At 35.2% G+C, this 72,089-nt stretch overlaps 4 protein-coding genes and 1 long non-coding RNA gene across 9 annotated transcripts; 2 read left to right on the forward strand and 3 right to left on the reverse strand.

The window, feature by feature from the left end:
* On the forward strand, positions 15,666 to 17,380 carry LOC109722866. Its single transcript, XR_002219563.1, has 4 exons — positions 15,666 to 16,027; positions 16,099 to 16,231; positions 16,307 to 16,407; positions 17,321 to 17,380. It is a non-coding gene; the product is annotated as an uncharacterized LOC109722866 (long non-coding RNA).
* LOC109723083 (DEAD-box ATP-dependent RNA helicase 13) lies at positions 22,098 to 43,006 on the reverse strand. 2 transcript variants are annotated; one of them, XM_020251297.1, is made up of 15 exons: positions 42,764 to 43,006; positions 42,325 to 42,657; positions 41,790 to 41,950; positions 40,938 to 41,132; positions 37,532 to 37,708; positions 36,276 to 36,664; positions 34,376 to 34,556; positions 33,223 to 33,345; positions 33,035 to 33,151; positions 32,480 to 32,584; positions 26,319 to 26,459; positions 26,111 to 26,176; positions 25,222 to 25,380; positions 22,494 to 22,575; positions 22,098 to 22,390 (listed from the first exon to the last, which is right to left on the reverse strand). In XM_020251297.1, exons 1-15 carry the CDS (start codon positions 42,837 to 42,839, stop codon positions 22,335 to 22,337), a joined length of 2,361 nt encoding a protein of 786 aa, XP_020106886.1. In that variant the 5' UTR covers positions 42,840 to 43,006; the 3' UTR covers positions 22,098 to 22,334. The 2 variants fall into 2 exon arrangements, with proteins under 2 accessions (XP_020106886.1, XP_020106885.1); XM_020251296.1 differs by having other exon boundaries at positions 41,790 to 41,971.
* LOC109723386 (purple acid phosphatase 15-like) lies at positions 44,576 to 49,545 on the forward strand (the record flags this gene model as incomplete). The annotated part of the gene is made up of 7 exons (XM_020251725.1): positions 44,576 to 44,807; positions 45,400 to 45,591; positions 46,303 to 46,636; positions 47,174 to 47,391; positions 47,775 to 47,965; positions 48,723 to 49,010; positions 49,090 to 49,545. Coding segments are annotated over 7 exons (1,626 nt in total), but the record flags the coding sequence as incomplete, so codon positions are not given.
* LOC109722668 (protein XRI1-like) lies at positions 51,144 to 54,275 on the reverse strand. 4 transcript variants are annotated; one of them, XM_020250774.1, is made up of 7 exons: positions 53,942 to 54,274; positions 53,317 to 53,375; positions 53,121 to 53,243; positions 52,904 to 53,040; positions 52,727 to 52,805; positions 51,797 to 51,877; positions 51,144 to 51,694 (listed from the first exon to the last, which is right to left on the reverse strand). In XM_020250774.1, the coding sequence occupies exons 1-7, from the start codon at positions 53,989 to 53,991 to the stop codon at positions 51,420 to 51,422; spliced, it is 804 nt and encodes a 267-aa protein (XP_020106363.1). In that variant the 5' UTR covers positions 53,992 to 54,274; the 3' UTR covers positions 51,144 to 51,419. The 4 variants fall into 4 exon arrangements, with proteins under 4 accessions (XP_020106363.1, XP_020106365.1, XP_020106362.1 ...); XM_020250776.1 differs by having other exon boundaries at positions 53,877 to 54,274; XM_020250773.1 differs by having other exon boundaries at positions 53,317 to 54,275.
* LOC109722858 (small ubiquitin-related modifier 1-like) lies at positions 57,848 to 59,073 on the reverse strand. Its single transcript, XM_020251027.1, has 3 exons — positions 58,812 to 59,073; positions 58,571 to 58,720; positions 57,848 to 58,487 (listed from the first exon to the last, which is right to left on the reverse strand). Exons 1-3 carry the CDS (start codon positions 58,914 to 58,916, stop codon positions 58,416 to 58,418), a joined length of 327 nt encoding a protein of 108 aa, XP_020106616.1. The 5' UTR covers positions 58,917 to 59,073; the 3' UTR covers positions 57,848 to 58,415.

Below are 72,089 nucleotides of genomic sequence, written 5' to 3' on the forward strand. Positions count from 1 at the left end.
TGAATAAGAATTTTGTTGTATTATATGATGTTGTTGAGCTTTTGTAATTGCTGCATCAGTTGAAGGCATTTATCAAATTGAAAGAAAGAAATTGTTCAACATATCGGTTCAACAATTTCTTAATTGCACCGATACTAGTCGTATGAAAAAATAATCCAAGTGGCGAAGGCGAGGACATATTCTTATCATTTAAGAATACATTGAAGAACGGAGGGCTGAGAGCTAGCATACATATTCATTGAAAGGATATAAATCAATTATTTATTTATTTATTTATTTATTTATATTTGTAATATAATTCAAATAAATATTTATTACAAATATATATATGTAATATATATTACAAATAAATAATACATATATATCATAAATAAATGAATGTAATAAATTTCAAATTTCAAATTTCAAATTTATTAACTATTTTCAAGTTCAAATATTTATTAAATTGTACTTTTCTTAGTGATGACAATTGAAGAAATAGAAGAATGCCACCCTTGAATCTGTAGTACCTCAAACTAAAAGAATTTGTACTATCCTAAAATTTTCATGAGATTTAACTACATGAGCTTTTGTCAGTGCAGAGTAATTAACTTTGTTGGTCCCTTTAGACCTATCCTACCTAACTTTTCAATCACATCAACTAAGCAACGTGAATAGATGGATATCTACTGAAACAACATGTACATGTTGGAGATTAAGAAGAGAGTTAAGAAATTAATTTATACTAAGTGGAAATATAAATAAAATAAGAGCATTAATGATGTTGGCTATCTTAATAAGGGTTTGATGAATCATCTCGCTCTCTTTCGTACACATGAGGATTACCTCAATGTTTTCAAATTACTTACAGTTGGCTTCATGATTCATATTAGCCACAGCCACAGCCTTTGAGCCCACAAAGATCTTACGACTTCTCCCTCTGATGCAAACTTCCCTACTTCATAGCCTTTAAAAACATCGAAAAGAAAACATCAAACAAGATAATTGAATTAGAGACATTCCTATCTGTCTGAGCACAGAAAGAAGGAACTATGCATTGATTGATATAGAGACAATCTTAGTATTCTGATCTGTCCTCAAACAAAAAAAAGTGCACATGTAACAACAAGAACACATAATATAAGCACTGCAACAATTGCTAGATAATGCTACTAAAATATAGAATTGCCCTTATTACAAGAAATTTCCTATGAAAGCCTTCGGAGTAAAATTATCCTAGTATGAAGTAGATTCTCCAAATTGCATGGCCCTGCTTCTTTCTGAATCTCCCTTTCCTTGGGCGTCCATGATTCAACCAATGAAGTGAGCCCGCTGACGCAAGAAGCCATATCGGGCCTATGCGCAGGCTCACGCATTGTACATAAGTGTCCTAGTTCGGTCATCTCATACAAGTTCTTACTGTTTGGGACGTCTTCCAATAATAACGGATCCATAAATTTGACGAAGTCTTCCTGCTTTATCATATTTGGATGAAAACACTCTATAAGGTGCTTTTCTGTAGAGGGGCGGCTATCATCAAATATTTTTTTGACCCGTGACTAATTCAATCAAAATAGCTCCCAATGCATATACATTAATCTTTGTGCTTATTTTTTCGATAATTGCAAAACAAAAACACTCATTACCATTCATATCAAATTAGAAATATATAAAGTTATGCAAACTTAAACCAATTTATCAATTATTGCAAGTATGGACCAACTTCTTTCTAATTTTTCTACGAAATTACATGTTTCAATTCTAATATTCAAAATATAATAAGAGATAAAAAGAAAAAAACACTTACAAGCATACTCAGGAGCAAAATAACCAAATGTGCCAGCGACTTGAGTTTGCATTGACTTCTCCTTATCTACAACAAGCTTAACCAATCCAAAATCTGAAATCTTTGCTCTCATGCTTTTATCCAACAATATATTTGAAGATTTTAGATCTCTATATATGAATAAAAGTTTGCTGCGTTAGGCCATGTAAATACTTGAGTCCTCTAGCCACGTCCAAAACTATGATAAGCCTTTGTATCGAATAAGGAAAAGCATATCCGTTCTCATTTACGTGAAATAAACGATCGGCTAGTGTACCTTCAGACATATACTCATAAACAAGAAGGCGCTCAGTACAAGTATCACAATAGCCAAGAAGTGTAATAAGATTTTTGTGTCGAACTTTCGTTAAGACATTAATTTCCACCATGTACTTTTCTTGCCCTCTTCTTGCTTGCAAATTCCACTCTCTCCTTTTAACTACAATCAATACTCCATTGAGTTCTCCCTTAAAAACAACACAAATCCACCCTTACCCAAAACATTATTGCTCTCACTAAAATTGTCTATGGCACTGCGAAGAGCTTCAATGGAAATGTTTAGTCCTAACTAGCCCCCTTCAGTATTCTCAATTCTACTTGTGTCCGCCAAATCAGTTTCAGTGGCTTCCATCTCGCCTGAAGGTATTGTGGCCGGCACTGAATTTTTCTTCTTTTTGCAGCAATAAATTAAATATACAATTAGGCAAGCAATAGGAAAACCTACTACTACAGTTGTAGCTATAGCTATCCAAATAATCCATGTTTTATTGAATTCATGGGAAACAGATTCTTCAAAACGGTTTCCTGTCAGTTCAAGTCTTACGAAAATTGCAAAGTTTGGCACCTTTACAGAAAGATTGTTACAACTTACATCCAAAAACTCCAGAAGTGGCAACCTCGTCAATATCTCTGGGATCGACCCCTGTAGCCAGTTATTTCAGAGAATTATCCTGCTCAGTGAGGTTAGATCTGCTAAGTGCGACGAGATTGATCTAGATATGTTGCGACTTGAGAAGTCAACTATTGTGATGTTCCACCTCTTGGCATCGCAGTGGACTCCTAAACACCCTGTAGCAGTCCAAGGATTGTTCCCCATCCAAGAATTGGCTAACTCAAGCGGGTAGCCTAGTGCCACTGCCATCTCCAGTAGCGCCGCCACCCTCGAGTCACATGGCCCTGGCGCTGGCTTACAGAAGCTGTTTCTGCCGGCCACCTCAATCAACAGTACTATCCCAGCAGAGAACACTGGGAATAGGCCCTATAGCTTATTGTTGGACAGGGACATGTTCCGTAGCTTCTCGAGGGATCGATGTCAGTGACCGCGAAATGATTCCGGTGATATAATTGTTGGCGACGTCAAATGTCTGCAGGTTGCTGAGCTTGAAGACATCGGGGATGGGTCCAGTAAATCGGTTTGACTGCAGCTGAACTAGGACCAGTAGCAGCAAGGTTCCGACAATGTTGATATGACCGGTTAGATTATTGTGGGAGAGTGAGAGATTCGCTAAATGCGACAGCGAGGCGAACTTATCAAGTATCGTCCCAGTGATGCTAGCATTAAATGCTGACCGGTTGGTGAGATTCAAGAAGGCTGCAAGACTTGATGGTAAGTTCCACGGGCCAAGGGAATATTGTCCATGAAAATCTGTTGAAGGCAAATAAGGCCGGAGAAAAAATCATCAGGGATTCAGGAGAAGGCATTGTCACTGATTTAATTTAGTACTCTTTAGTTTTAACTTTGTCACTGATTTAATGAAAAAAATTAGTGGAGGGGATAACGAAAAGAGAAAAATAAAACCACAGGGTACAAAAGTGATAAACTTTAAACCACAAAGTACTAAAGTGAGAAAATATAAAACCACTGAGGTGGTATTTGAAGTTTTTTCTTATTTCTTAATAGAAAAATTTCACCGGTATTCTTCTTGGAGGCCATTTTATTATAGATGCCCCTCTAAAGTTGAAAATATCATAAATATCCTTATAAATATTAAAAATTCTCATGAATGTCCTTTAGGTAAAAAAAATTCATGAAAAATACCATCCATTATTTTTTAAATGCCATTTTTGCCCCTAATATCAATTTAACAAAGTATAAAAATTTAAAGTTATTTAAATGATTGGTTCTAAATTTTGAACTGTATACTAACTAGACTTTACTTTTTAAAATTTTTAATAAAATATTTATAGTTTATTAAATATAAAATGTTTCTTTTTAATTTTTCTTGATGAAATTACATAGTTTATCATGACTATAATTGTCAATATTAGTATTCAATGTTACCTCTAGAGTTACTTATTTTTTAATTTTATTTAAATATAATAATTTACATACATTTTTGTAAGGACTGAGATTTTTGACAGTGTAACTAAACTCTCTGTTGATGATGTTTATGTGTGTAATTTAATTATATAAGCACTCGTCAAGTTTCAGGAGAAAATGAGCTAAAATAGAAAAGTTACGCGATTATTAGTTTTCACTTAAGTGAATAGTAACTCCGGTTTTCCGGAGAAGCCACGGAGTAGAGATGGCTTTCGGCACGTATCGGACTCCGTTCATAGCGATCCAATAGCTCGTTTTGAACGGTTCAGCTATTCTGGAACCAATGGCACTGACGAATTTCAGATCCGATGCACGGTTTTCGAGAAAAAGGAGTTTTAAGAAAAGAGGGTTTCCGCTCTTTGCTATTCATGCATTTTAAAACTCCTCGTGCTTTGTACAAGTGATCTGGAGATGGGTGAGAGGTGTTTCAAGTACCTACTGGTGGTAAGGAAATCAAATACGGGTTTGAATTAAAGGATTTCAGGTTTCCACCAAGGCCTATGTATGATATCTGGATTAGTTGGAGAGAGGTTGGATTTTGTCGCAAATCGGCAAGTAAATCGGATGAAACGAAATCGTAGTTTCGATGTCCTCGTCGTGCTGAACGCAATGGTGCTGTCGGATCGAAAATCCGACGGACGGATCTCTGGTAATTGCGAAGTTTTCGTTAAGAGGTCGAAGGTGACAATTCGGAAAATTCGCGAAAGGCGCGACATTTTATGTATCGAATCGCGTGAGATCGGACGTGGAGGTATGTACGCGCAAATTGTACGCCCTGGCAGGGGCTGAGGTTTAAATATTCTGGGTTAGAGGGGTTTTCTGCAAATTGTCCTCTTGTATATAATTAGCATCTAGGGTTTCTTTGCACGAAACCCTAGATCTAGCCGACCTTGTCTCCCAATTGTGCCCTAACCAGCTTCAGCAGGTCCCTGCCCAAACATTGCTCGCACCCCGGCCGCCGGCAGGTTCCCCGGTCGCCGGAAAACTAGAACCCGGCCACCTCCTCCATCCTTCTCTCTCAACCAACCCATCAACCTCCTCCATTTCTGTCCGAGGGCAACCCAGGAGTGTCATCTCGGTCGGGCACCACCTCTGGCAGCGGCCCCGACCTCCGCCGTCCCGCCGTGCCGGCCGCCGCCGTCCCCACGCGCCGCCGTCGCGGCCTGGAACGCCCTGGCCGAGCCTGACCTAGATCTGGCCGAGCCTGGTCCCGCACCGCCTCCATGGGCCGCCGCCGGCTATGGACTACTTTGCCGCCTTCCCCGGCGTCGTCACAGCCGGCCCCTGCCGCTCCAGTGCGCCGCCGGCGCCGCCTCTGCTCCCTGCGGCCACCACGGTCAGCCCAGACCGAGCACGGGTGGGCTCGAGGCCCGCGCGCCGCCGCCACTCCAGATCGGCCGCGCCGTCATTCCTCACCCTCCGGCTACCTCCGGCGCGCGTCCCCGGCCATCCCCGACCACCGCCGGCCGCCGCCCGAAGCTCCTGTAGCCGCCCAGACGCCATGCGGGCCGAGGCTGAGCCTTCGTGGCCTCCGCGCGTCGCCACCGCCTATGGTGGGGAGCACCACCTCCCCCTCGGCCTCCGCCGCCGGTTCGTCGCCGCCCCGACCTTGCTCCGGCCGCCGCCATGGCCACCGCCACCTCTGGAGCCGCATTGAACCCGCGCGGGCTCGGTTTGGTCCAGCACCGCCGCCGCCGTCTTCCGCCGCCGTCCGGCGTGAGCACCGGCTCCACCTCGCCGGCCGCACTCGTCCGCCGCCGGCGCCCCCACCGCCGGAGCTCCCTGTCAACCGTGGTGAGCCTATGCTCTCCTCGGGTTGTACATCTAGGGCATCAATGCCCGCCGTCGTCGCCGCCTCCCGTCGCCTGTTAACGCGAGCCCCGGCCTCCTCTGACCTGGAGCACCTTCCCCTGGCCGGCCTGCCCGCTGTCCGGCCGCCGCCGGCCACCCCGAGCCCTGCCTAGCTCCGGTAAGCTTGTATTGCTATTATTGTGCACTGTTTGGGGTTGTGTGTACTTTTCCGGCAACCCGAATGGTCTTTTTGACCTCGGGAAGTGAGCACGATGATCCTTAGGTCGTGCTGAACATCGTGCTTACTTCCGTCGAGCCCTGAGATGCCTTGGTTGCTCGGGCAACCGCGATCTTCCTGCGGTGCGCGCTGCTTCGCTGACTTTCGCGTCGCTTGTGCGCGCACCGCAGTCGCCGAATGTGCTCCGAATGGTGAGCACGGTCTCCGGCACGCTGAAACCTATCAGCGGGTGCGACGGTTGACCCAGCGAACCTCGTATCGCAAGATCGGGCCATAAAAACTGCCGGAAATCGCATAAAATGATAGATTTTAGGGTTCTTGTTGTGCTTCCTTGCAAATAACTTCGACTCGGTCGCTGTGGACAGCGTGTAAATGCTGAGGGTAACCTCTGGACTAATCGTCCAAGGCCCCAAGCCACTGCGGAGATCGAAAAGCCTTTTTCGGGGCGTTTCGCGGCGAAATTCGTCGACGGAACGCGATCTTAGTTCGGTTTTTATCCGACGGTGCCTCGGGATCAGTTGTGATGTCGCTAAGCCTTCTTGGCAGGTCACCCGTGTCGTTTCGGGGGTTCAGAAACGACGGGTGAGCGACTGGTGGGTCCCGGTGTCAAAAACGACACTTTCGGGAACCCGGTTCGAGACGTTTAGTCAACGATGTCTGTTCCGAGGCGAAGTGTGGTGTTTGCTGCCAATGTGGGTTATTATAGAGTATTAGTGGCAGCGGTTGACTCCCAGTTGGAGTTGGGGAGTTCCGGGATAATTAGTGGACCCCGACGGAGCCCCGGCGCGATATTCGGGACTCCCGATGTGATTCGACAATCGGTCTTGGGAAACCGATTCCCGTTGTTCCTTGTCTGGGGATTTTATATTGGTTGCTGACATTAGGGTCTCCTTCTGATCTTGTGGACCCTTCGTAGGTCCGGTTGCTCTGTTTCCCCGCCGTCGTGAGATCTGATCCAGACTTGTACAGGTGGGTACTTCGATCCGACGTCGGTACAGTGGTGCACGCTCGGTGATGGTTTCTTACCCTTGCTCTTTCGTTATTATCCATGCTTATATTATATGTTGAGCTTTGCACCTCTATTGTTTACATTACACCCACGTTGTTTGATTATACTCTACTCAGATGTTTCCATGCTTAGTATCATGTGTAGGAGTATAGTCTATCTGTATGTGATACCATGTTTCCTTGTTGCTCTACTTAGCTATTCTGCATACCCTGTTTCATATTTATAGTAGAGCGATTCTGTGATTATCTGTGAGATTAGCGATCTAGTCGGTCGATTCTAGTATTCAGTATTTGTGACCTATTCGGTGAGTTCCTCGACCTTTGTTGTCTGATGACCGTTGAGGTCGGTATACCCTGAGGGGTGGGATTGTCGGTTAGTTGCCGACGGATGATTATACTTTACTCATATCCTATACTTGTGACATGATTGGTCGAGTTTCATATCCTATACTTGTGACATGATTGGTCGAGTTTCATATCCTATACTTGTGACATGATTGGTCGAGTTTCATATCCTATACTTGTGACATGATTGGTCGAGTTTCATATCCTATACTTGTGACATGATTGGTCGAGTTTCATATCCTATACTTGTGACATGATTGGTCGAGTTTCATATCCTATACTTGTGACATGATTGGTCGAGTTTCATATCCTATACTTGTGACATGATTGGTCGAGTTTCATATCCTATACTTGTGACATGATTGGTCGAGTTTCATATCCTATACTTGTGACATGATTGGTCGAGTTTCATATCCTATACTTGTGACATGATTGGTCGAGTTTCATATCCTATACTTGTGACATGATTGGTCGAGTTTCATATCCTATACTTGTGACATGATTGGTCGAGTTTCATATCCTATACTTGTGACATGATTGGTCGAGTTTCATATCCTATACTTGTGACATGATTGGTCGAGTTTCATATCCTATACTTGTGACATGATTGGTCGAGTTTCATATCCTATACTTGTGACATGATTGGTCGAGTTTCATATCCTATTCTTGTGACATGATTGGTCGAGTTTCATATCCTATACTTGTGACATGATTGGTCGAGTTTCATATCCTGTACTTGTGACGTGATTGGTCGAGTTTCATATCCTAGTTGATCTGAGTGGTCAGTCCTTGTGGTTCATTGAGCAGTATTTGCATATGTTTGAGAGGATGTCGATGTTGTCCCATCCTAGTTGACCTGAGTGGTCGGTTCTTGTGCTTCTTTACAGTTGACGACCTATGCGGTCGATGGGCCCTGGGGGGCAGGATTGTCGGCTGGTTGCCGACGGTTGATCATTGAGCATATTGCATTGATCGCCCGATACTCGTCGCATTTCACGAACACTGGCGGTCTGATCCACCGCAAGGAGTGTTCTTTTCCGGAAAAGTGGTTGAATGGTGACAACCCGTGAGCCCTAGAGGGGTTATATGCACTGGAGAGTAGTAGTGGCACTGGCTTGAGGTCTGCGGTGCTGACCAAGAGAGCATTGGTTTCAGATTGGGTACTTTTGGACTTCTTGACCGGTTGACGCATATGTCTATAGTAGCAGTCGTTGCATGCATACTTACAGTTCTTACTTTATAGTTGTCTTGCTGCTATAGTAGATATTCATGTATGCTTTCGGTTCCAGTTACAGTAGCGGTAGCCGTTATTCAGTCTAGTTCTTACTTTCTTTCAGTTTATTGCTACTGTATTCAGTATATCTGCTCATTACCTTATACATCTCTTTCGTTTACTATTGTTCCTACTGTATTCCCACTGACCCGTATTGTTATATAGCTCTTCCTGATCCGGTGAGTACTCCTCGCCTTCTTCGGCTTGCGGTACCCACTGGGAGGGGAGACATGTTTACATGTTCTCACCTCCCCCACCATTTTTCAGGTATCGCGGGCGATGAATAGTGGGACGAGACGTGAGGTACGTGTGTAGCGGTCGATAGAGCTTCCGACCCAGGTTATTTCGGTATAGTTATTACCCTTATTATTTCAGTTGTTATAGCTTAGATAGTTATATGGTTCAGTATTTTTATTACATTTGAAAATATGGATTTTCGTGAATGTAATAAACCGATTTCTGGATTTTGTAAAATAAAAGGTTTTCTACCCCTCGTGGTAGCGTTTTTAAAAGAATAAAGGTTTCCGTGTAGGAAACAGTTTTCAAAAGATTTTTGTGGATTTCTGTTTAAACCTTGAATGTAAAACCGTGATGTGAATGGTGAATGTATGAATGTATAGTTATCTTTATATTCATCTTGTTGTGGTTGTATCCTGGTTGTACTGTGTATTTGATCGACGCCGTGCAAATACAGGGGAGACTCTGTCCGTGTAAACAGTGGATTCCCTGTATTTGTGGCGGATCTGGCATACTCGGGGGTCAGGTTTTCAAAAAAAAAAAAAAATTCAGACGCTTTTCCGCTTTGTTTTAAACTGGAAATGGACCCCGGGGCGTGACAATTTTACAAAAAAATAATAGCCAAAATTCTTGATAGTAAAGTATTTTCATGTGACATTCATATAAAATTCATTTTCTACAACAAAATAAAAGTGCGTAAAATTCTTTCCACTTATACACCATTTGAACGAGCCTCTTTAATTTTATTTTTTTTTATTTACACCTTCTCAATTTTATTTTATTTTTTACAATTGAGTGAATTTTATTAGCCAATTTTTTTAAAAAAATAAATTAATTAATGAATGAGATATCTCGATTAAGAAATTTCACTACGTGCAAAAACCTAATAAAAAAACCAAAAGCTTAAGAGGTCTTAATTAAAAAAAAAAAGTTGAAGGGGTCTATTTTAAAATAGACCTATTGGTGAGGGGCCTCCATACATTTTTACTCACCAACAATTAGGGGTAGAAATGTTATTTTATCTTATAAAAATTAAGATAAGTAAATAGAGGATGATGGCAAGGGTTTTCATGATAGTTTATGAGGTTTAAGAGGGTATCAATAATATTTCAAAATTTTGAAGGGTATCTACGATATTTTTAAATTTTAAAAGGGTAGTAATGAAATTGCCCCTTTTAATAATATTTAATAACTTTAAACTTTTATATTTTAATAATTTTATTTAAATAAGTTAAAATTTCATCAAATTCATCAATCATTCCGTCATATTCAATAACAAAATTAGAGTAGTCAATAGTTGTTAGCGAATAAAAATTTATTAAATTTAATAAAATTATTAACATAGATAATTTGAACAACTCAACCAAAAAGTGGAAGAGATTAAAGGAATGTGACCCTCCAAGTAGAGGCCATCCAGAAATGGCGGTCGATCTCTATTTTCCGCTTAATTATCAACTAAGCAAACTTAATTCGGGAAAAAAAAAATAGAGAAAAGAGTAAAAGTTGATGATCTCTTTTGTCATCTTCACTCTTTTTTTTTTTTAAATGCTAAATTTATTTTATTTGATATAGTAATAGAAAGACTTTAAATAATTAGTAATCTTGTGATGCAAATCAATCAAGTTCTATTACGAAAAAAAAAAAAAAAAAAAAAAAAAAAAAGAACTTTTAGGCTTTGTTTGATATTATGTTTATTTTTTAAAATAAATTTTTGTATATTAAAAAGTAAAAAACTGGCCAGTAGATTGCTTATAATTTTTTCAACCAAAGTATTTGCATGGCAATTAAAAATGAAAAATTTAAACAAATAGTTTTTCTTTCAAACTTTTTTTTAAACAAGTTGTTATTTATCACTCAATTTGATGCATTGTAATCTTAGAAATTGTAATAATAAAAAATAAAGAATAACAATCATGCCAAACAAGACCTTGTGTTTTTATGTATTTTTGCCAAATTAATACCTTGAATGTAAGAATTACAACTTATTCAGTAATACCTCCTATACTGTTGTGTGTAACAATAGTATTTGACGAATTAAAGAAAATTAGACACACGGTGAAAAATAGATGTGCAAGTTGTACAAAATCAAAGCATACAATATTAAAGTTCGCCAACAAATGAATATTTTAAGCGAAAAAAGAAGTGTTTTAGAAAAACTCATGTCACGCACGGGCACTAGAGGAAAACTATCCGGCACGTGCACAGACCCGCTGTGTGCACAAGGCACCCCCGGTGCACACAAGACGTCTACCACAAAACAAACAATAAGAAAAGAACAGAAAGGAAATAATCTTAACATAGCAATTAGAGCATGAGTGCTAAACTATATAAGAAGTCAACATTTACAACAAGAAACAACCAGTTGCTACAATAAAGATAAATCTATCATACAATATACAATAGGTTGAAACAAAAGGTATATCTCATGAACATAAGGTGGTCCCTATACAAAAATGATCTAATACACCTTTCATGATTAAAACAAAAGAAAGTGTCCACCTAGGCAACTCCCGAAAAGCTCTAGCTAGTCACAACTCCCTTTGCCGTCATCTATTTTGATATTCCGACACTATTCGACTTTTCGTCTTCCATTCTCGACATTCCTTCTTCTTCTCTCTACCTCAAAATGTAAACTATTTGATCTTCTTCCCTCTCTCTCTATCTTCAGTTTGGAAAAACCATTATATCTTATATTTTTAATATTCTATTTTGTTGTATTATATGTTGTTGTTGAGCTTTCGTAATAGCTGCATCAGTTGAAAGCATTAACCAAATTGAAAGAAAGAAATTGGTCTATATATCGGTTCAACAACTTCTTAATTGCGTCAATACTAGTCGTTTGAAAAAGTAATACAAGTGGCGAAGGCAAGAACATATTCTTATCATTTAAGCATACACTGAAGGACGGTGAAATAAAAAGCTAGCATACATATTCATTGAAAGAATATAAATCAATTATATATATATATATATATATATATATATATATATATATATATATATATATATATATATATATATATATATATATNTTTATTTATTTATTTATTTATTTATATTTGTAATATAATTCAAATAAATATTTATTATAAATATATATATATGAAATATATATTACAAATAAATAATACATATATATCATAAATAAATGTAATAAATTTGAATTTTTAAATTTATTAAGTTTTTTGAGGTTCAAATATTTATTAAATTGTACTTTCCTTAGTGATGACAGTTGAAGAAATAGAGGAATGCCACCCTTGAATCTATAGTATCTCAAACTACTAGAATTTGTACCATCCTAAAGTTTTTATGAGATTTAACAACAGCAGCTTTTGTCAATGCAAAGTAATCAACTTTGTTGGTACCTTTAGACCTATCCTACCTGACTTTCCAATCACATCAACTAAGCAATGTGAATAGATGGATATCTGCTGAAACAACATGTACATGTTGGAGATTAAGGAAAGAGACAAGAAATTAATTTATACTAAGTAGAAATATAAATAAAGTAAGAGCATTAATGATGCTGGCTATCTTAGTAAGTGTTTGATGAATCATCTCTATCTCTTTCATACACATGAGGATCACCTCAATGTTTTCAAATTTCTTACAGTACTTCATGATTCATATTAGTCATAGCCACAGTTTTTGAGCCCACAAAGATCTTACGACTTCTCCCTCTAATGCAAACTTCCCCACTTATAGCCTTTCATAACATCGGAAAGAAAACATTAAACAAGATAATCGAATTAAAGACATTTTTATCTGTCTGAGCACACAAAGAAGGAACTATATGAAGTATTTAAATTATTAAAATTATTAGCATTATCAAATTACTATGAAAACTCTCAAATATAGGCCCGTTTTGAAATAGCTCTCTAAACAATAGTTTTTTTTTATCGAGATGACCCAACTTCTATTTTTTCAAGTGAAGTGATTTTACACAATTAAATTTGAGATTTTATCAAACTAATGGATAATTCCACTAAATTTGATAGTTTAAACTATTTTATCAAGAACAAAATTAGATTAATTAATTGCATGCTAATGCGAATTGAGCCATAAAATATAATAATAAGTTCTTAACTTTATTACTATGAAATTTCAAATAAAAAATTGGAAGTGGTTCAATGATATAGAAAAAAAGAAAGGTAATATGGCACTGAAATAGCCCCATACTTTTTTTCTATTTTTTGATTAAGGTCTCCCATCTTCTAACTTTTTAAGTACTATTTTATAATGACTATACTAAATCTGATGTAAGGAAAGCAAAATTTGATGTAAGGAAAACAAAATACATTAAGTACTAAAGTATTACTTCGAATAGGCCAACCAGTACTGAACAGCATAGTCAGCTGTATATGTAGTTTTCTTTAACTCTAATTTCAAAATAAAGATACGATAATAACATAAAAGCTTCAAACCATATTCAAAAAGTAAATAAACTCTTGTAATCTGTAAGGAAAAATTAAACAAAAAAAGATAAATGTTCTATTTACGTCCTAAGTGGAAAAAGACCTAGCTCCTATACGCAGCTCAGCACATGATATTGCAATGGATGATTTGATTATATCCACAAATTCACCCAAAAGAAGAAAAAAGGAAAAAGGAATGAAGCAAATCCACGAGCAAGACAAAATAAAATGTAAGTAAATTTGTTGATATCAGTTTTCATGATTAACAAAAAAAAAAAAAAATCCAAAGTCACCAATCTCTAATAAGCTAGTATTTTTTATTGCAGTTATTATAGGAGAAATCCTTATCAGTGTAAAAGAAATATTTCATCACATTTAGTATTGTTTAGTGCAATCACAAGTGCACCCTTGTCTTATATTAAGTTTCTAGAAATTTTAGAGGAAGAAAAAACAAAACAAACCTTCATCATGGATGATGGTCCGACGAGTGCAGCCAACTCCCTATAGTTTCTCCATCTACGCAGCCTGTAACAACAAAGAAAAACTAATTTTTAAAACAAAAAATCATAACAAAGGTTAAAATGCAAGCAAAATTATATTTCCTAAAAATCAGAAATTAATAATCATACAACTCGTCTATATTATGCAACATCATCTTATAAATTGTTCAATCTATTAACTCATATGCATAATAGAAGGATGAAAATAAAAAGTACATATATCTCTAACTGAACTTCGTTGGTAGGGGAAAAAAAAAAAAAAAAGTACCTTTGTAGATGATAATCGTCGACCATGCAACTAGCTCGCTCACATGATTCAAGAACCACGTTCTTATAATTGAATGATGCTAAGCCAAATATACACAATTTAGTGAAAAGATAGACCACACATCTTGCTAGCTTTTCTAGTAATATATAAGTGTAAAAATAGTGTGCCATTTGCTTGATGCTCCAATTATTAGACTATTGAAACTTAATTACAAATGTATCGTGTATCTAGAAATTGACTAAAGTTTGCTCAAGTAAGTTATCATCCGAATTAAGAGAGGTCTTCTAAGTTAAAAGAATATGAGAAATAATTCTACTGTATAGAACTCTAATTAAGAATTGCTTGTAATTCCTATTTCTGTTTTTTGGATTTCTAGCTATAGAAATAGGTCAAATGGAACCCTAGCATGATTAGTTGATGCTTTAAGCTAGAATCTTGGGATTTGTTGGTGGTTTGCTATAGGTGCAAACTTAGGGCTCCAAATTAGGGTCTTTGATAAATGATGAGATTGATCTCATTTGATAGCTTGTAAACCTAATTAGTAGGTGTCTAGACGCGGGGGCGAAATCGGATTTTCGATTCGTCGAGCGGGTGAAAAGCTATCGGCGAAATATAGCCGATTGAGCAACGTTTAAGTGGCAAATGGCTTGGTGGTTGGTACCTGAGACCCAAGTTCGAATCCTAGTTGATTCACATTTCCAGCTAAGTTTATTTCTAAATGAAATAAAGAACGTGGGTAGAGTGTTACCTATCTCTCTCAAAAAAAGAAAAAAAGGAAAAGGTGTGTTTGTTTAATGGTGGAGGAAAGAAGACGGAACTTACAGATTCTAGACTACGCCGGATCTTGACTTCACTACGGTAGGATGTGTTTGTTTAATGGTGGAGGAAAGAACACGGAACTTACTGATTCTAGACTACGCTGGATCTCGACTTCATTGCGGTAGGAGACGAAGTTGTATTTCCACGTCGTAGAGGATGCTCGCAAACCATATGTTTTCAACAGCTTCCTGGGTCTGATTTTCCAAGTTTGCCAAGCTCCTACAGACATCTGTCCTCGCCCTGTTTGGTTCAACATAAAGCGGTAAAAGATAATTTTTAGTGAAAAAGTATTTTTAATAGACAAATAATTTTACGATTTCATTTGATTTGTTAGAAAAAAAAAAGTTTTTTTAGTGCTTGTTTGGATAATCGGAAATAGAGATAGAACATTTTATAATTATTTTATTTTTATCTATTCTTATACATTTTTATGTACCATAATTATATTATATAACATATGCCATAAATGTTGCTGCCAATGTAAATCAATATGTATCATTAGGACCGACCGTCCCTAGAGCAAGTGGCAAAGGGCTTGGTGGTTGGTACCCGAGACCCAAGTTCGAATCCTAGTTGATTCACATTTTCAGCTAAGTTTATTTCTAAATGAAATAAACGAAGCGGGTAGCGTGCTACCTATCTGTAGTATACTAGTATCCCTACACTTAGTATATATATATAAGTGTGTGTGTGAGGGTACGTGTGTGTGTGTGTGTGAGTGCACATGTGTGAGTATGTGTAATGCCATGTGGCATCACCTCCCCCCCCTCTTTTATGCATGCAGGGAAGAGAGAGAGAGGAGTTTATCTCCTCTCTTCTCTCCTTTTCTCTTTCGTTCGGCCGTACCAAGGAAGCACGCGAGGGACGCCGCCGCGGAGCCGATTTCGCCGTCGACGTCGCACCGCAGAGCCGTTCGAACCTACGGTTGCTGCCGTTGCATCGTGAGGAGGCCGGGCGAGCGTGGATCTTCGCCGTTCTTGACGTCGCGCCAGTGCTAGTCGCCGTCGAGGTGGGTGTTCCATAGAATTGCTTCCTAATTTCCAAGCTTTTTCAATTTCGAGCTAGTTGCTGTCCCTGCAGATTTCCAGCGTCGACCGTTGGCGTTTCGGCTCGTACTCGACGTAGGAGCGTCGGATTTCGACGAGGCTTGATTCGCTGGATTCAGGACTTCGAGAGGAATCCACGAAGCCCTTACTTGCCAGATTTCGTTGAGGTTAGATTGGTCGAATCCGTGCTGTACCTGACTGTTGCGAATTTTGGGACTGAAACGGTGATTTGTGCTTTGTAGAGCGTGGTGTTAGCTCGACTCCCGGATTTGGAGGGTGTAGATCGACCAGCAGGTGGTGCTGCAGCTGTGAGGGTGTTTTGCTGCCAGAATTAGCGACTAAGGTGGGTTTACATCGGTTTATTCCTAAGTGTAGTAATAGTCGACATGTATGATTTTCTGTTCGGTAAATCATGTTGTAGTTCGTTTTTCATAATGATATCCTGGATAAATGCTGCATATATAACATGATTATTACCTTTTAAATATACATGTTGGACTGGGTTTAAACTTAGGAGAAAACGCGATTGGAATCGACATATGTATTAAACTGCCTGATTTAGCTCTAGGAGCCGTTATAGAATTGTACTGTCGCAGCATACTGTAGACGAGTACTCCAGGTAGTTTAGAATACATTTACGCTCGTGCTGGTATGCCGAGTGAATTTTTCTGAGGTCGTTTAGACTGTTTCGTACTAGTGGGCGCCGTCGGGACTGACGGTGGGCCCGGTTCGCCGTTTTGGCGTCGGATTGTGCCGAGGGCACGTTGTTTGTTGTATTTAGACTAGTCAGAGTTGTTACTGGACTTCGGCTTGAGTTAGAGAGCCTGTTTGAGCTCGACAGAGATACGCTGCATACTCGGTTGGGTAGCTCCCACGAGTGCCACTCCGGAGGCGGGCGCGGTGCTTTTGCGTTGGTGTCGCTCATGCCAGTTGGACTTGCTCTCCACGGACCAGCTAGTGTGGATAGAGCCTGATAGTCGCAACGGGGCAGGGACGGGTGTGTTCACAGTCCCAGGGACGGGTATGTTTACAGTCCCAATTGGATTGGGTCAGATTTGACATTTCCTACAGTCGGTTAATGTAGAGCATGATAGTGTAGTGGATGATAGCGATAGAGTGTACTTCCTGCTTTTCCTTCTATCCTTGCTCCCTTCTGTAGACTTAGTGGGTGACCGATGTCGTTTTGGGCGGTACCCACTGAGGACTACTTGTTTTTACAGTAGTTCTCACGCCCAGTTGTTACCTATGTTTTGCAGAGCCACAGGTTTCGGCTACTGCGCCTTCCGCGGATCAGGATCGAGGCAAGGGCGTCGCGAGGTAGAGCCCTACCCGACTGACAGAGCTAGAGGCACCCCCCTACTGCAGGTAGTTGCTATTTTAGAGTTTATGTACATAGTTGTTTAACTCGCCGGTGCGAGTAGCTTTGTATTTTGGATTTGGACTATGTATATGAAACTCAGTTGTTTAGCTTTGTATATTGAGCAGCTCTATGCTACTGTTTGTAGTATTGTATATTTACAGGTACTTTTGACGCTTCGTATACAGGAGAAATTCCTTGTATACGGCGGATTTGTCGGCGTGCCCGGGGAACGAGACATCCGGGGCGTGACACTATCTCTCTCAAAAAAAAAAAAAAGAAAAAAAAAATGTGTGTTTGTTTAATGGTGGAGGAAAGAAGGCGGAACTTGCAGATTCTAGACTACGCCGGATCTCGACTTCACTGTGGTAAATAGTGGAGGAAAGAAGGCGGAACTTGCAGATTCTAGACTACGCCAGATCTCGACTTCACTGCGGTAGGAGACGAAGTTGTACTTCCACATCGTAGAGGATGCTCGCAAACCATATGTTTTCAACAGCTTCATTGGTCTGATTTTCCAAGTTTGCCAAGCTCCTACAGACATCCGTCCTCGCCCTGTTTGGTTCAACATAAAACGGTAAAAGATAATTTTCAGTGAAAAAGTATTTTTAATTGACAAGTAATTTTACGATTTCATTTGATCTGTAAGAAAAAAAAAAAAGTTTTTTCAGTGCTTGTTTGGATAATCAGAAATAGAGATAGAACATTTTATAATTATTTTATTTTTATCTATTCTTATATATTTTTACATTTTTATGTACCGTAATTATATTATATAACATATGCCATAAATGCTGCTGCCAATGTAAATCAATATGTATCATTAGGACCGACCATCCCTAGAGCAAGTGGCAAAGGGCTTGGTGGTTGGTTCCCGAGACCCAAGTTCTAATCCTAGTTAATTCACATTTCTAGCTAAGTTTATTTCTAAATAAAATAAACGAATCGGGTAGCGTGCTATCTATCTCTCTCAAAAAAAATGTGTGTTTGTTTAATGGTGGAGGAAAGAAGGCGGAACTTGCAGATTCTAGAGAACGTCGGATCTCGACTTTACTGCAGTAGGAGACGAAGTTGTACTTCCACGTCGTAGAGGATGCTCGCAAACCATATGTTTTCAACAGCTTTCTGGGTCTGATTTTCCAAGTTTGCCAAGCTCCTACAGACATCCGTCCTCGCCCTGTTTGGTTCAATATAAAACGGTAAAAGATAATTTTTAGCGAAAAAGTATTTTTAATTGACAAGTAATTTTACGATTTCATTTGATTTGTAAGAAAAAAAAACAAGTTTTTTTAGTGCTTGTTTGGATAATCGGAAATAGAGATAGAACATTTTATAATTATTTTATTTTTATCTATTCTTATACATTTTTACATTTTTATGTACCGTAATTATATTATATAACATATGCCATAAATGCTGCTGCCAATGTAAATCAATATGTATCATTAGGACCGACCGTCCCTAGAGCAAGTGACAAAGGGCTTGGTGGTTGATTTCTGAGACCCAAGTTCGAATCCTAGTTTATTCACATTTCCAGCTAAGTTTATTTCTAAATTAAATAAATGAAGCGGGTAGCGTGCTACCTATCTCTCTCAAAAAAAAGAAAAAAAAAATGTGTGTTTGTTTAATGGTGGAGGAAAGAAGGCGGAACTTGCAGATTCTAGACTACGCCGGATCTCGACTTCACTGCGGTAGGAGACGAAGTTGTACTTCCACGTCGTAAAGGATGCTCGCAAACCATATGTTTTCAACAGCTTCCTGGGTCTGATTTTCCAAGTTTGCCAAGCTCCTACAGACATCCGTCCTCGCCCTGTTTGGTTCAATATAAAATGGTAAAAGATAATTTTCAGTGAAAAAGTATTTTTAATTGATAAGTAATTTTACGATTTCATTCGATTTGTAATAACAAAAAAAAAAAAAGTTTTTTAAGTGTTGTTTGGATAATCGGAAATAGAGATAGAACATTTTTTAATTATTTTATTTTTATCTATTCTTATACATTTTTATATTTTTATGTAACGTAATTATATTATATAACATATGCTATAAATGCTGCTGCCAATGTAAATCAATATGTATCATTAGGACCGACCGTCCCTAGAGCAAGTGGCAAAGAGTTTGGTGGTTGGTTCCCGAGACCCAAGTTCGAATCCTAGTTGATTCACATTTCCAACTAAGTTTATTTCTAAATTAAATAAACGAAGCGGGTAGCGTGCTACCTATATCTCAAAAAAAAAAAAAAAAAAAAAAAAAAAAATCATCAACCTTACTGTGAAAATAAATTCGCGTACTTTCAACTAATTTCTAGTAGCCATGTATTGCTTGAATTGAACGAAATTTAGCTACAGAGGATGCAGAACCAATCATAGAAAATTCTCATAGTTTGAAAAGCAAAGCATTTGCTACCAACCGTTAGCTGCCATGATCATTGTTATTAGTCAAAGCAGTACTACTTTTACTCACAAGACTCTTTTTAAGTTTTTTGGATAATTGAAAGAGCCTAGAGATGACGGAAATCACGAGCATAAGAATTTAATGGCAGTGAGACCTTACATCTCACTTAAGATAGTCATCGGAATATGAATATATGATAATGATACGTACTCCGCAAAACTAAGGTTGATTTTGTATAAGATATATGAGAACTGCATAAAGTTTTATGTGTTCATAAGGTCAAACTAAGCAGGCCTTGCGACAAAGATATGCTTAAGAAGAACGAGAACCAATTGAGCCTTCAACCTAGAACCTGCGGTCATGGGAACTTGCTGCTAAAACTATAGAGATGTATTGACATTAAAATAACATGGTCACATTTTGTGATATCAAATTCTTGGGAATAGCAATTTATTTGGTAGGAGCAAACAATAGTTTGCATGCAAATCTTGGTTAAGACAATCTCTTACTCTCGGTGAGAAAAAGAAGGGTCTCATTGCGGTGGACTTTGAGAAAGAACTTCTTGCTGATTCTAGTCGACTTCATTTGAAGCGCAGTGGTGAGTACCCTAACAAAAACACAACAACATATTTAATCACAAAAATCTTTACATAACAGGACAAGCCAAAAATACACAAAATCTATACCTAACAGAACAAGCCAAAAATACCATAATATATGTGAAAACTAATGTGTATATAATATAGAAGTTGTTGAAACTATTTTCAGATTGTACGGAAAGTGTTACATAATATTGTTATGACGCGCCACTTCCTAAGGGGTCACCCATCCAAATACTATTCTATCCCTAACACACTTAATTCTCTTAATTTCTTAGACCTAACTACCACTCAAAATGTTATAGCCGAGTTAAGAGTTTTAGCCTTATTATATCTCACAAGTAGAACTATTTTAGGGGCGTCACATTCTCCTTCCCTTTAAGCTCTGACGTCCTTCTCAAGCTCAAGCGCACTCACAAGAATTAGGCAATGTGAAATTTGTCTCGTTAGCCTTTCACCAACTTTGTGGAAGTCGCACTCCACCCACAACAGTCATCAGCTTGGACCCGCACTCTTGCTTGCTATATAACCTTGGCTTAATCTAAACTCATCTCACATTTTCGGCTAATGATTAGCTCTGGCCACTTCTAGGAGGTTATCCATTCTAGGACTACTTTAGCCTTAGCACATTTTATTATCTTAACCTCTTAGGCATAGTCAACGCCCAAAATGTTTAGCCGGGTTAAAAAATTTAGATCTATTATATCTCATATATAAATTTATTTTATATCTTGGGGTGCCACAAACGTAGTGTCGTGAATGAAAGGAAGTGTCCTCCAACTTTCACTTAATTAGGTCTATTACCTCTTTTGTGTGTTGCTAAAGAGTCTAAATGAAAGACTTGGACTAGAGTTGTTGTTGAAGCTGTTGCACGACAGGTGTAGCAATGGCACGGTGTGGTCGACCGAGTTTCCGTGTTTGTCATGCTCCGAGATCTTTTTTGTAAAGCTTTTTTAGAAAAAAAAAAAATTCCAATTTCAAAATTAACGCCAGAGAAAAAAAAATGTCCAATTTTTTATGAAACAATTATGACCACAGGATGAATAAATCGTTTCTATCCTCCCGAACAAAATCTTTCTTTTATTTGCACGGCGTATACTGTTACATTCCACAACCAACAATTTTCACTCGCCTAACAACATTCAAATCATGCTGAATAAGCTGTCTTTAACAAAAATAACGCGAATACACAGTACACTAATCATTCTATTATTTAAATATATTATTTTAAAAATCTAAAATTTACAATAAAATCAAAAACTATCTTAAAAACTATTTTCTATACGAAAACTTAACCTTTTGAAAACGAAAACTTAACCTTTCGAAAACCGACTACCACGACGGAGAAAAAATATTTTTACCATAAGTCCATAACCAATGTCGTAGATAATAAACATAAATCTACAACACATTAACCCAAAACAAGCATTCAATTTAACTGAACCACCAGTCTTAATTATTAAAAAATTATCAAATCTATCATGTAAATGAAGAGTCCAAAATTGAATGACCGTTTAGAAATAGAGGATAATTCTTTGAGTCAAGCACGGATTTATTAATATTTCTTTAGATGGTAAATAAAAATTGATATAAAAAATTGTGGCGTTCGATGTATCTCACACTTCCATGGAAAGGCCAGTAATATCCAGGGCAGAAAGTAACGAAGAACACATTATGATAACAAAGAACAAAAAAATTACGACACTAAGAAAAGAAAAGCGTTTGATTAAACGCGCAATAATTACCCAGATGAGGTCAAAATCTTCGAAGATCATGGCACCCTCAGATTTGAGGGCAGTCGCAAATTACCTCAGCCGATTCCCAAAGGAACGCAAAGAAATAACACAATAAAAAGTAATTCATAACCCTACTTGACTGAATTAAAGTACAAAACTCGTATATGCTAGACAGACAGTTCCTTTATTTCCTTCCCTCTTTCAATTTTCTCCTCTCCTTTCTCTTTTGCTCGCGAGCGCCTGGCAAAACAAGCAAAAGAACTTTTAAAAGCCACAAGAAAACCTTGCAATGAAGAGGAAATTGGATAATAAAAGGGGAAAATGCTCAGGGAGTGAAATTTACACTTCTTTTCTTCCCGTCTTTTCCGTTTCCATTGTTCCGCCAATATTTGCATTTCTCTCTTTTTCTCGACATTCACACAAACCTGGAGGCCGATCATAAATGAGAAGACCATGCGGTTAGTTAATAGAGGCAAAAAAACATAGTGTAGTCAAAAACAACTTCATCCTCAGAATGATGAACAAAAAGAGGTGAAACAACGCAATCAGCTCTGCAATTCATGAAGACAACTTGTACAAAGGAAAATGACAAAAAACAAAAGAAAAAAAAAAAAAAAAAAACTCTTCAATGATTATTCGCACAAATATTCAACTTTAGAATGCATATTCAAATTTAAATTTGAACTGTAAATTTAAATTTTAATCCAAATTTTAATTCGAATCTTGGATTTAAATTTGAAGTTAATCCAAATTTTTAATTCAAAGTTTGCATTTAAATTTGAAGTTAAATTCAAATTTAGGTTTAATTTGTAAAGTCAAATTTGAATTGAAATTTTAATTCGGTGTGGATTCAAACATCAATTCAAGTTTCAAATTTTAGCAACCATTTTAAACTCAAATATAGGTTTGGTTATTAACTAAATTTTAATTTTAAATTTCAACTTCAATTTGAAATCAAACTTGGAATTCAATTAAACGGTCTGAATTTGAATTGTGAATTTTCAAATTTGAATCGTGAATTTCCAAGTTTGAATTCAAAATTTGAGTTCAAATTGTGAGTTAAATTTGAATTTAAATGTTTATTCAATTCTGAATTCAAATTCTGAATCAAATTTGAAATTTTTAGTTCGAATGTATTTCAAATTTAAGCACAAATTCTAAACTTAATTTAAATTTTGGATTTAAATATTGGATTTCATCTTGATTGTCCATTTATGTGACTCTCTTTTTAGATTTAAAATGTGAATTCAAAATTAGATATTAATTTGAATGTAAACTTAAAGTTAGGTTTAAGTTCAAATTCATGTTTAATTCAAATTCAGATTTCAATTTGAAGCTCAATTTCTATTCAAATAAAAATGGCAATTAAATATAATTTCTAACATATTTTTAATTTAAACTTTTATAGAAATTCAATAATTAGAAAATTGAAAATCAATCATTTTTATTTCGATTCTTATTTTGAACCAAACGTATAGGGAGAATTCATCATTCCGTGCAGTCCATTCTGATTCTTATTCCAATAACATTTTTCATTTGGAACTACATAAAAGCACACGAAGAGCTTAAACATATATCACTACTCAAAATAGAATGCTAGTACCAGTCAATCAGACAAGAAATTCACCAGTCGCTTCAACTAAAGTTGATTAAAAGAAAAAAGGAAAATTAGTCGGGTAGCTAAGGCTTATATCTAGTGAGGCTACAACACTTCAGTAGCACAGACAACACCTGTGGTTTCACCCTAAATTTGCAGATGGGGCATCTAGATCAACGATCCACACATTTAACATGGTCTAGAATATATGAAGTTTCGAGGATTTAAAGTTATGATTTTTTTAATATCATCCACCTAAAGATCAAGTGATCTTACAATATAAAATTTTACTGCCAGTATATGTTAGCAAAAACATTTAACTATAAAGATCAAGATTAACAAACCTGATTAGAATCCTATCCTCTTTCAAAAAATGGCTGCTCACCGTTCATTTGGCAGCCACTTGTTGTACTTGAAAATGTTTTCAACAAATCATGATTTTTGGATCCTACGAACTTCAAACATTCTAGACCACGTTAACTGGCTTGGATCATTGATTTGGATACCATAGTTTTCAAAGTTGACATGGAAGCACAAGGGCCACAGTGCTTCTAAAAGCACAGGACCCTACCAAAGGTGATAACGAGTACTTGTTTTGTTAAAATTGAAATCGCCTTGTTAATTATAGATGGTGTTTTAGTAAGATTGAGATCACCTAGTTAATTTAGAAGGCATCAAAATAGACTGTGACCTGTATAATACCATGGATCGGCATACTTTTTTTCTCACTTCTTGTGAGTCAAATGAAAAAATGTTAGAAGTTCAGGGGCTAAAATGAAATGTTCTTGAAAGTTCGAGGTCTCAAATGTCGAATTTAAAGTTCAAGGACCAAAATACAACCTACAGTTAGAGTTCAGGGACTAGTAGTGCAATTTACCCTTCTAAATATGATACCAGCCATAACACTTTCCAACAATGATATCCAAGTAGTTTTGGGCCTATTGATCCAGGTCCTCAATGTACATTAAGAAGAATAGACTACTAAACATTTTCTAACTTTTGACAGCTAAATTTTATCATCATTAACCAATACTTCCAAGGTTCCAGCAAAATGCTTCAACATTTTCACCAGTTTAAATGAAAGACTACAGACTTAGTACCATTCTCTTTTTCTTTTCTTTTTTTTCCATATTTTCAAGTGCATTATTATGAGGTTGTTTGCACTGGCTGATCGACTTCTATATTCCTGTTGTTATTGGTTAGCTTGCGATGCTCCCCGACTGGATGCAGAATGGCATTTTAGAAAAAGTGAAAATAGTTATGGCCCAATATATAATTTTTTGTTGTCCAACAAGCTTCGCAAATGTATATATCTTAGGCAATCAGCCCAATAAATGTCATCCTTATTTCCTAGAAATAGACAAATTGCTTCTTTCACACGCTTATAATGCTATAGAGCTTATACTTTATAGTTCAAAGAATGCCATGGAGGAAGAAAGCAACAGAAAAACAAAGAACTATAATTCCTACATACCTCATGCCCAGCACTTCGAAGGGCCTGCAGCGGTTCAACACAATCCTGGCCAATAACAAACAACCCAGACCTTCTATTCTTGTTCAAACTAGGCTTTTCACTCGATCTCCTTTTGGAGAGCACTTCTAGTTGTTGTTGAAGTAACGGGGACACACCAGCCTGAAAGAACCAAAAACTTTTTTAAGTAAATAAAAAAGTCAAGGTGTACAACAGAATTTTCAGATGAAAGAATTAGCTGTATAACAGCACAATAAGTCAAAATTCAGGCTGATTGACTGGCTGCATAAAACTACGGTAGTTAGTTTATAAACTGTCTACCTGAAATGCCAAATAAGAGGAAACAAAGCTAAAAGAATTTGCTTTAGTAAAACAATAGAATATACCGAAATCCAAATTTTACTTCAAAATTTTCCAAACAGGGTTAGTGAAAAGAGAACGATTTAAACAAATAACTTGTTTTGAATGTGAATGTGAATATAATATTTCTAGTCTAATAAAAATAAAATAAAAACTAAACCACCTTTTAGAGTTAGGCAGAACAGTCATGAGAAGAGTTGAAAATAAAAATAAAAAGTTAATGCTCGTATCATAGTCATCACACCCTCTCAACCTCCTTTAATGATTCTACTATTAAAATGTGCACCATTTTTGTAACCATTATTCTTTCATGCAGTTATCAAATAAAAAGATAACCTATTAGCTTAGATAAAAGACAAAATTCTTCGGAGAATAACAGGAAAAGGCATACAAAATAGAACAAAAGGCAAACAGAAAAGACATCTAAACCAACAAAAAGGATCCATACCTAAAATAGTGACAAGGAACCAATTTTTCAGTATGGAATCATGTAAACTAGCAGATTTATTTAGCTAGTAGTAGAAAGACTAACCCCAGCTAAAAAGCGGTGAGAGAATGATTTTGGTTGCAAGGGTCGTGCTAAGCAGTCATTCAGCTCCTGAAATGAAAGCAATATAACTTGTACGGAAAAAAGGAACCATACAGAAAAACATACCCATAATATTGAACTCACGAAGTAAAATGTATCTGAATAGCATTTAGTACTGTATCCAAATAGATAAAATTACTGCAAAACAAACCTGTTGGAGCTTCTTGAGAAGACCGGAAGTGATTTTCTTCTGGTTGTAACTCTTTACTCTTTCTTCCTCATTGTCACTGACCTCCAATGCCACTTCCACAGATTCAGCATTCCTCTCTAACCAGTTCTTCTTGGCACTTTCCTGCATAAAATAAGACAAGTGAAACAGATTCACAATTCCTTTCAAAGCAGTTCTGCTCACCACCACACATGCAAGAGTGAATAACAAATAGAAAGGCCATAAAAAAGGAGAACATAAAATGTAACTAGAGGACATTTCTAAGTTGATGACCTTGCAAACTTAAGTATTATTACAATTATAAAAATTTTGAGTAATGAAGCAAATATACAAATGGAAGAGTTACGAATACTCAAGGAAATAGTTGACTATAATAATTTGACTTAAGCAGCTAATTATCTGTATTGAATGTGGGATTGTGGGTTAGACCGCAACTGCAACCATATTAAGTGCCAAAAAAAAAAAAAAGTTTTGCAGATTTTTGTTTTACCCAATTATAGAAGTTGAACTTGCAAATGAAAGCCCAATAGTTGCATCTTGACCTACGAACAAATTAGATGTACAGGGAAATGCAACAACTGGGAGAGTAAATATAACATCAGGGTAACAGATAAGCTCACCCACCACCAACCACTTGACAAAAAGATTAATTTCTCTACAGTGGGTTAATCTCATCATACCACACAACCTCATGGAATTGCAATGCAACTATGGAACTGAACCAAAAAGTAATAATAGCATCAGTCTCAACCATACACATCCAAATAAGATATATGCAGTTTAAATGCCGTATATCCAACCACATGGATCTCTAATCATGTGGTAGTTACAAATACAAATGACCCCTATAGTCTATTTATTTACTAGTACTCTACATAGCTAATTATCAGTATAATCTCTCAATAAAGATGCAAATGGATCCGTGTTGGTGGAGCTCCGGCCCTGATCCGCCCCAATTGGGGCTGTAAACAGGAGGGCACAAATGGATTCGGGCAGTAAACGGAGCAGTTTTTGTGATCCAAGGCGGAAGAGGATTTGTAAACCCTAATACTTTATTCATATATCAAAAGGTACCATGCCCAAACCTAGCCGCCAAGCCAAGCCCACTCCTCTCTCTCTCGACCTCAAGCCTCTTTTTCCCTCCACTCCAACGCCCGGTGCCGAGGTACTCCCCTTTCCCCCTCCCCTCTGCCGCCCCTCCGCCCCTCTGCTACCCTCCTCCGCGCCCTTTCCCTACTCTCCAATTCATTCATGTCCATGCATTAAGCATTAGCTCATAGTGTGCTACTAGTGTATTCCATTGGTACCCCAAGCAAGTAGAGGGATGTTCCCAGGCCTGGTATTTAGAGGTTACTAAACAACACAACTGCAGAGAAAGAAGTGAACAAACACAAACACAAATTTGTCCAACCTAACATACATGCTTGACCATGAACTTAGTGCCATTTGATTTTCTCATATGCAAAAGAACGCCACAAATTGTTGAAGTTTTCTACATTACAACCTTGGATGTCAAAAATTTACAGCACTTTATCATCATTAAAGAGAACAGCAGCAAGGGCCTGTTTGTTTGCTCATAACTGATTTTCAGTTAAACGTAACTTTTGGTTGAATTGAAGTTTAGGTAAAAAATTATTTTTCCACCACTGCTCGGTTGATAGGAAGTCAATGGCTTTGGAAATATAGTTCTCCATTTTATTTTTTTTTTGTTTTACTGAAAATTTTCACATTAGCACATTACAGGATAAAAAATAGTTACATAATTTTTTATTAATTTTTTCTATCTCTTTCTCTCCCTTAGTTGACTTTCCACCACCCAGGGCGAAGTCAATTATAGCATTTTGGGAAAGTGGAATTAGCGTAAAATTTAATTTTCAGCAAACCAAACAACGGAAGCAGGTATTTATAACAGAAAGCAACTTCACTTTCCTCCACTTGCAGTGAAATAAACATGCCCTAATCCTTTTCCTAAGGCCTATTTGTTTGCCTAGAAGTGAAATTCAAGGAAAATTTTGACTTTCATTTGAACTAAAGTGCAGATGAGAATTACTTTTGCATTGCTATTTTGTTTGATAGGAAGTTAATATACTCGAACACTAACCCAATTCTGTTGTTTGTTTGATAAAAAGTCAATGATGTAAAAACTTAGTTTCTCCGCTTCCTATGTTTCACTGACATTTGCTAAATCCCAATACCAAGATTTTAAGTGCCTATTGGCATGAGCCATGCTCACCGTGTCATACTATGCTGACAAAATATCAACACAAAAAGACTCCCGTGCCGATGGCACAGCTCATCATCCTCTTTTCTTTGATAGCAAGTTGTTATCTCATATATCGCAAAAGATCTGACAAAGATATATAATAAGCACTTAGAACATATTGCTACCAAAGAAAATAAATATTTTATATTATAGTGTATCAGCACATGTCTTTTTATGACTGATACACATCAGCACAACATGGCACAAAGCATACCATGCCATACCGTGCCAGCAAATTCTTGACATGACCCCGTCCACGATACTTAGATTCTTGCCCAATACCTCCTGAAGTAATGGTAAACTTACCTCCTATATGACTTGGTATTGTTGGTAAACTTATCTCTCATATAAATCTATATATAATAAATTCAAGTATGAAAAATAGAAGAAAATAGTATATTTGTATCCCCAGGTATTATAAATCCCAATTTAATCAAAATATGTAATTTGGAAATAGTTAAGTAAAGACGTAATTTGAAACAACTTAATTTTTTTTTTGGTACATAAATTGTGAAACATTCTGAAATTAATTAGTCTCTAAAATTAAGTTGAAAATTTTAGTTAAAAAATCTAAAACAGCACCTTGAACCTTTCGATTATTTAGATTTAAGTGATTTATTTCAAATTAATTTGGAACTTTATTAAAAGTTTAATGATATTATACGTTTTGTAACAAATAAAAATGTTATTTGCGACACTTAAATAGTAAATAAAGTTTGTAATTTTAATTAAATTCCTAATTTAAGATAATATAAAAAAGTAAGAAATCTAATTAGATGGGCTACAAAAAAATCTAAGAGACATGAGTGGGAACAGTGTGAAAAGAAGTATGTTAGTTCATTTCTTTTTGGCTCTTTCCTCTTACCCGTAATTGATTTTGCTGCCAACCAGAGCAAAATCACTTTATGGCGTTTTGGGAAAGTGGATTTATAGGCAAATCTAATATACAATAAACCAAACAACGTAAGGAGGTATTTACAGCTGAAAATAACTTCACCCCCTCAACTTTCAGTGAAATAAACATACCATAAGTGGCTAATGAATCTATACACACACACACACACACACACATATATATATATACACATATATACACACTCACACACATATATATATACATATATAGACACACACACATAAATATGCATACATATATACATACATATGTGTACACATGTGTGTGTGTGTGTGTATATATATATATGCATATATGTATACATATGTATGTATAAACATATATGTATATATATGTATGTATACACATATATGTATATTTATGTATGTATACACATATACGTATATATATGTATGTACACACACACACACACACACACACACACACACACATATTTATAGAGTGCGGCTACTATACTCTTATGAGTACGATCGCCTTCGTACTCATAAGTCGTTTTCGATGACAGAGCTTCCGAATCGACGATCCATACCGTTAAATATTTTCTAGATTATTTAAAACTTCTAGAAATCAAATTTCATAATTTTTCGACATCATTTACCTTACGATCAAAAGCTCACAAAATTGACAATTTTTAATGGCCGGTATGGAATACTTGCTAGTTTAACGGTCGAAAAGAATCGGAATAGGTTGAATTTTTGATAGAAAATTCTATTCACTACCTAGATAAAGATCAATACTCCGATCTTAAATTGAAGGATCCGATCATCCATTTTTAAGACGTCGTTCGATTTTGACCGTTCATTTTATGCCCGCTTGATGGACATTATTATGATTTCAAAAAATTACGAAATTTATTTTCTAGAAGTTTCAAATACTCTAAATCATATTTAANACTAGTAATAATAACTGGGCTTAAGCATTTTGGCCCGGTGGTTGGGCCCAACGAGTTATTGTTGCTAGTGGGCTGGGTCATTACATATATATATATATATATATATATATAGAGTCCGGCTACTATACTCTTATGAGTACGATCGCCCTCATACTCATAAGTTGTTTTCGATGATAGAGCTTCCGAATCGACGATCCATACCATTAAACATTATCTCGAGCATTTAAAACTTGTAGAAATCAAAATTTATAAATTTTCGACATCATTTACCTTATAATCAAAAGGTTACAAAATTGACAATTTTTAACGATCGGTATGGGATACTTGCTAGTTTAACGGTGTAAAAAAATCGGAATCAGTTGAATTTTTTATAGAAAATTCTATTCACTACCTAAATAAAGATCAATAACTCCGATCTTAAATTGAAGAATCCGATCATCCATTTTGAGGACGTCGTTCAAATTTGACCATTCATTTTATGCCCGCTTGATGGACTTTATTATGATTTCGAAAAATTACGAAATTTATTCTTTAGAAGTTTTAAATATTCTAGATCATATTTAACAGAGTGGATCATCGATTTTGCAGCTTTATCATCGAAAGTAACTTATGAGTACGAAGGGCCCAATGCTCATAAGAGTATAGTAGCCCTACTATATATATACTATATATATATATATATATAGTAGCCCTACTATATATATATATATATATATAGGGGGAGAGAGAGAGAGTCCGGCAACTATACTATGATGACTACGATCGCCTTTGTACTCATAAGTCATTTTCGATGATAGAGCTTCCAAATCGATAATCCATACCACTAAACATGATTTAGAGCATTTGAAACTTCTAGAAACCAAATTTCTTAATTTTTCGACATTATTTACCTTACGATCAAAAGATCTCATAATTGACAGTTTTTAATAGAAGGTATGGGATGCTTGTTCATTTAACAGGATAAAAGAATCGTAATCGATTGAATTTTTTATAGAAAATTCTATGGACTATCTAGAAGAAGATCAATAACTCCTATCTTTTTTAGTTTCTAGGTGCTTCAAATGTTCTAGATCATGTTTAACAGTATGGATCGTCGATCGGGATCTCTATGATCGAAAACGACTTATAAATATGGAAATCTCTGTACTCATAAGAGTATAATAGGGCTATAACACTCTTATGAGTACGGAGGCCTACGTACTCATAAAGTTATTTTCGATGATAGAGATTCCGAATTGAAGATCCATACCATTAAACATGATCTAGAGCATTTGAAGTATCTAGAAACCGAATTTTATAATTTTTTGAATTTATAATAAAGTCTATCAAGCGGCTATAAATTAACGGTCAAAATTGAACGATCTCCTAAAAACAGGGATAGGGTTCTTAAATTCAAGATCAGAGTTATTGATCTTGATTTATATAGTGAATAGAATTTTCTATCAAAAATTCAACCAATTTCGATTCTTCTACACCGTTAACTAGGAAACGTCCCATACTGACCGTTAAAAATGTGAATTTTACATTTTTAAGGCCCTTTGATCGTAAGGTATATAATGTCAAAAAATTATAAAATTCAATTTCTAAAATGTTTAAATGCACTAAATTATATTTAACGATATGGATCGTCGATTCAGAAGCTTCAACATCGAAAATGATTTATGAGTACGAAGGCGATCGTACACATAATAGTATAGTTGCCGCACTCATATATATATATATATATATATATATATATATATATATATATATGAGAGAAAGAGAGAAAGAGAGAAAGAGTCCGGCCATGGTGCTTTTAAAAGCACTAAGCACTTGGTGCTTGTAAGTTTTCTACCGTTAGATCTACCTCTTTGACCATTTCCACCCGTTAGATCATACTATTCAACCAACTACCCACTCAACCCTAGGGGACCACTATCATCCTAACCGCACATCTCTTAATTTAAAGGCCTAAAACCTACAAGCACCAATGATTTGGTACTTTTAAAAGCCTAGGAGCTCAATTCTATATGTATATATATTGCTTTTCTCACTAGCTAAAGAGATATTAAACAAACAACAAAGGTACTTGCCTGCGAGTTTTTCCTTATGATCTTGTCAATTCGGCGAGCAAGAGATAGTCGCTTCATTACTTCAGGCATGTAAGCATCATCTATAGGAAATTGACGAAGTGTTTCCTGCAATATTATAAAATCAAATGAACTATGAAATATCTTTATCCATTATCAGGATAATTGAAAGTAATCAGTGAAGTGGAGCCACAAGTGATAACCGTATATAGTATACATGTAAAACAAACAAAAGCAGCTCTGAACAGTTCACTCTATGAATTGGCTCAGCAATCACAAATATTTATTCTCACAACTGCATCATTAGACCAAAATTCACACAATTGCATTATTAGACCATCAAATATAGGCATTACTTATGTACCATGTCTTAGGAGGTCATCAAAAAAAATCAAAGAAATTATAGTCATCCAATATAAAAATGTTTATGGCTGTTGTTATCAATGAATGCCGGATAGATGGGCAAGTTCACTGGCCAAGCCATTAAATAATAAAAAGAAACCAATAGAAGCCATTAATGAAGGGTACATTATGGTTTAGCAATGAAAATTAACTTACCTTTGATAATGACTTGCATAGAGAATAGAATTTGGTTTTGTCACTGGGAGAGATTAGTGCAATGCAGCAGCCATCAGCAGAAGCACGTGCTGTCCTTCCACTTCTATGGATATAAACCTTTGAAAAATGTGAATATCAAATTAAAGAGATTCAGAGTACTTGATTTAAATGCATTATAAACCACTTACTTCTGCTGAGTGCGGCAATTGATAATGAACAACAGTTCGGACATGAGGAATGTCGAGGCCCCTCGCAGCAACATCAGTAGCCACTAAGACTCCATTCTCATTTCCACGGAAACGATCAATAGCCTGATTAAGTATACGAAATGATTAGAGCATTAAAGTTATAAAGATAGTAATTAAAAAAAAAAGACTAAATTAAGTAGCTACAACACTCTTACATCAATGAGTGAGAAAATGCAAAATGGATGGCTGCTAGCAAAACAGAAGAATTTATATCCCGCTTCAATGATTTTTAACTAGGAATTTCAAACAATTCAAAGTAAATTTTGTGTTCACATATTCTATTAACATCTTGAACACCTACTTTAAGATGCAATTCATATCAATACCTTTAGGCTTTAGCTAGTACATTTCTGTCAAATTGCCAATGAAATTCTATTAAGATCTTATTAGATGTAAAAGAGAGCTCGAATAAACTCAAAAAAAAGATGTAAGAAAACTACTAGCAATCTTGAAGTATCAAATTCAAGCTAGACCATCAAATAGAAATTCCTAGGGCAGGAGTTACATGTATAATTTATTTTTACAAATTACAACAAATATTTCCATATACAAAGTAAAGGGACAGTTCACATTTTATGAGTTTACGCATACTATTCATCACTTCAAATTAGTGTCCTGTTGCTGCTTATGAAAGGATATATTAGCAAGATTATGATCACACATGGCATATATACTATCACCTTCCAAATTCTTGCAAGTCCAATCACCAAGACCCTAAATGCAATAAATAAATGCTTCAATATTTAAGTCCTGTTGCCATAAAAAAGAGCAAGCTAGCCAAAGAGGTTTCCATTGGTTAGAAGGTCATGTGACTCATATATGTCCTAATAATATCCACATACCAAAATGAAAGTAGTCATGCCCAGGAACTCAAACCAGACCTAACATGGAATCAGATCTAAATAAGAAGTATCAAAATTTAGAATCTACTTGTACCAGGAACGAGTATAAATAATAGGTCTAAATCATGGATTGAATTGCTCCATCATGCCCTGGTTAGCCATCAGCAGAATAATAACTAAATAACTCCCAACAATGACAATTGAGAAGTAAATCCTCTACGCAAAATGACATACAAGTAGTGATCGATCACCTTTAAGCGCGCTCTTTGCTGCATTTGGGCATGAAGAGTCCAAGAAGTAATGTCAAGAATGCGCAGCAAGGAAGAAATGTGACGTAAAGCTGCGATCGATGTGCAGAAGACCATTGTACGACCTTGGCCATGAACACTTAACATATAATACAAATATGCATCTTTATCCTCTTCGCCACACCTATAAATGTCAGCAAATAGTAGCAATGGCTAGTCTTAAGTTTTTTTAAAAAAGTACATGCAACAGCAAGTAGCTAAATAAAAGTAACAGCAAATGTTCAAATTAATACAGGCCTCAAGGGTTGATGCACCATAATTTTCGAAAATAGATATATCAAGTTCTTTCTTTAAAACGGTTAAGCCCGTTCTATTCAACATAGATAAACTAGTTTCAATACCAACCAGATAAATCAGCTTGGACACAGCAATTTCGTCTCAAAAGAAGATAGATACAATACATGCATTAATTTCGGCTCATAAGTCCCATAATTGCTTGAGCTTCTTAAATAACTGATAACTCAGCATTCCCTGCATAAATGCAGAATACTTGTACTATTCTAAGAAATACTGAATAACGATTTTACATTCAAAGCAGTGTTTGAAAAGGCGCAAGGCGCAAAAAGGCGCAAAGGCCTTATGGAGCCTAGGCACGAGGCGCACCGCGAGGCGCGCCTCAAGAAGGTAAGGCGCATATCTAATAAAAATAAAACACTCTTAACAAGCCTATTTTAAATGGATGTTTTATGTTAAAAAATTCTAAAATAGTAATACAAAAACAAAATAACCATAAAAAAGTAAAGAAATCGCATGCATAAATGTTCTCAGCCTAAAAATAAAAAAACTATGTTTCAACTTAAAAGTGCTTGCTGCTTCTTGCTTCTTGCCGCTACTACTTATTGCCATTGGGGGGTGGAAAACAGAACGACCAAGAGAAAAGGAAAAGAAAACGTCCAAATTAGGAAATTTTTTTAAAAAAATTTCTTAACACTTTAAAATATATTGAAGGAACTCAAAACCGAAAACCCAAACCCTTGACACATTAAGCGTAAATATCACAAGGCGCGTCTGAGGCGTGTGCCTTAGTCCTTAAGGCACTAAGACTCGCGCCTCGCGTCTAGACGCTGAGGCGCGCCTTTTCAAACACAGATTCAAAGAGAAAACAGAAAGGACATGCCACTGCAAGAAACACACAGTCACTAGTTCATGTTCCAAAGAGCTATTTGAATGCTCAAGGATCACAAGACTTGTTTTTCAGCTTATATATCTTGTAGGATAAAAAGTAACACTATTTGGGCAAAACATAGAAGTACGGGATGCATGTATGTTCTCAAGGAAAAGAAAAACAAAAAGCCCTAGAATATAGAGCCACAGCTGTAATATGAACTAAAACAGATGATGATCTAATTTGGTACAATATTCAAAGAACTGAGATTAGAGATAGCCTCAGAGCCTACTTTGAAGTACAAACAGTCCCCAAAAACCATTTCTTTTTCTTTTTTCTTTTTTCCTTCGGTGATTGACACTCCCTCAACTTTGATTCGAGTTACTTTCATTAGTTGGTTTAAGTGTTCCTGTAAAGACTAACAACATTTTAGATATTAGCCACAAACTGTGAAAAAGAAACCTACGGATCTATTTTGCCGCAAAATCGGTTAGAACCATTAAATATTGACAGGACTTCGACTCAACCAACAACTTGAATGAAAAGAAGCACAAGTTGAGGAAGCGTCAATCAAAATTGTAGGGGTCTATTACAAAACCTTAACAGTTAGGGTGGTCTCCACAACATCTTTCACTATATTATCCACTGACATAGGAAAAGTCATTCTATAAAAGTCATTAATGTTAGAAGGCACTTCGAGAATAGGAAAGGAACAAGGGATTGCGAGGTAAAGATTACTCAATGAAGGATTGTTCAAGTTTATTAGCCACAATCGCAGCATTCGTCAAATCAACAATTGCAGCATCAGGTCTCATTCCAGCTCGCTCCGAAAGCGTTTCTATGGAACTCAAACTGCCTGGCATGGACAACTTTGAAGTAGATAAGCCACGTTTAAGCTTTTTACGGAAATTATCAGATAACGCAATCGTAGCAGAGAACACAAATGTTTGCCTTTTCTTCCGTTGCAAAATTGGCATGGTTTCACAATTTGGAGTACTTTGTACGGATTGTTTGCCAGAGCTGTTAATCACTGGGAGCATGTCGATGATAGATTGTAATTCATGAAAATGACCATATTCTATCATTCTATCAGCCTCATCCAGCACTAAGAAAGACAATGAGTGCAGCTGCATCAAACAAGTAGAAAAAGAGTTAATAAGAATTTTTAATGTTTGTACAAAATGCCTATTAAATAATTGGTTGTTTGCATACATATCTCCTTGGTAATTGCATGCTTGCACTAAAAACCTTTATTATTAGTGTGTGCACCCCAGCAGGGGCAAGTGTGTGCAAAAACAACTACTGCATACGAAAATAGTGTGAATACAAATAATTATGGTTTTCAGAGCCACGAAGACAAATCCTAATTTTGCAAGGGTATTTGCAATATTTCATGTATGTTACATTAGCAATTAGCTTCAAAACCCATCACATAATACTGCAATAGAAAGTTCCGAGTATTATAGCGAAGAGAAATTGATTCCATTGAATTTTTGAAGCCTACAGGTATCCTAGAACATTACAAGTCAACAACTTGAAGTGAAGGATAGACATTCTCAAAATTTATGAAATTTGTTGCAAGTTCAAATGCACTCATCTTAAACAATTCAACAATGCTAGATAGACATAAGTGATGGTAGAATCAAATAATCCAACTGCTTTTGTGTGCAGTAGAAACAGAAGCACAAAATTAGCTTCTACTTTTGTTGCTCGAAAGCTCATTTCAATTTCCCAACACAGCAGGAGGTCCAAACCTTTCAATTTGCCAAACGTTTTACAATAAGTAGCTATAATTGAAAGGCAGAAGCAGAAGCAGAAGCAGAAGCAAAAGCAAAGACCAAACTGACTCATAGTATGTCAATCACCTTGTACCATGGCTACATTTTTAAAAGCCTAATACACTCAAATGCCCTAATTGTCTGCCACAAGAAACATTAATGCAACTAATAATGAAGAATAACATGAAAACTTATCGCTCATGCTGACACACTGACCTCAGTAAGGTGTTGATCTCCTGCTGACATCAGCTCCCACAGTCTCCCTGGAGTTCCAACAATAATCTCAGGCCTTCTTTTCAAAAGCCTTTCTTGCTTTTCCATAGACATACCACCAACAATTGGAACAACTTGAACGTCAAGAAACTTGGCTGCTTCGATAAGATGATCACAAACCTAGAATAAGATATTTCAGACAATAATGGTTGTAGACGTAATTGATACATCTTCAGAAATTTAAATTCTATATGTGCATATTACTATTGTTAACATGCAATATCTAATAAGAAAGATTTAATGAATCAAGTCGACAAAAAAAAGTTGAGTGCAACCTAAAATGGCAAAATGGCTCTTAAGTTACATAATACATATTCTTCTTGCAAATGGGGTCCAAATATGAACAGATTTCACCTGGTTCATAAATGCAAACTTTACACTAGTGTTCTAAAAGAAAGAGATAAGCCAAAAGAAAAGGATAGTTCTGTCAAATGTGCAACATATTGTTGCAAATTCTTTTGATGTTCAAATTTTCTGAATTATCCGTGAATCTCAATGACCAAGAAAAAAATTGGCAATTGGTGTGGGAAAGAACCATAGAATATCTGGAATTACCGAGTTTTGTTGAATTATTCATTCAATTTTCAAATAAGTCGTATATGTATCACGATCAAGGATATTTGAGATTTTTTGCTTAATGCGGATTACCTGGAGAAATAGCAATAGAGCTTTTCCAAACATTTGTAGAGATATCTTCTGAAACATTTTTCAAATCCAAAAGTTCAGTATCTTCCTACGAATTAGTGAATCAGGCAGGGTTCTTTTGTGCCATACTCCCAGGAAAAGCTCGAACGACCTTCGTGGCAGAAGTATTTACTGGTTCCCTAGGAAAATATGTTGGTCTTGCAAAAACAATTAGGGGGTTTCAACTGATCCTTTCCGGAGAATTAGATGGTCTGCCCGAGCAGGCCTTTTATTTGGTGGGTAACATCGATGAAGCTGAAGCGTCTAGATTCCTTAATTTCCTTCCATAGGTTAGTTAGTCTTCTAATCAAGTTAATAACGTTTTAAACCAGGATTTGTAGTTTATATTCACAAACCTTGTTGTTTGCGAGGCTTTCAAATCCTATCATTGTGTAGTAAAGCACATAGAATGGAGTGACCAGTAAATAAAAAAACAAAGATTCACACTAGGAAACTAGGATCAATTTGTTAATGAACCTTTATAGATATTTAGGCAAGCAATATGATAACAGATACAGTGACTATTTAGTATTTAGTATAGAGATGAAATGATGAGCCACCAAAAGCTAATCAGCTAAGAATTGGCCAGCCCCACCTAGCATGGTTGGATGTAAATCCTTGATTACACATTCTGTTTGATACATTTACCCATTTTATACTCGTACTTGTCAGGCCTCCATTTCTATAGCTCAGATATCAAATTACGCAGAAAATTACAAAAAAAAAATCTTATATCATGACCACAGAACTTTATTCCCATGATTCATTGTATGCTAGGTTTACACAAACACATATAGGGGAAACAACATGTGACATGATACGACTCAGAGCGAGCAAGTCACCAACTTTGCAAAAACAAGGACACCAGGATAGCAAGGACACAACCATATAAATGAAATAGATTATATGGAAGCAATTAGAAGTGAGGGGTATCAACCAAAATAAATAAATAAATAAATAAATATATATATATATATATATATATTGAAGTTGGAGGATCCATTCCAAAATGGCCTATTGTTGAGGGGCCTCCATATATTTTCACCTTTTATTTAACTTAAGAGAGAGAATAACGAGACTTATTTGAAGAGAATAAAAGAAAAGATAAGGAGAAAGGTTAGATGATATGTACTCAATTTTTTTCAAAATTACGTCATACATTAAGAGCATATTTGGTTTATGAGTGGAATCGAAATTGGAAATGGTATTGGATTGCATTGGAACGGGAAATGGAACGACGAATTATCGAAAAATATTTGGTTCATTATTGGAATGGAAATTGGAATGGACATGTAGAATTTTAAGAAAGGGTTTTGGTTAAGAGAGAGGAGAGTGATGAAGGGAGAGGAGGGGGAAGTGTTCGTAAGAGAGAGTTCTAAGTGGTTTACCAGGAATGGGCCAATCCGGGATTCAAAACCGGATCGAACCATAAATGCATTCAGTCATTCCTACCAAACAAACAACAACTATCGGACAATAAATCTCATTATGATTCCATAGTCTAAAATAGGTGAATCAAACAAGCCCTAAAATTACATGAATACAATGATAATCTTCAAAAGATTTACATGGGATTAAAGAATCAAATATGAGAATGAGAAATTGGATTGACCTTATAAACGAGCACTAGAGAAACTTTATGTCTGAGCCCTCATCATTCTTCCCTTAATTTCATTAATTATGATCCATGCAATTGGGATTTGATCATAAAACTAAGAGGCAATTGGGAAGGAAATCATAATATCACTATTTCTCACTTGGATGCCTTCTTTCATTATTTCCCTATTTGTAAGTTCCGAAAGTGGGATAGAACAAGAGAAAGAGATGCCTTCTTTCATTATTTCCCTATTTGTAAGTTCCGAAAGTGGGATAGAACAAGAGAAAGAGAGAAATTATCACGAGAAATGGGAACAGAGGAAGGAGGACTTGAGGGCTTATGGTCCACTATTTTCTCTTAAAGTCATTGTCGCACAGCGGAAACACATTAGTGCAGCATCCCAGCATGGTACATGCCAGATACACGTCCAATGCAGGATATGAGGCACCCCGAGCGGCGTCTTTGTTCCCTACTCCCTTGGATTTTATAAGGCTGAAATCTGAGACCTTTTGTTGGCCATCAACCAAATTAAAACATAATTATCTTATCAATTAACAGCATGTAAATATTTACACATTTATTTATTAGGAATTTTATCTCCTGAAACAATACCCTTATTAATTTAATGCCTTTGTTCTCATGTATCAAAACTACGTAACCTCATAAGTTCTTCCTATTAAGTACCTAGAATTATAGAAGCCCAACTAATGAGAATGAAGGACTCCCATTTATAATACGTTTCAAATAGTCACAGTATTCAAAACTTGTTGACATTTATTTCATGTCTGTAACAACCCACTCGGGAGAAAAAAGACGTAAGTGGACATAAGTACAAAATAATGATAACATAAGGTTACAACTATAGACAACAAATGAGCATAAATTAGTATTACATGATTTGTCAATTAAGCCAAATCCACTAGGTCAATTAAATCAAATTTTATGCTTTCTAAACACTAATTACATGACAAGAAAATCTTGTTATCAAGTGAGTCACAAGTACCTTCAAACACCAAGTTACATAGTAACAAATATTAAAAACCTCGATATCAAATGAGTTACAGGTACCTGCAATGCAAGCTCTCTCGTAGGAGTCACAATAAGAGCTCGAAGTGGGCCCCCCTTAAATCTTTCCTCAGCCGATTTTGCATCTTCTTGGACTGATCTTGCAACTTTTTCTCGTTCATCGAGAAAGCGTTGTAGAATAGGAAGCCCAAAGGCAAGCGTTTTACCAGAACCTGTCTCAGCCGCACCAATGACATCCTGCAGGGATAGGACAGTGAGAAACACTGTAAGAACCACTAGCCAACAAATGGTTTTGTTTCTTTTTTCAATGTGTTATACTCCTAATCCATAATTGTTAGTTATTACAGGATGCAGACAAGGATACGCTTTTTCTTTTAGAAGAAATTATTCACCAGACGTCATCCACCATGCTAGCCATCAAGCGCACAGTTGATATTCCCTCAATCCCATTCCCATTTTAAATCTCGACCGCCGAGTGTGTTGCATGCTCAACTAGATTTAAAATTTATTCTCTTTAAATGCTGTGGTGATTGAAAGAAGAGGTGGAAGAGAATGCCAATCACTCGGCAGTCCATAGATAAAGTGATGGACAGGTGCAGAATTAATTATTTCTGTGTGAGAGAGGGAAACAGGATGAAGCAGGTACACAAAATTGGGAATTTCCAGTCATTAACCAAACGACCAGGCATCCATATGTAGCTTTTCCTAGTGAACTCTATAATTACTCAAATAACTGGCTTCATTCTACAAGAGCAAGGCATTCCCCATCAACTCTTCTATGACCAGAAAAATGAGCAAGAAAATGGTGAGTTATAGCAAATTTGTGAACAATGAGCCACAGAACTTGAAAGGGAAAACAAAGGGATAGATGAGACCATATAGCAAGAGACCAACCTTCCCTTGATGAGCAGCAGCAGGAATGCAGGCCTTCTGGATGGGTGTCGGTTCGCTGAATCCAAGCCTACGAATCGATTTAATCAGAAGAGGATGGAGCCTCAACTCTTTCCATGCATAAACTTCATCCTCTCTGAGAAGCAGCTCCTCACGAACATCACCTTTCATATCATTACGCACCTCTAGCAACAGTTTAGCTTAAACTACATTAATAATTGCTGATTTGTAAATAATATGGTTCGTAACTGAGCAATGCAAGAGATGCATCAAATTGACTGATACATGAATTCATTAAATATCCATGAGAATACTAGAAAATTGCTTCATGGAAAGGCAGTACCGACGAGTCCTTTTAATATCAGAATATTTACTACAGAGATTATAACAACGAAAAGAATAAATTTTGTATATATATCTATGTCTATGAACCGTGAACCGAAAACCCTAGACCTGGGATACACATAGTAGGGAGTAGCAGCATCAATACTACACAATAAGAAACAAGATAAACAACAACAGGGATTAACAGATATACCTTCTACTTTACCCTCCTCCACAAGCCCATCTTTGTTCTCTCCATTCTCACTGGCCTCCACCTGATTACTCTTCTTCTTATTTCTGCTATTCTTCTTCTTCTTCTTCTTCATCGGTCGCTTCTTCTCCGTCTCCTTCTCCCCTCCGTCATCGTCTTCGACAGCAGAGGACTCGCTTTCGCCTCCTCGCTTCCTCTTCTTCGGCTCGAAAGAAGAAGAGGCGTTCTTCTTATCCCTCTTCTTGTTCTTCTTGTTCTCCTCTCCGCCCAATGGCTCAAAGGCTCCCCCAATGAACGCATACTGCGACTCGTCGATCTCTTCCAAGGAAACAAAACCTGTCCAGATTACGAGCGACAAAGGGAGAAAGAAATTAAGGGGAAAAAAGACGGGAGAAGCGAAGGATTGGAGGAGATGAGGAGGAGGGAATACTGAAGATGTTACCTCCTTCTTTGCCTCTGGCGAGGACGAGGAAGGGGTCGTCGGAAGGCGGCGGAAGAGGCCGTGATGGGTCGGCCATCAAGAAAGAGGAGAGGGGGGTGATGGCGGTACAACGGTCCGTGCCGACCGCCGGGAAGTAGAAACGCGGCTATTAAACTTCCAATTGCAACCTAGGGCTTGTTTGTTCGGCTGAGAGTGGACCGGTGTAAAGCCGTTTCGGCCGTGAATAATCAACCTACTGTTTGATTCGAAACAGCGTAAGAATCTAAGTCAATTACTATAAAAAAAAATATTAAAAAATCATATAATAATATAATTGAAGATAATAATATTATTTATATTTAAATATATTTAATTATTGTACTAATTACTCTTTTGTTTAGTTTATATTTAAGGGATTTATTTTATAGATAGATAGATAGATACTACACTGTACTTATAGATTTTTTATACTTTTCATATTGTACTTTTTTTTTCTAAAAATACTATTCAACTGTCTTTTTTTATTGTCCATCCCTACACTATAAATAATAAATCTATAACTTTGAGCGAAAACTATTAAAAACTATTAATTAAAAGTTGCAGAGTAATTAATATTCAACTTATTTTCAAACAAAAAATATATAAAATATATAAAATAATAAAAGAATAATTAAAAATAACTTTATAGAAGATTTGAGTGGATCTATCGTAAATATTTGTTCTATATTTTTTTCCTATTTAGACGACACCTCCTAATAAAGTTGTTAGATTTTATTTAAAATAACAAATTTATTAACGGTTATATAGAGTTTGGTAAAAGAATAAGTGATATTTATGAGAAAAAATACAAGATAAAAAATAAATTTAAAATACAATATAAAAATTGGTAAATATAATAATACAATAATATCGTTGAAAAATATTAATATAATATATTAAATAAAAATAATATTAAATTACAGTGCAATGAGGCGTAATTAAGCCTAGACTCTTTTTTACATAGTTCTTGGGAACAAGGATGAGATTCATTGAACTAATTTGATGTTAGTAATATATAAATTAAATAAATTATATAAATATAAAATATATGTATTTAATATATTATCGAGCTGAACACGAACAAACTGATTCTAACTCGTGTTTGAGCTCATATATTCTGCTTGTTTGTTAAGAAATTTTCATTCAGGGTTAAAGTGGGGTTAAAGTTTTTTTGTGTTTGGTTGGGGGTTGGATTTAGTCCAGAATAATAAAAAATAGTGTTTGGTTGGGTAGGTGGGATAAGAAGATAATGATTGATAAAGAAGAATAATGATTGGTTGGAGTAGGTGTGATAAGAAAGATAATGGGTTATTATGAATAAAAAATAGTGTTTGTTTGGAGTTTGGTGGGGTTAGGTGGGGTTAGCTAACCCGAAATAATTTATTTGAGGTCGGATTAGGTGGGATTAGGTAATCCCACCTATTTTTTAAGGTGTTTGGGAATAAAATGGGGGTTAAGGGGTTATTCCACCCTTTAACCCCCAACTAAACCAGGGCTAAGAAATTTTCATTCTGTTCGCCTAGTGCACAAAACGAGCTTATTTCGAGCCGAAGAAGCAGTGGCTCGCCGTCAGCTTGATTGCCACCCTATCCGCCATCTTCCGTCCGCCCGCTCACTCTCTCTCCTCATCTGTCCCCATAACTCGGAGAAAGAAAGAGAGAAGAGAGAGAGTGAGGAAGGAGATGAGGCGACGGGCGGCGGCGGCGGCGCTTCCTCTCGCCCTCGCGATTGCGGCGGCGGCGGCGATCCCGACGNAAAGAAAGAGAGAAGAGAGAGAGTGAGGAAGGAGATGAGGCGACGGGCGGCGGCGGCGGCGCTTCCTCTCGCCCTCGCGATTGCGGCGGCGGCGGCGGTCCCTTCGAGCCGGTGACGTCGCCGATCGACGGCTCCGGGTTCCGCGGCCTCGCCGTCGACCTGCCGGATTCGGACCCCAGAATTCGCCGCCGGGCGCGCGGGTTCGAGCCCGAGCAGATATCCGTCTCCCTCTCCGCGTCCCCAGATTCCGTCTGGATCTCTTGGGTCACCGGTCAAATCTAATCTCTTCCCACATACCCCCCTCCTCCTAAGTAGGTTTCCTTGTGAAATTGATTGTAGTGAGAAGGGGCAAATGCATGGAACTTTTGATATTTGTCCTGCACAGATTGTGTCGTCATGTAGTGTTTGACTGAATACTTCTCAGGTGATTAGATGGATTGAACACTAAATTGGTCGACAAGGAGCATTTGCATAATAATTAGTTCGTTAGTGTCCCTTTCACCTGAGCCGAACCAAACCTGCTCTTTATTATCATCGGACGACAACGAGTTATTTGCATGTAAAAGTACATGGTTTAAACATAGGTTATGCACTACGATTTCAAGGTAAATTTTACAGGTTTTTTCTTTCTTTGGAAAGCTATTTATCGTTTTAGAATACTCATAGAAACTCATTCGTACCCGAGCCCTTCATGATTTCATGGATAATAATACTGTAGGCTCACAAGATAGTTGTAAAGTTGTTTTTACAGGGAATGCATTCTCCACATTTTGCATGAAATAATCTTTTGCGACTCAGAATTTAATTAGTTCCCTATTGTTTTTACTAACTTTTTGCTTGTCATACATTTTCTGCATTTTCAGGGGACTTCCAAATCGGAGAAGGCATAAAGCCGTTGGACCCGACGGCTGTAGCAAGTATCGTGCGTTATGGAACAATAAGGAATCCTTTGATTCATAAGGCTGTGGGTTATTCGCTTGTCTACAACCAACTCTATCCATTTGAAGGCCTTCAAAACTACAGTTCTGGAATAATCCATCACGTACGTCTCACAGGTATGTTGTCCGCATAATACATTTTGACTTTTACATTGCGATGCTTGTTTGGAGTTGCTCTAATATATTTATGTGGAATCTATTTTGTTTAATGTGTTACAATATTGCCCAATGGTTCAATAAGATTTTTTGGAAGATACTACAGTTCTAAATACCAGTAGGCGATATTTCTAGCAAAAGGTATATTTTTTTTCCTTTTAATCGTTATAGGCTTCACTTAATGAATGCCGTGAGGCTCATGGCTGAGGCTATATTATGTGAAACAAGTGTTGTGCAAGTTGCATCAATTTCAATGTATTGCTACAGATGTTAGAATCATATGATAACGTCCAGGTTATCTTTTAGCATGTGGGGAAAAGGGATACAATTCTTCTATGCTTGTATAAATAACATAGCTTCAGATATGAAAGTTAAGTGTAGTGATTTCTCTTAGACACAATATCTTTTTGAGAGTATATTTTGGTTATACAATGTCAGTCTCTGCCAAGGATGTTGTCATCTTTTGTATTTTCAATGAGACTCATCACTCTGCCTCTTCTCCATTTACTGATTGGATGATTTTCAAGTGATTCTTAAGGCTGAATATCATTCCTAAGGGAAAAACAAGTTATCTTGGTCGCAATTGCAGTAGAGGTGTATGCAGGCTCAGGAAACGAAGAGAACATTTTCTCTTTTAACCTTTCCTTTTAACATGCCTTTTCTTTTCTGCAGGGCTTAAACCTGGCACGCTGTACCATTATCGATGTGGTGATCCTTCTATACCGGCCATGAGTGATCTCCATTCTTTTAGAACAATGCCAGCTATAGGCCCCGAAGCTTACCCTAAACGGATTGCTGTGGTTGGAGATCTAGGCCTCACGTACAATACTACATCAACAATTGACCATATGAGAAGTAACAAGCCTGATCTTGTTTTCTTGATCGGTGACGTATCTTATGCAGATTTATATTTGACAAATGGAACCGGCTCAGACTGCTACCATTGTAGTTTTAACAATACTCCAATACATGAAACCTATCAACCTCGGTGGGACTATTGGGGAAGGTTAGCATTTGTTTAGACTAATCACAAGTCTGGTCCCCGAAGCTTGATGCAATTTCAATATCATCGTCTGTTTCATTTCTATCAATTTTAATTCTTGAAGTTTGTTATGCACAACAATTTAGCCGCTTTTTGTCTGGTAGCTAAAAGGCGACTCATAGGTACCACACAATTAAATTGGAACTCTGAGGATGAAATTGCAACTGAAGTCACATTTTAAGATTTTAACTTTTAACTGCAGGTTGAGCTTTAGCGCTAAAATTGAAACTCTGTGGATGAAAAATCGATAATGGGTCAAACTTTTGGGACTAAATTGTTACAATTGAAGCTGTGAGGACGAAGCCTGGGTTAAACTTCATGAGCTGATTTTGAAATTGATCCGAGTTATTTGCTAAATATGTTATTTCCTTCTGACAGGACAGGACTGTGGATGAATTTCTCTCTGTTATTTTTCTGCTTTTGGTGATCTCGACACATTACCTCATGCGTATTGTTTCGTGCTTCAATATCGGAGAAAAATACTTGACCTTTTCTTTTCAGGTTCATGGAGCCTCTTCTATCGGAAGTCCCAATAATGGTGGTGGAAGGAAACCATGAGATTGAAGCACAAGTTGAGGGCAAGACATTTGAAGCGTACAGATCTAGATTTGCATTTCCGTCTAATGAGAGTAGATCATTTTCTACATTTTATTACTCTTTCAATGCTGGGGGAATACATTTTATAATGCTTGGCGCGTATATTTCCTTCAATCGCTCAGGTGACATGCTTAAGAATTTTGTTAGTTTCTTTCCTGTTTAAAAAATAAGATGCTAGATTGCTAGCTATTCAGTTACAAAAGTTTTTTTTTTTTTTTCCTGAACTAGTTGTGTAGTGAGTGTGAGGAATTGTTTCTGAAAGGACTAACATAGTTGGTAAAGCCTTTTATGGCTGGAGCTGCATCCTTTATTCATCAAGCTTTCATTATGTAGTATGTATTGAAAAAAAATCTACTCTTTTGATTTCACAACTCCACTGCTTTTGCAACTCTTTTATTTCTTTCTTTATTTATTTTAATAATGCCAGCACATTGGTCATGCGCAAATTTTGGTTGCTGATGACCAAGACTTCCATTTCGTTTACCATAGTCTTTTATCTCTTCAGGTGAGCAGTATAAATGGCTGGAAAGAGACTTGGCAAATGTAGACAGAAGTGTGACACCCTGGTTGATAGCCACTTGGCATCCACCTTGGTATAGCACATACAAATCTCATTATAAGGAAGCGGAGTGTATGAGGCTGGAGATGGAAGAGCTTCTCTATTCGTATGGCGTTGACATCATTTTCAATGGTCATGTAAGTTCCCAGCCCTGTACTTGTTCCCATTTGATTATTTTTGCTCTCGCAAACTTGAACATGGTATTTTTTAGTAGTTTTCGGAACATTTGTCATTGCTGAAGCATATTTCACTAAATTAATTTTTTTTTAAAAATACTTTTACATTTACTCCTGCAGGGTTATCTAGTTACATATATATCCCTGGGCGGCATCGAGCAAAATTGAAACGTACTTTTACATTTACTCCTGCAGGGTTATCTAGTTACATATATATCCCTGGGACATCTTAATTTGCATATATGACATTTTACAAGGTACATGTCTAATAGACATACCTTTGAACTTACAAATTTCAATGTTTAGAAAACCTTTATAAGGATATATAATTTTAAGAAGCCCAAATTTTGAGGGGTATATATGAAAATTCTGGTTCTACCAGGGTTTCGATGGATTTTGTTTAGAAAATATATGTAGAAGATCTTAGCTTACCGTCACAATATTTTCCAGTTAAGTTGGCAACCTTATTCTTCCCCGTGAAGAGCTTGATAACAATTTAGAGATCAAATCATTATACTAATCTAATGCTATTTGATGACGCTTTTTATGTGGCTATTGAGAAATGTACTTTGAACCAACTTTTTCTTGACTCTAGCTTGAACCGACTTCTTACAAATGTTCTCCGAATAGATCTTTTCCCCCAAAATGGAATGAACGCAACGAAATTTTTGTTTACTGTAACAATTCATCGATTGATGTTGCTATCCCTGAACGTCAGGTACATGCCTATGAGAGATCTAATCGAGTTTACAACTACGAATTGGATCCTTGTGCCCCAATCTATATAACTGTTGGCGACGGGGGTAATAGGGAAAATGTGGCGACTTCTCATGCAGATGACCCCGGCAACTGCCCCAACCCCTTAAGCACTTATGATAAGCACTTGGGTGGCAGCTTCTGTGCTACCAACTTCACCACGGGCCCTGCTGCAGGAAAATTTTGCTGGGACCGTCAGCCTGATTACAGCGCATACAGAGAGAGCAGCTTCGGTCATGGAATCTTAGAGGCAAGTCCTTTTTCAGGTTCTCACAAAAGCCAATTCTCACCACTCCTTTTCTCTGTATGATTGTTTGATGATTTCCCAGGTGAAAAATGAAACTCATGCATTGTGGACATGGCATCGGAATCAGGACATGTACAACAGCGCGGGAGATGAGATTTATATCGTCCGGCAGCCCAACAAGTGCCCTGTGAGATACGTGCTGCCCCAGTTTAAATCCAAGAATGTCTTGCCCAATGACTTATTCAGAATATGAAGGAACATACTCCAGATTGATACTTGAGATTATACAGTGAAACATAGTAGTTTATAGGCAATGTCCGCATACCGAAAGAACAGTGTGAAACTTACTAAAGAAGAATTCTTTATCGCTATGTGTTATCCCCTGTTTGGTTTGGAATGGTACAGATTAGTTGAGATACATCCGAGAGAGGGAGAGAGATTTTCTTCATGGGGTAACTATTAGGGATGTTTGCTTTCTTGCAAAAGCGGGGAAACTGTATCCAGAAAGAATCTTTTTCATGAAAAACATTCTTTTCTACAGTCGTTTTTTCAGTAAAAAATTTGGAAAATAAAAATACTATTTTTTTAATAGAATTTGGAAATAAGTTTTTTAAAAATTATTTTTCTAAGGCACCAAACGTACGAAAAATATTTTTTCAGCAAAAGAAAAACTATTTTCTCCGATATTTTTCAAAAAACCATACACCCACTTAAGCTTTTGGGCTTGTTTGGTAGTAGAGGCTCACAAATCCGGACTAAGAATGGCCTGAGAGATAAAGAAATATTTCCTCACAAGAATTCATAAAATTGTTAAGCCCTTTTTTTTTTTTTTTTTTTTTTTTGAAAGTAAGAAAGATGAAGCCTGCAGTTACAAATCTATACCTATCTATATCTTCTTCTTCTATACATTATTTATTATAAACTTTGCCACGTGGCAAAGCCTCCTTCATCCTTGCCTTATTCCTCATTCCTAATGATTGAATTTATTATCTTTTATCTCCGCGCGACGTTTGGTCTTTCCACATGTCCATTTCTTAATTAATATATTCACATTCATTATCATCTAAACAAATCAATTTTATAGAAGAAACAAATAAAATAAAATATGTGGCGAATGAGAAGTGGGGATCAGGATTCGCCTTCCCGATATCGACAGCGCAATTAAGGTGTATGTGGAGTAGTGTTCTATTGCTGTTTTTTATTATTATTATATGTAATTTATTTGCTAAAATTATAAATTTTACTATATCTGGTTCATATGTTCTATTTGTATTTATTCCCTTGATTTTTTATGACAAGTCAAAAAATTTTAAAATATTTTTTATTTTATCAATCTTTTGTCTCTTATAGTATCAGCCCGCCGCAATACGCGGGTAACTTCACTATTAACATAATGGATGAAGATACAAAAATATAGAAATCAGGAACTGAAGCTAAGCAAATCCTACAAGCCCCATCCAAACAAATTAAATAGGCAAAATTACACTAACAGAAAACAACAGAAGATAGATAACTGCAATAGTACAGTCGATGAAGCTGCAATCATTCTTTGTGATGATCCAAGCCTATTAGTAGTGGCCAAATATAAACTGTTTCCAGAAAAAACCCGACTATCGGACCAGCTGGAATACACACAAGAGAGAAGAGAGTGAGCTTCGCTGCGACAAAAATCTAACAGGCAGACAAAAAAGAAGCTTCTGACAACATGCTCAGTAATGTCATCTCTCAGAAGCCGCTCGCATATCCATTTGAAACGGAAGGCTTAGATTGACCAAAAATATGAACACTTTTCTTCACTAATTTGTTACAGTAATCAATCGGGCAACTGTTTTCGGCGGTTCGTGTGTTTCAGTTTAATCTTTTTGTTTGACACTGTCTGTCAAGTAAAATTAAGGGAAGTACATTCTGCATGATTTGCAGAGTGTCCATTTTAAGCAACTTTACCTTCTTCACTTTGTCAAACAGATGAATACCAAAAATAGTAGTTATTCGGAATTTAAACATAGTGATTTCATACGAGATTAAGGAGCAAGAAGAGGATAGAAACAGACAAAAGCTACAAAGGAACATGCCATTCCAACACATCACTGGTGATTAACAGATTCAAATAAAAGAATTTATAGACTCTGTCAGGCAGAAATGAAATTTGAATCATCACAGAGAATTATTATATCTTGAAAGCCGCACGTCACTCAAATACAACACGGTTAGGTGGAGTTTAGAGGACAAAAAGAAAAATGCAAAAATAAATCTCGTCCTAACAGAGGATCCAGTACAAAGAGGATGTTCCTAGGGAAAATCTTCAACAAAAATGCCTGATACTTCTCATGCAACATAAAATCAATTGCAGAATAAAATGCAGGAGCAAGAGATTTGGGCTAATAATCAGCTGAAAAAGACGGACTTAACGATTCAGCCTTTTGTTCTCAGTATAGTAATGCAGCCTTTTCCTCCTTCGGTGCGAATTTGAGTTTTCTCAACTACTGGCTTCCCAGAGAAAGCCGAAGTGAGGTAAGGAGGCTCATCGTCCTTCTTGCTGTTAGATTTTGATGGTGGCGGAGAATGGATGAGATGATTTATATCCTTCAATGTGAGATCACCTTGTTCTCCACATGATTTGATGAGGTTAAATGGATAGACAATGGAAGTGGTTAACTTCTTTTGTGTCTTAATGAAGGATTTCTTGCCTGATTTCATGTAAAAACTAACTATTAATTCTTGCAAAAGAAGGGGAAAAAGAACGAATCGTTTCAAATGAGGGACGCATTCATGCTAGCTTTGAAACATACCTTTGAAAATTTTAAGATTGGCGAGATTGGTGGTCTGTTTTGCGACATCATTTTTGATAGTAGGTGCTACATCACAGAATTCTGTTCAACGAGATAAAGTAAATGAAAATGAAATAAAAAGTTGCGAATTCTCGGGCCTCATTTCGTAATGTCATCATTTTCTTTGTGTTTTTTTTCAATTTTTTTCAAATATAAATTCTTTGCAATGGAGTGTCCAGGTGGATGGCAAAGTGCTCTCAATCTATATATCTGTGATACTTTTTAAGTGCGTATTAGATGGAAAATTTGGCCTCAATCTATTTCTAAGCAATACAAAAAAAATAAAGAAAAAAGAAAAAAGAAGAACACTCCAAAAAGTTCATTTTTCATACAGTTGTCTGCTGCGTTTTGGAAGGATAACTCACACCCAAAAAGAAATCTATTGATTTCTCCTAATGTAAGAATCAAACACATGGAACCAAAAATCTTAAGTCTACTGATTAGAGCCCACTAATATATACCAATTTCTATTCAATATTTATTCTATACGGGACTATTCCTCACATGCGAACACCAGACACCAAGAATTTCATGAAGCTAAAAGCATGAGTTTTAAACTAAAGCTTCTGCTTCAGTTTGGTGAGCCCAAAGCTCATTTTGGCTTTCTGCTCCAACTGAAAGGTCTAAACTTTTGCTTCTCAAGTACAGGACCTTCCATGAGCTCGAAATTAAAACATGCATGTAAATGAAATATGGACAATATTTTGAAGCCATTAAAACACCCGAATTTCAGCTGGCAATCAGAGTTTACATTCACATTCTAGCTAGACCTACCATGACAACTAAATCTATCAATACTGACAAAGAAAAAAAAAAATGGAAGAAAGGAAATCTATAATTGCTAATTGAAGCTTGGTAACACTGACATTTCATCAGGACTGGGAAACAAACCTCGAGAACCTGAGCTCTCTTGAGTATTCTGTTGCAACCTTTCTTCTGAGCTATATCCAGACACGGAACTCTCTGTCACCTTAAAACAGGGAAGCCGAGACATGAAAGTAGAGATCTTAAATTACGAATAAGACCAAAATTAGAGAAGCAATTGGTGGTGGTTCAGGGATCTAGTACCTTACTAGTTACATTAATACAAGTGATTTGCGCATTTTCATTTCCTTCTCTCTCGTAATCATCAGAATCGAATTGCAGCACACGTCGCCTTTTAACCAGTGACAACTTTTCGCACTCCACTTCTTTTCTGGAACTACCTATGCATTCAATTGTCCCTTAATATTGAGTAAGAAGTCAATAGAAAGAAGAAACTAGGGTGAAAGGAGAAATAAGTTACTTTCTACACCTGATATATCGTAGCTAACATCTCGACACTCTCTGATTGGAGTTTGATCTCCCAGCAAGTATAACAAACTGTCATCTTCTTGGTTCATGCCATCCCAAAAGGAGAATAGAACATCTGTACATTTAAAAGAATGAGTATAAAAGCAACCTAGCAAAAGAAATTCCTGAATATGAGAGAGGTATCTAACCATCTGCTGGATCTCTTGACCCATAAAGATCTTCTTCTCCTTGGCATTCCCACATATAGCTTATATGCATTAGACAAACCAGATTATGAATCAGTATTTTGCTCTCCTCCATGAAGCAAATGATGACAACATTACAACCAGAAAACTGAAAAAAAGAGGAAAATATAGGGGGGGAAAAAATGTTTTCCAAACTGTTAAAAGTTGCCACATTATGCTGATAAATTTCAGCCAGAACCACATTGATTTTGCATGTAATTATTCAGCATAATCTTGATAAAGACCAACTATCAAACAGGAAACTGATCCAAAAGTGCAAAAAGATAGTTCAATAAAATTTGGGCACTAACAGATTCAGATAGTTTAAATAACTATCTGAAGGTAAATTAGTCCACTTGTTTATAAATGAAAGTTTGTTCAGAATCTTCTACATATTGGTATTTCAAAAGACTGATCAGTTAGTCACAAGGAGATACTTGAAAATCAATTGAAATGCAGGAAAAAGTGATAAGAAATACAAAGCATACTATAACCACATAATAAATCTAAACCCCAGTGCAAACCTGGAAAGATAGATCCCCAAATGGCAAAGTTAGATGGTGTGAGAAAGAGAAACAAGATCACTCACATATTATTGTTGTTGTGATTGTTGCCATTATTGTTGTCATGAAATTCCATTTAACTAAGAGAAGGGTGAGAGCCAAATTAAACAAGAGGAAATGGGAAAAGAAAAAAGAAAAAGAAGAAAAGAGCCAATAGCCGTTAGAGAGGAGGATGGAGCTTCATTTCCTCACTTCTCCCAGATGGAGAACCTCTCATTCTTATACAGATTAAAAATAATAATAATAATAATACAGTAAGATGAAAGAAGGGAAGGTGTGGGATTTTGTATTTATCTACTCTCTAATGGCTTTCCAAACATGGCTATAGATTCAGTTAATTGAGTACCACTACCTCACACATTATAAGTTGATGAGAATAAAATTTAGACAAAAAAATTTGGGATAATTTCATCAATACCCCTCTAGGAGACAGTAATTTCATAAATACCCCTCTAAATTAGAAAATATCAAGAATACCCCTCTAAAAAGCAACAATATTCACAAATACCCTTAAAACTAACATTCCGTTAAAAATGTCATCTAAAATTCTATAAATACCAATTTTACCCTTATTACTAATTTAACTAAGTGTAATAATTTAAGATTAATTATATGATTAATTCTTAACCTTTCAATCACATAATAATTCAACATTCTCTTTAAAATTTTACAATTAAAGATCTACAGTCTATTAAGTGTAATAATTAAATCTTGTTATGATTTTCGCTTTTAAATTATATAATAGTTGTAATGCAATTATCCATTGTAGTATTTAACATTAATTTTTTCAAGATTTTTTTTTGAATTTTATTTAAATAACTCACAGTTTTCTAATTAAACATTTATTGTCAACAAAAAAAGTAACATTGTATGAAGACCCTCTCACCTATTAGTCCACTTCAGCATGATCTTAACTTTAAATTATATATATATATATATATATATATATATAAAAGTAGGGCTACAATACTTTTATAAGTATAGAGCCCTATGTACTCATAAGTTTTTTCGATAATGGAGCTTCCGAATCGACGATCTACTATGTTAAATATGATCTAGAGTGTTTGCAATTTTTAAAAAATAAATTTTGTAATTTTTCGAAATCATAATAACGTCTATCAAGTGGGCATAAAATGAGCTGTCAAAATCTCTATATTGATCTTTATCTAAATAGTAAATAAAATTTTTTATCAAAAATTCAATTGATTCCGAATTTTTTTCACCATAAACTAGCAAGTATCCCATACCGACCATTAAAAATTGTCAATTTTGAGATCTATTGATCGTAATGATATAAAAAAATTATAAAATTTGATTTCTTGAAGTTTTTAAATATTCTAGATAATATTTAACGTTATGGATCGTCGATTCGAAAGCTTTATTATTGAAAACGACTTATGAGTAGGAAGGCAATCACACTCATAAGAGTATAGTAGCCTGACTCTCTCTCTCTCTATATATATATACATCCTCTCAACTGTAGTGATTCTTTACTTTTGCAATTAAGTGTTTTTTTTTTTTCCAACTAAGTTAAAAATTTTATCAAATTCATGTATGAGTGATCTCAATTGAAAAACTTTTAACTAAGTAAAACGCAAAAACAAAAAAAAACAAAAAGTTAAAGGGTTCTCTAAATGTTAAAAAATTGAAGTTAAGGAGGTATATTTCAAAATGACCTATAGGTGAGGGGCTTCCACTTATTTTATCCATCAATAATTAGTGTTAGAAATTAGAAGGGTATTCATGAAATTACTCCTGTATTATTTGTTATCAAAAGAACAACCCAAACAATTTTTAAGGGGTAAATTAGTCATTTTATAACTTTATCCTAACGTCAGTTAGAATGAGGGTAATTGTGATAATTTTCTACATTTGAAGGGGTATATATGAAAATTTTAATTTTATAGGGGTATTTGTGATATTTACATGTTTAAGAGGGCTAGTGATGAAATTGCCCCAAAAAATTTATATCTGTACATTATTCTTTCTAAGTTTGTCATATACTAACGTTCTCTTCATTATTGGTGTGGGCTCCACTAAAGTTCTCCACATATTTTGATTTTTTTTTTTTTTAACCGAATCAAAATTTTCTTTTTCTTTACTTGAACCGAACCAATCATTGTTGAGTGTGTGCTCCTCCAATTAAACTGGCTCTAAGTCTTCTACATATTTTTCTCTTTCTTTGTTTGAACTGAACCGGATCACATCTCTGTATTGGCCCGAACTGTTATTCTTCTACTTCCTTCGGCTGTTACCTTCTTTCATCGATAAGATGAATTTTATTTTTTATCGTTGTTTCTTCCATCGCTATTTTCTTTTATTTTATCACCACTTCTTCTTTTTTTTTTTTCTAATTATCTACCGGTCGTATTGCAATTATTGCTACCCTAGTTATAACATTATAGGATTTATATATATTATGAGTTAGACTGGAGCCTTGAGTTGGTGGGCTGGATTCATACTGCTAGATTTTATTGGCATGTATTCCTAAAAGTGGCATAGCATTATATTCATCATCTATACTATTATAGTTGATGATTATTTATGCTTTCATTTTTTTTTTCCCTTACTTTAATTCTTCATCGTGTGACTACGCAGTCGTTATTTCATTGCACCGCTAAGGTCTTATTGGAAAACATATTACGCAGGCACTGCGATCCATTGATCTAACACAATAGATTCGATCAAGACATGAAATTTCTCATTTGGCAAAGTTGGGATTCTCAATCTTGTAATCACGAATGAGACATTTATAGCATAATAGTAGCAGTAAACCTTGATTTAAGTGAAGCATCTTTTGACATGTTTTCAGTATCTTGCATTATGCCAAAAAAACTAGCTCTAAATGTTAACTATTTATTGTCTATGTTTACCAAAAAATTCAAATCCATGTATTTCTTTTTTTCTTTTGCAATATAATATTATAAAAAGAGTTAGAGTTTGAGGTTCGGTAAGGTATATGTCTTAGCCTTTTATCACCAAGGATTTTGGTGTTCTAGCTTTGTCATTTTTTCATTCTATGTATAAACTACGAACTCACGTGATTTCCATTTTCACTGCAAACTATATAAGTCTTTCCCTTCTTCCAAAATTTTAAAATTTTTTGTAGCTATTAATTAATTAGCAGTTCATTCTCTCGGTTTAATTTGCTAAAAAGTAATTTACATAATCAAATTTGATAAAATTATGGTTTAATTTGATAAAGTTTCAAATTTATTTGATTAAAATCATCCAATTCTAAAAATCCATAAAATAAGAGGTCTGAAATGACAAGAAAGGTTGAGAGAGCTATCTAAGAATGTATGTAGAGGGATTTTCTAAATAAGGATTTAAGTGCCGTGACATGTACGGAATCGTACAAAAAACTACTGCATACACGATACGGCATGGTGCGTGAGGGACTGTGCCGATGCATGCCGTTCATAAAAAATATATATATTTTGACATATAATGATATGAAATATTTATTTTTTTAGTAATAGAATATTCTAATTACTTGTTATATATATATTTATCAAAATTTTTAAATTTTATTAAAAAAATTACTTACTAGTTATATAAAAAAAAAAGAGCTTTGAACTATGTCATTGGCACGGGTTGTATTGTGCCGATATCTTATTGGTATGATACATCACGAAAAATATACTCCATACGGATGATATATATTTAAATCGTTGCTTGTGTGTACTCCCTCAAAATTTACAATTTTTGTACATATCTTTAAAAAATGATATTTGTACGTAGATCTCTTGCTTGTACGTTTTCATTTTTGCACTTTTCAGACTCAAAAAAGAGTTTACTCTGAGCGCATCATACTTAACATACTCTTAAACATAAGGTCTTGAAGCAAAGATAGATTTTAACATACACATAAATATGCGTCATTTCTGCAGATATACGCAAAAAAAAAAAAATGAAAAAAAAAATAGAGATAGAAAGAGAGAATACAACTCAACTTAAGACCAATTTTGTTCCAACAAAACCACACCAAATTAAACAGCAAAGTTCAGTTTCAACCAAACACAGACACAACTATCCAATGAGCCAAAACATGATGGGAGCAAAACTTCAAGACTCTCCTCTCACTAGCAACTTACCAAACAACACACATTCTATAACCACTCAAAATAAAAAAAAAAAAAAAATGCTCCCCACACATTTTATTTTCAGATAATTAACTTAGTAGATCAACAATCGACAGCTATAAAGTCCAAAAAGCTCAAAACTAGAGAATGAGATTGTAAAACCCAAACGCGAAATCTAGAAAAATTTCTAAACTAACTACGTCGAAACCTTGTAAAGCACTTACAAAGAGTATGATTTTTCGCAATCTTTGTTAAGCAAATCATATCTTTGCTAGTTTCTGTGCAAGGTTCCGATGTAGTTGGTTTAAAAGCCTCTCCAGATCACGCAATTAGGCATACACGGTTTTGGTCATCTTACGAACTCTAGTTCTAATTTTTTTTGACTTTTATAGCGGTTAACGGTTGATCTAATAAGTTACACATTTTGCAATCCTCCGCCGGTCTGGTGGAGCATAGCATCGATCTCATCGCCGTCCTCCATGTCCAGCTGGAAAGAATAAAATGGAAATTGTAAGCTATCAAAATTTGGTGGCAACTACGTAAATCTTTTTTTTTTTTTGGCGTTCTTACTTCAGTAGGGGTCTGCTGTCCACGAAGGCGGCGGCCCTCGTACAGAAAGACGACCGTGTTGACGTCGAGTGACTGCCTGTTGCAGTAGGCTGTCATCAACTTCTGGAGCTGCGAAGCGCGCTTGATCCTGAAACAGACTTCGATACCATCCTGTGTACAACAAAAAAAAAAAAAAGCTTGATCTTCGAAACCTTAGAATGATCAAACTGCGTTCGAAAAAGCTATATATATATATACACACCTGTCCCCTAACTTTCAGATTGATCTGGTTCGCCGGTTTCTTGTCGCCATCGTCAATGCTGGACATTCCGACGCTGTTCGACTCTTCGTCCTCCATTCTCGACATTCCTTCTACCTCTCTTCGAAAAATCTAAACTCTTTGAGATAGTATTTCAAAGATATTCTCACTCTCTTTGCACGCTCTTCTCTCCCCATGGGGTAGGGTTTATATAGGGGTTTTGGAGGGAAACGGACGCAGCAGCGTCGCGAGGGTCGCGTGTGTTGGGGGGTTTGGTGCTGCATGCGAGGAAAACGATACCTCCTGTGGAAGAGCTTTTTTTTGAACCCTGGCGCGCGCTCCNTGTATTAATTCCAACTCCACTGCAGAGAAAGGAATAACGTTTCAGAAGTGGGGGAGAGCGCGGATTACCTACAACCCCGTGCGTAGGAATCCCTAGCACACGGAACCGATCCCGCCGTTCATTACTCGCGAATCGAATCCGTACCTTTGGCATCGGACGGTGCGGATTTAGTCTCTTGTTCATGAACGGTGAGATAAAGTCGGTGTGTACAAATTCCTGCGCACCGGGTTGTAGGAATGCGTGTTCCCATTCTGAACCTTCCATTTTTGCGAGCCCGCGCGCGATTCCCGTTGAGAACCCTCCCCTTGCGAGAAGCGTGAGGGTGAGATAAGGAATTGAGAAATATTCCCTACACCCGGTGTATGTGTACGTACGACTCGTAGACCGTGGCGCCGAATCCTCGTAATGATGAGTTTCTAAATTCAAGCAAGGGACCTTTCTATGGGCTATTGGTTTTTTGAAACTACTTGATGTTTCAATAATTAATATATAAGCGACAAATTGATTACATGCAATTACAACTATGATTATAGTTCATAATAATTATGTACAAATTTAAATTCGGTGTTTAATTTGATATATTTGAATTCAACTGTCGCAGTTGGAACTGTATGATGAGCGCAAACTGCAGCAGTTAAAATTATGTTCGAATTGGCAATAATTTCAACTGTATCAGTTGGAGAGAGTAACTTTAATTAGGTAAACTTATATTCTTAATCGCATTTTAGATAGAATATATATATTTTTCTATATAATTGCAGCATTTTTTATTATATCCAACCAAATAAGATATATGCAGTTGTAATTAATGTATATAAAATTACATGCATCTCCAACTACGCTATATTTCTAATTATATTCAGTCAAATGGTCATTCAATTTCTAAAGTTTATTTAGTTTATTTATATATATATATTAGGTCACATCTATAAAATTTGATTATAATTTTTTAGATATTTACTATTAAAATTCAGATGCTGTATATCACAAGTCTTGAAACAACTCGAGTGCGGGCAATAATTCACAGGGTGAGAGTGTTTTAATTCTTGGCTAAATTAGGCAAATCTTTTGAGCCCTACTTGGATGCTTTCAATTTAATAAGTGTGAACAAAATTTAAGCTGTGCATAATACTTAGGTCCTTAAATTTTAATTTATTACATTTTGACTCAAACTTTGACACTGATGCACAATAATGTAGCACATTAATTCTTTACTGTTGCATCGCTGCTCCATAGGCGACAAATTAATATTTAGTTAATTAAATTTACTCCCTAAGAGTTGATTGCAGTGATCTACAAAGCACGAATTAAAAATTATAACAATTTAATATGTGAGGACTAAAATATTACACACAACTTAGTTTGAGGACCAACAACGCAATTAACCAAACTTTTTTCATTAGAAATAAAAGTTAAAACTAGCTGCTCGAGTTCAAAAATATAAAATAAATTGTATGCTTCTATAATATAAAAATTAATCTAAATTTTTTTATTATAGCGATATTATTACTTCTTCAAATAACTCTACTATATATAAAATACGTGAAGAAATTAAGTTTTATCTGCAAGTAGATAATGAGAACCTATTTGGTCTCGTTTTCCAGCATTTGCTTATAATTAAGAATTTGTCAGTTGACCGACCATCCCTAGAGAAAGTGACAACGGGTTTGGTGGTTGGTACCCGAGACCCAAGTTCGAATCCTAGTTGATTCACATTTCTTGCTAAGTTTATTTCTAAATGAAATAAATGAAGCGGGTAGTGTGCTGCCTATCTCTCTCTAAAAAAAAAGAATTTGTCAGTTGCTTAAGACTGGTATAGTAGGCCACAAGTTTACACAAAAGTGGCCTGATTTTGTCACAAAGGTGAGTAAAAGCATCATTTTGCAAAGTTGTCCCATTGCACAAAACCATTGTATGTATTAAGGCTTAGTTTGATAATGTGACGAGTTAAATTCTGGTCTATTGGACCACAACTCATCTCCATTCTATATTTTTTTCAAAAAAATAATACAAATATAGAGTCTGACTACTATACTTTTATGAGTATAGACGTCTTTATACTCATAACTTTTCGGCCGTTAAATTTACCCTTTGATCATTTTCACCCGTTAGATCATACTATTTAACCAACAACTCATTTAACCCTAGGGAACCACTATTATTCTAATTTGGGACCACTATCATCCTAACCGTAAATTTCTTCACCCAACAGCCAAAAACTTATGAGTATAAAAGTGTTTATACTCATAAAAGTATAATAGCCTTTTGCTCAATATTATATATAATACTATATTTTATTTTTTTTTTTATTTTGTGTGATGTGGGGATTTGATGGTGTAGTGTATTTTTTTATTATTTTATGTATATTTTTTTTGTTTTTTTTTTATTTTTTTTTTTTTTTAAATACTCTGCATGTAAGCAGCCGAAGGGGGCCGTGAGGATTTTGAGTTTTAACATTGGATCGAGAGATGTAGATTGGCATTGGATGGTGGTAACATGTGTTTAGTGGTGGTTAGGTGGTTTTTATAGTGTTTGATCAAGGGTGTATAGTATTATAGAATTAGGATCAATGGCTAGAAACTAAAAGCACCAATGTGAGTGGGTGCTTTAAAAGTATTTAATCAATATATATATATATATTATAATATTTTTTTTTTTTTTTTTTTATATTATATAGATAAAATATAAATATTGTTAATTTAGTAATTAATTTTTTAAATTATAAATTTTTAATCAAAATATATATATTATATTATATATTATATATATATATTAGTATATATATATATATATATATTATATTTTAAAATTTTAAATATTTGTTATTTTATAATTATTTTTATAAATTTTAAAATTTTTAATCAAAATATCAATTTAAATAGAAATAATTATTATTTATATTTTTAGATTTTATATATATATTTAAAAATTTTAAGGAGCTAGCCCGGAGCACGGCTGGGCCCGGCAAGGCCCGTGGCTTCCGAGCCGAGAGGCCATGTTTAGTCGGAGGCTAGGGAACTCGGGCCCTGCAGGGCCCAACCCGAATTTGTTGTTGGGCCGGGCCAGCCCTTAGCCCATTTTGGCCCAAATAATGTGGGCTGTACCGGCTCGGCACAGCCCATATTATGACCCTACTCACAACTAAAATTTATTTTCGACTAACTTTTTATAAGATATCTATGTCATAATTAATGCAAAATAGTCAATTGACCTTATAATCAAGAAAAGTGACAAAACTAATATGCAATAGTCACTAACATGCAATGAGCACTTTCTTTTTACATGGTCTAAGGGATTGAAATGTTTACTCTCATATAAACTTTCCTCCATTATTATTTGCATTCAGCATGTTGAGTAAAGTTTTAAGTGAAGTAAAAATTTCGCTACCCTTTAACCTCCAATAATAAAAAATATTTCAATTTAAAGGGATTATGATAAAAAATGTTAAAGAAGGAGAAATAGATAATATATAGAAAGACAATAAAATTTTTGCCTTTCTAATATCATCTTATACTTTCTTCCTCCTTATTTTTTCGCGTTCTTTTTTTTTTTAATACTTTCTTTTCATTTTTCTTTCTTTATTTTTTTCTATTCTTACTCCTTTCTTTCTCTATTTTCACTTTTTATCACCTTACTTTCTCTCTCTTTATTTTCTCCTACTTTATTTTTTCTTTAATCTTGCTCTCCTTTATCTCCCTTTGTTTTCTTTTTTATCCATTTCTCTCTCTCGACTTTCTCTCTTTACTTTCTATCTCTTTATTTTTCTCTCCCAACACTTTCCCTATCGTCCTTGCTTTTTTATATTCCTTTATTTTCTCTCTCTTCTTCCTTTTCTATCTATTCACTTTCTCTCTCATCTCTCTAATTTTTTTTTTCTAGTTTTCTCTCTTCACTTCTCTCTCCTTTGTTCTCTCATCTCCCTTTGTATCTATTCACTTTCTCTTTAGTCCATCGTTCATCTTTTTTTTTTTTTCTCGCGTTCTCTCTTCACTCCTCTCTCCTTCGTTTTCTTTTTTTATTTTCTCTCTTCTCCTTATTCACTCTCTTTTCTCTCTCTCTCTCTCTCTCCTTTCTTTCTTTCCTTGTTTTTTTTGTTCACTTCTTTTTTCTTTCTTCTCTCTCTTTTATTTTCTATCCTCACTTTTCTTTCTTCACTTTCTCTCTTGTTATTTTCTCTCTTCCTTACTCTCTCTTCTCTTTCTCTTTTCTTTCTTTATCGTCATCTTTACTCTCTTTACTTTCATTCATATATAGTACAACTAAGTATCATTAAAGAAAAATATTTTACGGAAGCAATATTTACTGAACAAAATGTTACATGGGGAAATATTTAATCCCTAACTTTTAAACCCATATCAAACTACATCTTAAACTTAAAACTCTTATATTTTAAAATTGATTATGAAAGGGCAAATTGCATAAGTGATTCCTAGAATTTGAGTGAACCCCAAACTTTTAAATTTAACACTTGAGGCTCATACTTTCAAAATTATTTTACTTTAGTCCTTATATTAGAAGAAAATTAATTGCATGTACCTTGTTTATTCATACTTCTATGCATCATATATCTATTGGTCTTTCGTCTATCTCATACTTTAATCTAACTCAATCCTAAATAGAGAAAAGAGAGTATAAGATATATATTAGAAATATAGGCAACAGTTGCAATTTTAAAATGATACTACCACTTTATGACAATTAAATAAGAAGACTATGAAATTTTTAGTAAATATTCCTTTTTTAGAAACTAACCTGCACATGAGAGAGAGAGAGAGAGAGTGAGAGAGAGAGAGAGAGAGACTCGAACATGTTTTTCGTGAAAATGTGTTGCTTACGCAAACATGAGTACTTTCCGTGAATGTGCATTACTCGTGCATGCTCATGCTTTTCGCGAAGTTGTGTTACTCATGGAACCCCATAATATGCCTTAATGCTAAGCTAGATGTTGGAACTTAGGTTATTGTTAGTTCCTTGATATCGAAGAGAGCAATGTGGCAGCCTTATCTCCTATGCCTTCGTATTCTTCTAAACTGTCCCTAGTCTATTATTATCGTTGCGAATCATTGACTCTAACCACTATTCCAATAGCCCAAGCTGAAAGAAATAAGGCAACCAATTTACTTAAAATAGATAGATACCATGCTCATCAACTAAATTGTCTCTTGGCCCAAACCTAGCTACTTATACCTGAGGTAGAGAAAAGGGAGGAGCCAATGGGAGAAGGCATCATACTTCAAACAAAGAAGAGAGGAATCGATAGAGAAGAATAATGAAAATGATTTGGTCATACTTGGAACAAAGAAAAGATCAGAAAAAGATACAAAAGAAAGAAAAGATTTGGGTATTTCATAATGAATTGGATGGGTTAATGCATTAAAAAGTGATTATGATATTAAAGACCGATTGAAAGAAAGCTTTTGATATTCACATCTTCAAAATATCATTTGATTAGATTATGGGTCGCATGAGTAATATTTAGTAAATAATTCCAACATTTACACACGCAAAAAAAAGAACTTAAATTTATTATGAACTTTTTACTATTTCTATCTACACATTGACTTACTTTAAACATGAGTAAGACACTAAATTTTAGAGATTTTAAAGATTGTATTTTAAAAAAAATGATAACATCAACAACAGATAAAAGGAAAAAAGAAAAATATGGAGATTAAATAGATACCTGACCCTTGACTTTGAGAAATATTATCGATTCATCATCTACCTTTTTTTTTCTTTCTCTTTTGTAGAACACAACATTCTTCCTCCTTCTCCTCCCCCCCCTCCCTTCTCTCTCTCTCTCTCTCTCTCTCTCTCTCTCTCTCTCTCTCGCAACTACAACACAATTTATAATAACTTCTATTTTAAGCTATTCTTTTAATTTGAAACGACTGGTGACGTCATTGTTAAGAAAAGTAATGGAAGTAGCACGAGATGAATGCATTTTCTACGTTATAGTCAAGAGAAGTAATGGGAGTAACACGAGATTCGTGCATTTTCTACCTCATAGTTAAGGAAAGTAATGAAAGTAATACGAGATGAGTGCATTTTCCACGTCATAGTCAAGAAAAGTAATGGAAGTAACGCGAGATCAGTGCATTTTCTTTTTTGTCGTTGCTTAAATTAAAGTCCTCAATTTCAAAATAGATTATGAAATATAAATTACATTAGAAGTCCCTAAGACTATATTTGGTTCGGGAACAAGGTGGGCAATAAGCCCTTGCTCCCTCCTTTGTTCCCAAATACTTTTTTTGGTACCCGAAAACAGTAGTTTTTAAATTTTTGGAATAAACTGGTATAAGGCTGGAACTGCTGTTCCATTCTCTTCCCTGAAACAAGCTTGTTAATTTCTAAGTGGGAACAAGATTAATTAAAGTCTAAATTTAATTTTAATTATAGTATTAAATCATTAATTAATCTAATTAATATATTTAAATTATTATTTATTACTTAAATAAATAAAATAAATAAATAATTAATTATAATTAATTATTAATAATTTAATGTATTTATCCATAAATTAATATTTATATTGATCAACCATTAGAATTTCTATTAATCTAATTAATTAATTTTTACTAGTTATCTAGCTAAAATAATTTACTAACTAATTAAAAAGTTAAATTATTTTTTATATTTAATTAATTAATTTGTATATTTTCATTATCTTCTACAATATTCATAGCTAATAAATTTATTAATTTATTAAATTATTTTTAAGTAATATTTTGATGTTAATTAATTAGATAAAATAATTTTAATTTAAAATTATAACTCTTATTCCTCTTGTTTCAATCTAAGCATCCAAATACTATTTACCTTATTCCTAATAACAACCGAATTTCCATCCAAACGCAAAATTAGTTCTTACCTATACCTGAACTTGTATCTATCTCTGAAATAAGTAGTTCTTACTTATACCCGAACCAAACGTAGCCTCAAATTTGAACCAATTTTAATTCTAGCCTGCAAATTTTTAAGTTCGACTTTCCTTGAACTTTCAATATATTTCGTTTTGGTAGAAAGTTATCACTTGTGCCCCATTTATTCGCCTTTTTTTACACTAAGAGTTTTGTTGGTTTTTTTTGTCACGCCTCAGATTGCATCGAAATCCGGACTACTCAATAGATCCATCGCATATGCAAAAAGCCCCATATATGTAAAGCAATAAAAGTACCTTTATACAATACAAGAGGCTACCACAAAAAAAAACAGAGTTAAAATAAAATTACTAACAACTAAAATATAATCCACTGTACATATATAATTCCAAAATAATAAATCTTCAAAATATACAAAAGTATGTATGTACAAAGCGCTACTCTCAAAACAAGCCACTATAGGGTGCTCCTCTAACTCGAACAGCATTGGTAGGGAAGAACTAAATCGTGACTCCCTTACCTTGATCTAACGGAGCGACAAGGGTGGAGCGCTCTGCCAGAAGAAGTTAACAATAGAGGGTGTGAAAACTACTAAGACGAGGAGTCCTCAATGAGTACCGTCACCAATGTCGACGACTTACCTACTAGGTCTACTAGAGTTAAAAGTAAAGATCTATGACTAATAGTAGAGTATGGAATCGTAAAAGTTGGAAAGAAAAAAAATCTACAGTTACATGTGAACTAGAGAACAAGTTATGTGCATTAGGACAAGTTTAATAACCTAGAAGTCATTGAACATAAGGTATAACAATGAGTTTTTTCGTGACCTTCCAACAGTGCCAATAGGGAACGCCGATCACCCTCGACTCCCTCATATGCATTGAGAGGGCTGATCACTTTTGACTCCTACATTGCATTAATTAGAGTGTCGATCCTCTCGACTCCGTATGTGGTGCCTGGAGGGATGATCTTCCTTAACTCCAAGTGGCTACAAATTGAAGAGTAATACGATCTCCCTCGGTTCTTTTTTTTTTTTTTGAGAGATAGGTAGCACGCTACCCGCTTCGTTTATTTCATTTAGAAATAAACTTAGCTGGAAATGTGATTCAACTAGGATTCGAACTTGGGTCTCGGGTACCAACCACCAAACCCTTTGTCACTTGCTCTAGGGACAGTCGGTGATCTCCCTCGGTTCTTGATAAGTGTTATATGTATGTATATGTATGTATATATAAATGTATGCATATGCATATGTATGTATGTATATATAGAGTAGGGCTACTATACTCTTATGAGTATAGAGCCCTTCGTACTCATAAGTTGTTTTCGATATTGGGGTTTTTGAATCGATGATCCACACCGTTAAACATGATCTAGAATATTTGAAACTTCTAGAAAATAAATTTCGTAATTTTTCGAAATCATTATAAAGTCCATCAAGCGGGTATAAAATGAACGGTTAAAATCGAAAGACGTCCTAAAAATGGATGATCGGATCCTTCAATTTAAGATCGGATCCTTCAATTTAAGATCGGAGTTATTGATCTTTATCTAGGTAGTGAATAGAATTTTCTATCAAAACTTCAACCTATTCTGATTCATTTACACCGTTAAACTAGCAAGTATCCATACCGGTCGTTAAAAATTGTCAATTTTGTGAGCATTTGATCGTAAGGCAAATGATGTCGAAAAATTATAAAATTTGATTTCTAGATGTCTTAAATGCTCTAAATAATGTTTAACGGTGTGGATCGTCGATTCGGAAGCACTATCATCGAAAACAACTTATAAGTACGAGGGCGATCGTACTTATAAGAGTACAGTAGCCGTAGTCTATATATATATATATATATATATATATATAGACCTAGGCTGGAATACTATCAATAGCACCAAGCATTTGGTGCTATTAGGTTTTCGACCCTTGGATTAAAAAATATACGGTTAGGATGATGTGGGCCCTCTAGGGTTGAGTTAGTTGTTGGTTTAATAGTATAATCTAACGTGTGAAAATAGTCAAAGGGTTAAATCTAACGGCGGAAAACTTGATAGCACCAAATACATGGTGCTATCGATAGTATCCCAGTCGGACTCAAAATATCAGTTGCCTCTTTACATAAGCCATAAAATTTTTTTGTCCATATTTTTTTAATTAATAGTATACGTATGCGCATATTTGTTGACGAAAATCTCTAAAAATTGATGAAAATAGAAGGTAAAATATACACGGTCTCTGTAATATCCACATTGGGTATGTAAAATAAAATCATCACTTTTAGTAGCTTTTTTTTAGAGTAACAGCTATTTATTTCGTCAAACTAAGAGATCCCAAAATTAGAATTCATAATTATTGCCAAAAATAATTGCGGAAAGAAAATAAATTAGCATCAAAAAAAAGAATTGGTACCTGAACAGGGATACCTGGACCAGATTGTACGGCCACCACATCGCCGCCGGCTCGACCAGATACCGCCGGAAAATCCCCGCCCACCCAAACCCTAAAACCTGAACAATTTAAACGCACAAAACAAATATATATTATGTCGAAAAGCCTCCCGTGGTTTGATATATTTACGGTATATAGAACACTAAAAATACTATTCTCTAATAATCGTTTGGTTCAGAAATAAACAGAATTTGTTTATTCTTGAAATAGTTATAACTTAAAAAATAAGTAGGAGTAAAACAAATTTTACGTTTATATGAAAACTTGATTGTCTCTAGGTATAAAAAATAATAGTGTTTGGATGATTATATTAGAATAACGGGAATAAGAATAATTGTAATTTAAAATAAAATTATTTTGTCCAATTAATTGACATTGAAATATAAAGTAAATAATAAATTATTAATTTTTTTAGCTAAGAATATTGTGTAAAATAATAAAAAAGGCATTAATTAAATAATTAATTATAAAAATAAGTTAAAATTTTAATTGGTTAGTAGATTATTTAATTAGTTTGATAATTCGTTAAGAAATTAATTATATTAGTCAAAATATTAATTGGCTGATCAATATAAATTAGCTAATTAATTATTTAGTCAATATATTAGTCAAAACGTTAATATTTCTTATTCCTAAAAATAATTTAATTTTTATTCAAACACACAGTTGGGCATATTTTTACTTATCCTAGAAGTTGTGCCCGTATTAAAAGTAAGTAAGAACAGCTTATTTTTGAACTAAACAATACTATGAAATAATTAGTTATTTTATGTATTATTAGTGTTCAAATCTCATTAAACCCTTCCTTTTGTTCTCTACACCACTATAGGTGTAAACAAGCCTTGTTCGAGCAAGCTGGCACCGGCTCGTAAATAAACGAGTCGAACACGAGCTGGCCAACGAATATTAAGTTAAAAGGATTAAATTGAATATATATAAAAAATAAATTTATAAAATCTTATCCATTAGACTTTGATCTACTAGTTAAAACGTTACATATAAATAAGTATTTTTATAATTGAGCTCGTCTTTATATTTTTATTCGGCTAAAAATTAAATAATAAAAATATATATTATATATAATTATTTATTATATATATAAATATAAATTAAATAAATTATATAAATATAAAATATATGTATTCGAGCTGTTATTGAGCCGAACATGAGCGAGCTGATCCCAGCTCGTGTTCGGCTTGTTTATTAAACGAGCCCAAAGATTCAGCTCGTGTTCGGCTCGTTTACTAAATGAGCAATTCGATCTCGAGTTCATTTCATGCCGAACACGAGTTGGCTCATGAACGGCCAGCTGGATTGCCACCCCTACTCCTACTTTAATGAGCTTTACATTCAAATACTCGTCTTGTGCATGTGAGTGGTACCGTCGAATATAGAACGCAAGGTTTTGAAATCATCATCCCCTTTGCAACTGTTTNGAGAATTAGTTTTGATTAAAATATTTGACTGAATTTAGATGAAAAGTCATTTTTCTGAAGTGATTTTGTAAAATTATTTTCTGATTTTAGGTCTCTATTCTTAGAAAATTCAATTTGAAAATCAAAATCATATTATGAAAAAAATGTTACCAAATGCTTTGTTAAAAAAAATTACTGAAGATCTTAAAATTACCCACCCTCTTACATCCTAGAGAGAGAGAGAGAGAGAGAGAGAGAGAGAGTTGAGCTCCTATGCTTTTAAAAATGCCGAGTTATTGGTGCTTGTAGATTTTTCGCCATTGGATTAAAGGATGTGTTGTTAGGATGATGTGTGACCCCTAGGGTTTAGTGGGTGGTTGGTTGAATAGTATAATCTAACGGTTGAAAATGATCAGAGGCGTACATCTAACGGTAAAAAAATTTATAAGCACCAAGTGCTTGGTACTTTTGCAAGCCTCATAGCCGGACTCTCTCTCTCTATATATATAGAATTATGCTATTATACTATCATTGTACAAAGTACTTGGTGCTATCGAGTTTTCGACTGTTGGATGAAAGGATGTGCAGTTAGGATGATAGCGGTCCCCTAGGGTTGAGTGGGTGGTTGGTTGAATAGTATAATCTAACGGTGGAAATGATCAAAGGGTTGATCGAACGGCAAAATACTCGATAATCCCAAAAGTTTGGTACTATCGATGGTATAGTAGCTGGACTCTATAAATATACACTACAACAAAATATATTTTATACGATGCTTTTCAGGCGACGCTCTATTCTAGCATCTTCAATATTTGACATGTGCCGACACTATGATTAAGTATCGTCAATAAATATATTTTTATCAAATACTGATAAAAATTCTCCGACACTATATTAAAGCGTCGGTATATTTGTCCCGACATATTTACTTAACGACTCTTTACTCGATATTTTTACAAGCGTTGGGATTATTCATGCCAACGTTTTAATGCGTCGCTATTTATTGTTTAAAGTGTCCTTAAGTGCAAGATTTATTGTAGTGATAAAATAATAGTTTAATTATATATAATAATATATATTATATATATAAATTAAATGTATTAGAGATTAAATTAATAGACATATTTGTTGGCCCACAAAACCAAAACATCAAAACCCTACTCTAATTACTCTCTCTCCCTCTCTTTCATTGCTCACAATGTGGATTTCCCTAAATTATTTTTTTTTAATAGTATATACCATATTTCATACATTTATTTTCTATGTTGAACTATTAGACATATTTTTGTATCAAATTTTAGATAACATTTATAAAAAAATAAGCTATAAATTACATGATGTAAGAATTCCAAGCAACTCATTTAGGACTCGAGCTCACTCGACTCAAAGTTAGGCTTGAGCTCGGCTCGAATTAATTTCAAATGAGCTTGAGCCTAAATTTAGGCTCAAAATTAATTTCAAGTCAAGCTTGAGCTGAGGTAAGCTCGCTCAAGATCAGCTCATTTCCGCCCCCTACTAAAAGGGTGTTTGGATTGGGGAAAATGTAACTCAAACGTAGGTACTCATGATCAGTTTAGGTGCGTCTCTTCTTAAATTTCATTTTCATATTTTATTTGATTGTTAAATTCCAGTTGTTTGATTTCGAAGAAATAGCATAAAGTTATTTTTTGCAAAATTGGCACTTAAAGATAAATTTTAAAAATAAGCAAAAAAATAATTACATAAATAAATAATTATTGAAAGATTAATTACAAAATATTTTTTAAGAAAATATTGCTTAAAATTTAGAGAAAATAACACGATAAGTGAAAAAAATAATAAAAAAGAAGATAAAAATAACAATAATAATAACACAAATTTTCAAAACTTTAGCATAAAAGTTTGAGATTGAGAGAGGGGTGGAGACAGAGAAAGAGAGAGAAGATTGCTCGTCGAAATTTTAAATTGGATATTTAAGATTCTAAATTTATATATATATTACTATATATATATATAGTATATTATATATATATATATATATATATATATAATATATTATATATATATATATATTATATATATATATATGAAGTGAGGCTATATGCTATAGGAAGTACGGAGGCTTTCGTGCTTCCAGCTTGTTTCGATGTTGCGATTTCGAATCGTATCGGCTCCGTTAAACTTGATCTAGAGTATTTGGATACCTAGAAAATAAAT

The sequence above is a fragment of the Ananas comosus genome, linkage group 17, assembly GCF_001540865.1.
Source record: "Ananas comosus cultivar F153 linkage group 17, ASM154086v1, whole genome shotgun sequence".
Classification (NCBI taxonomy): Eukaryota; Viridiplantae; Streptophyta; class Magnoliopsida; order Poales; family Bromeliaceae; genus Ananas; species Ananas comosus.

Bases quoted from the DNA above. Each gene is read 5' to 3' on its own strand.
- LOC109723083 (XM_020251296.1), bottom strand. From the start codon at position 42,839: ATGGCCGACCCATCACGGCCTCTTCCGCCGCCTTCCGACGACCCCTTC. The intron at 41,972-42,324 runs GTATATCTGTTA...AACTGTTGCTAG, and splicing joins GGAGGAGGGTAAAGTAGAAG to AGGTGCGTAATGATATGAAA. The intron at 22,391-22,493 runs GTAAATTTCACT...TTGTTTTGCCAG, and splicing joins AAGACGGGAAGAAAAGAAGT to GCGCTCGCGAGCAAAAGAGA.
- LOC109722668 (XM_020250773.1), bottom strand. From the start codon at position 53,428: ATGGAGGAGAGCAAAATACTGATTCATAATCTGGTTTGTCTAATGCAT. The intron at 53,041-53,120 runs GTAACTTATTTC...TTGAATGCATAG, and splicing joins CGATATATCAGGTGTAGAAA to GTAGTTCCAGAAAAGAAGTG. The intron at 52,806-52,903 runs GTACTAGATCCC...CCCTGTTTTAAG, and splicing joins GTATTAATGTAACTAGTAAG to GTGACAGAGAGTTCCGTGTC.
- LOC109722858 (XM_020251027.1), bottom strand. From the start codon at position 58,916: ATGTCGAGAATGGAGGACGAAGAGTCGAACAGCGTCGGAATGTCCAGC. The intron at 58,721-58,811 runs GTGTGTATATAT...TGTTGTACACAG, and splicing joins ATCTGAAAGTTAGGGGACAG to GATGGTATCGAAGTCTGTTT. The intron at 58,488-58,570 runs GTAAGAACGCCA...TATTCTTTCCAG, and splicing joins GACAGCAGACCCCTACTGAA to CTGGACATGGAGGACGGCGA.